This window comes from Psittacula echo (assembly GCF_963264785.1).
Source record: "Psittacula echo genome assembly, chromosome: 5".
NCBI lineage: Eukaryota > Metazoa > Chordata > Aves > Psittaciformes > Psittacidae > Psittacula > Psittacula echo.
The window spans coordinates 30,717,180-30,789,068 of record NC_137739.1 but is presented as its reverse complement, the minus strand read 5'-3'; the positions used below and the strand labels follow the sequence as shown (position 1 = coordinate 30,789,068).

Genomic DNA, 71,889 nt, shown 5'->3' with positions numbered 1-71,889 from the left:
TTACTAGTGCATCTAAATGGTTTAAGTAAATGTCAGAATTGCTTTTATGTGACATGAGTGTCACTAAACTCAGTAACATAGCATTATGCTCAGTATTTTACAATAGACGTTTGTTCCACAGCTCAGAAATCTGCAATGTTGACTCATATACACTCTTGAAAAGCATTGCAGAATTGGATAAACTAAAGAAAAATGCTGTATCCTACAAAATTCAACAGTTCACCATTTTAGCCAATAAAATTTTAGCTAATATAAGCAAGCAGATTGGAAAAAAAGGAACTGGAATCAATTCAAGCAATGACAAGGCTAGAACTGTGTTTATACTAAAAAAAGAAAAAAATCCTTATTAAAGCTTACTGATTTGGAGAAGCCTCCAGTTCCTATAAATCTGTTCACAAATTCAGTACAGCACATCTTGAAAAAGTTTTTAAACATGAGAGCAATGTTCACTTTCATAAATTATTCCTGTCACTATCTCAGCTCTCAAAGGTGCAGGAAAAAAACAAACAAAAAAACCCCAACAACAACAACAAAAATCACACTATTTAGTAGGAAATACTATAGACACTATACTTTCAAAACCCCAACCCAACAATAAGACATAGTTTCAACAGAAGCTACGTAGGTATAACCATACTGGTCAATCTTGCCTTGCAGAAGTAACAGACAAGATACTCATTGAAATTTTCATTATTATTTTTTAAAACATGCTTGCCTGTTATTATTAAAGTTGACGGAACACATAAGAACAATTGTTAAAAAATACTATTTCAAGACCTTGAAAAAAAAACCTACACTTTTTTTTCCCCCCCCTCCCCTAGAATTATCCAGACAAATTAACTACACTTCAGCACTGGGAGACAGCACCAGTCTCACAACTGGATATAAAAGTGGTTTGGAGAGAAAACTAATCTGATTGCAGGTTACTATACAATATTCAACAATGTAGACACATTACCATGACCATATTGATTTTATTTAACTTCGAATTTGGCTCTCTGAGACAGGATTGACTCAATGACCTTCACAGACCCCTTTCATCATAAATTATTTTGTGATTCTATGAAGAGAAACTGAAAACACATGGCAACACTTGTTTTTTATGTCAATTTTGTCATTATTTTATTTATACCTCAATACTGCCCCCTGCTGATCGTTTTACTGCTTAATTATTTGCTTAGAAAAATTGTGAGGGTTTTTTTTAATGTGAGTGTTTTAACACTTTTCCTGCAAATGAAAGAAGGAAACAATTGAAGAATGGTCTTGTTCTCTTGTATTCAAATCAGTTCAGCAGGCTGAGGTGATCAATACCTTTGCCACGTCAGCTTAAGGTCAAGGTAGGTCTCTTCTCCCTCATGGCAAAAAGGTTTAGAATGCTTCGGAGTAGCCTTCAGAGCTACAGAACAACCCTATCCAGAGCATGTAAAAAGCTCCAAAGAGAACTATGAGCCTTCCTTGCTACAATAATAGCAAGTCGATGCAGGATGAACTTAATTCTCAACCTGGAGGATGAGGTTTAAAAGGACATGATGGAGAAACCTCCCAAACCTGGAAGATCAGAGTAACCAGATGAATTAGCAGCCATTCATTTCAAGCTGCCTGAGCTATAATTTTACACATACAAAACAATGCAAGTGATAGAGAACTTAGTAAACTACTTATAATCTTTAGTACAGAAAGGATTTTAGTCTAATTTATTATGATTAACTCTTTACAGGTCACTTAAGAGTGCAACATCGAAAATGCTTTTAAGACACAGTTAAGGTGGACATATGTAAAAAGCAAAACAACGCAACACACAACAGAATATCAGCTTCTCCAAACACTCAGCAGGATCATGAACAGCTATTTTAGAGATTTATCAGTTGTATGAGAATTAAATTTTATTAAATCTGCTATAAAGCTTTGCAAAAGGATATAAAAGTTTTCCCTTCAAAATTTCTTCTACTTAATTTCTATTAAAATTTTCATAAAATTCTTTTCTCTAATGCTTAATGTCCAATCTTTGAAGCTTTCTGCAGAAGTGTTTTTCTTATTTTAGACATATCATTGCTAAATTTGTGCCTAAGTTTGTTTTTTCTTGTGTATTCCTACAATCTCAATGTCCAATAAGAGATCTTATTAAACTGACTGTATTTCCTAGTTAATAATAGCCTTTTAGAAATCACCATGATTGAACTTTTCTGTGGGGAAGTAATAGAGTCACACAGAGTTAAAATATTAGAAGAAATATTTGCTGAAGTGACATGACTAATCACATGTATATGAATTCAAAGCATTCATGGTTTTCACATCTCCTGTGATGGTATATACAAGGCTTTCATAAATAACATCTGTTTACAAAGAACCAACCAGACTTCTCCATTTATGTAGCCATGGTAAAACACAGATTATCCTAAAAAAAAGTAGAGCGACACCTTTTTCTATGTACTGCTGAATGGGACATAACAGCATTAAACATCAGCAAGGGAAATGTAAGCTAAGCTTTCTGAAGAACTGGAGAAGCAAAGTTAAATAATGAAACAGATCATGACAAGGCTTGAAGAGTTTCCAGCACTAGTTTCAGACAGATTAAAATATCAGTATTGTGTAGAACTTCAGCATGAAATGGCACAGCTAAATTAAGAAAGAAGCATATATTTTTAGGATCACATTAGAAAGCATAACCACCCTCGGCACTATAAAAAATGACATATTAGAAGTAAATCTGACTAAAAAAAAAAAACCAACCAAACAGGACAATCAGAGGCATACATACCTGTTCTTCCAGACTTGAGTCACATAGCTCAAGTGTACTTTGTTTACCAGTTCTGCCTACATGAGCTGCTGAGTTTGTTGCTTGAGTTGTGTAACATTTGACAAACAGGATTTATTCCTGAACAATAATTAGTTATTAGGTAAAAATATTTCTCTTAGAAGTTTTGTGTTTCCAGTACATTAATAGTTACCATACATACAACTTGAAATTGCAAAATAATCCCCTGAGGTGCAAATGGGAGCCCCTCTTTACGCAGCAAGATAATAACCAGAAGGAGTAATCTGTGAAAGTTGCATCTTCCTTCATTTAAATGATCTGATCTGGATGCATGCATAATCAGTTGGCTGTTATAAATAAACTTTTACTCATACTTGCAACATAGTTCTGGGAGTCTTTACTGGCTTCTGAATCAACAGAATTCTTGACTAAGTTCCAACAGCAGCTCTATTAGTCGTAATGTTCCAGCCTGAAAGAACATAACTTGACTTTACATCCCAAGCTGAGCTTGCAGATAGGAACAGTTTTATTTATAAACATACTGCATCATGGATTCCAGCAGCAGAGGACTAGAAAACACTAACAAGTACCACTGCTGCATTTTGGCAAATTAAATCACCTCTGAACCTCGGGCAGACATCCATATGCAGCTTAGCAAGAGGCCAATTTTGTTCCTCCCACTATTCAGTCTTACTTTGAGGATGATAAATATTATTCTATTAATATGCAAACCCAAGAATTTCCAGGCAGTTTGTAATACAGTATTTCTAGCCTAGTATTTGCTGCTGCTGTTAACTCCAGCTTAGACTCCATTAACAACATGGAATGAGAATATTAAGTCCAGTATCTCATATCAGGGAATACTGGGTTTACGATATGCCTTCAGAAGGAGGAAGGAATGTCTGAAAACTTAAAACTAACTACATTACTTTTCTTTCTAGGTGTTGTTACCTGCTTCTGGGAACTTACAGTTAACAGGTACTTGCATTGTAAAATTACTTTTAAACATATTCATTGCTGCTCACACATCAGCATTATCTACTTGCCAAATGCCTTTAGAAGTTGAACATGAAGTATACTCAGAGCAATACATGGAAATAGGTTCCAAATTATCTAGTGGACCAGAGTCTGGAATACTTCCTTGCATCTTGAAATAATATTTGTTTCTGGCTGATAACAATTACTGGTTCTCTTCCAATCTGAGGCCTCAACTCAAGAAGATAACCAGACATATGCCTAGTCAAGTTAAGAATCAATGGCTCCACTTGCATGATCAACTTAACTGTAAACGTAAGTTACATATTGATAGGAGGTATGAAAACAGTCTTTAAGTATGCCATCCATCCACATTATTTCTCAAGTAACGAAGAAAAAACCCCATCCCTGGCCTTCTAAGAATAATGTAGAAATAAGCACATCAAGTGATAGGAGGAAACACAGAACAGACATTTCCTCAGTAAGTTAACAGCTAGATACACATTGTGCCATTGCACTATATTTCGAAGGTAATCTGATCTATGTTTTTCATCCACAAGATAAGATGATAAAAAATAAAGTGGTTTCCATTATTAGGAGAATGCATGTTAAGACACTACAGATAATCACTAGCATATAGGTAAAGTTTTAAAAGTCCACTTTTTCCTCTTGGGATGAAATAAATTACAGGAAATATACCTACTTAACAACTAGTAATTAGATCCAGTAGAACAATTGCTTCCAACGTAAGAAGGGGGGGGGAGAAGAAAAAAAAGAGAGGGGGAGAGAGAGGTATTGGATTTTTTCCCCTCCCAGACATTCCCTCCTTCCCCAGGACCTAAAATTATTAGTATGTCTAACAAAAATGAAGGCACTTGTATTTAAAAAGTAAGAGTTGTTACTGAAGCGGGGGAATAAGAATCAACTTTGCCCCATAGGAACTAATGGGGCAAAGTTACATAAAAATGCCCTGGTGAGAACATAAAGTAAACTTCAATAAAGTCCCAACATCTAATGCTATGGTTAGGAGTAAATATTGTTCAATCTGTAGCTATGTATTCTAGCAGTGTTTCTATTAAGGTCAAAGGAAACATTCATACATATGTAAATAGAAGACATAGCTTACTTATAGGTTATTGTTTTAGATGTATACATAAATGTATTACATAGAATATTATAAAGCATATTATACATTAAATATTATGCACACATGTGTAAGGAAGGGAACTATATCTCCATGTACATACAATTATACATACAAATGTTATAGACATGAAAATTAATTGCTTTTTCTATTCAATTTCTATGTATAGAAGTCAGCATATAGTTTATATTATGAATCACATTAACAAAAAGGATGTTGAAAACAACTAGCCAACCCCAGGAAATGGAGAAAGATTTGTTGACATTTTCCCAAAAGCTTTCTTCATTTTCAGGCCGATTCTCAGGCTTCATCCTTCCTGAGAATTTCAGTTCAAGTGTTCATTGTTATTTTTGGAACCAACTTCTACACTCAAGTACTGGCTTGTATAATGCATTTTCCTTTCCTTAAACTTTCTGTTAAAAGCCAGGGTTTTACAGACCATGCACAGATTTCAGAATGAAAAAAAATGTTAAAACAATGATACAAAGCAAGGAGAAGATATTTTAACTGATGTAGCCCATCCACTACTTCCATAACATTTTCAAAGTGACCATTTTAGTAGCAGAAGATACTGATTTCTGTATGTGTTCTATAGCTTTTTCTTACCTTCAATTTTCAGCACACAAATAGCATTCCATTGAATATGGATAGCATATTTTACCCATTTTATGGGCTATAACTGTCATTATTAAATGTCATTATTTTATTTTAGGGTACCTGTTAAAAAATGATTTTATGAAAAATAAGTATATCAAAGAGACTAGAGGATGATGGAGGTGCTAGATCCCAACATTCTTGGGTTAGTTACTAATATTTCCGTTAAAACACTATATAGTTTTGATTTATGCGTTGAGCTATTTCATTTCAAAGAACATGGCATCAGAACTTAGGAATTGTCCTGGAAGAAAGCTCTGGCAAAGAATAATCATTGTAGTCTCCATCTCAAACTAACAAACTAACTAAAACTAAGTATGTTTAAAAGAGATAGAATACAGAATGACAAGATTCCTGAAGTTCATTATAAATCAAGAAAAAAATAATCTCTAGGTTTAAATCTGATTAAAGACTGTTTTTTCCTAGCAAACCATCTATACTTTCATTCTTTACATTTCAGCACTGCAATTTTATCCGATACCTCTACAATCTTATGCATAACTCTCACTTGTCCTATTAATTGCTGACATCTATTTTAAATCCGTAATGCTGTTACATAATCCCTGGAAAAGCCTTCACCAGGAAGACAAAGGGTAAAAAAAAAATCTGCCTTTGCTAAGTAGCTCTTTATACATGAGGGTTTTATCATTCAAATAAAATCTATCATTGAACAATTAACTTTTTATCAATCACAGCTTGCTGGAACAAGTAAGCACATTTTTGACACGGCTGAAAAAAAAGACGACTCCAATAGGTAAATGCAATATTGTAACTAGGAAAAATACTGTACTCCACAGTATGCTCCACAGTATAAGCCCAAACCCTCTGTAAATAGAATGCTGGATTGTGACTCTGATAATGAATCATTCTTTTTGTTGCCTGAAGATGCAATAATGATACTGTACTTACAAAACATTACATCAACAGTTTTATGTTTAGAAATGTAAAGTTTTTAACTAATAAAATTTAACTTTATAGAATTGCACTTTTACTGCTAACTTTTTAAAACACTGTTCATTTCCCATTGGTACCACAAAGAACAGAATGAAAATCTGCATCCTACAGGTGCCTCTTAAAAGGTAAGCTCTATAAAGCAAAGCAAGACAGTACATTTTCTGTGATTGTTTAAAAGCCACATTTTATACATAATAATCACAGCTAAACGCAATGCACAGAACCTAGAAGGCTATCAGTGCAAAAACTACCCCCTCAAAAAAAAAAAAAAAAAAATCATACTTTGAAAACCAACCATGAACTGTACTGGTATCAGATCAGGTTCTGCATCCACAGAAAAACAAACAGAAAGGTTTCCTTATACCCCACATAAAAAAGAATACCAAAGAGAGCTGCAGCTTTAATCTCAGCTCTACAATATCCCTGAGTAGAAAGAGCTTACATTTTATGCAACCCAGTAAACTACAACCAGTAGTATAATAAATAGAAGTAGACCTATATGAAGATTAAACGCTTGGCTTGCTAGTTCTCACGAGGATCTACAAGATAACAGTTTTAAGTGTTACAAAATATACTACAGTATTGAGGCCAAGGCCAATGTTACACCCTTTTTTGTGAGGATACTTAACACCTTTTCAGTCTGCAGGGCACAAAAGGAACTTTTCATGCCATTCAAAATACTTTGTTGTTAGCGTTTCTGATGCTAGGAATTCAAATAAGCATACAGTTAATAGAAATTAGAGTTCAAATAAAAGATAGCAACCAGTTAATTGACAAACAGGGATTAGAAAGAAGTCAGCATTGCAGTTGAGCATGAAGTGTTAAGGTCTCATGGTTTTGTACCTTAAATACATAAGCATTCTCTCTCCATCTTCAAACACACAACATACTTACAAAACACGTACTCCATAAAATTTTTGCTTGCAAAACTATTCTTTAGATTTATAACTCTCTTAGTAGGACATAATTACCTTTATCAGACAAATAAGGCAAATATAGTCACATGAAGAAGTGTGAACCATAACCAAAAAGTTACTAATCCCAGAAACATAAAATAATATGGTTTTTGACAGCTATACAAAAAGTTGTTTGGCCTGTAAAAATAAAAATTAATATGAAGCAACAAAGATGATCTTTATCTTGTTACATTTCACATTGTTCTTTAAAAAGAGCTAGCTTTGTCGGAAGAAAATACCCATAATGCCACTAAAAGTATATTTAATATTCTGCTTCCTTAGCAGCAGGACAGAGATTCTTAATGCCTTACCTTAGTAAGTTTGAGATACATGGATAATTCAGCAGCCTCTACAACTATAAAAATAGTAAACTATCTAATAAAACAACTTACACTATTAAACCCATTTTTAGCACTTCCTAAAACAGTCAACCCAGCATTGTACTAAACTTGCTATCTTTTCAAGATACATATACCATGTCAGGGCCTTAAGAGCATTAATAAGGTTTAATGGCCCTGACCACTCCAACATGATGTATCCTGCCATACCCCTGCCTAAGAGCCCAGGAGCTCCACTGTAAGCTCAAGCCAGGACACAGTTCTGCTCTAAGTCACATTGAAAGCATGTTGGTCTTTAGCTCAGCCACAGTTAAGGTTCTAGATACTCTCTTTACTTGGACTTGTACCCAAGGGGTGATTTCTACCTTAGTCTTGCCTTGCCATTAAAGACCTGTCTGGCAATTACTGGGCTGTGTTAGACTCTGCATCAATACCTGGCACTTCCAGCTTGACCTCAGACCTGCCTCATCACTGTGAACTTGCCTGATGCCTGCCCTACTCAAGAACTCTAGGGTGGATCTCAGCTTGCAAAGCCCCTGCCTTGCTATCTGTATGTGCACAGCTCCTGGGTTTCCTCCTGGAGGGAATAGCAGCCCTCACTGCTCCCTGATGCACAATGCTGAGCCCTTCAAACCACCAGTGTTAGCCCTCTTTCTTTTTTTTCACAGCTCAGAATAAGAATCATAGAATAGTTAGGGTTGGAAAGGACCTGAAGATCATCTAGTTCCAACCCCCCTGACATGAGCAGGGACACCACACACTAAACCATGACACTCAAGGCTCTGTCCAACCTGGCCTTGAACACTGCCGGGGATGGAGCATTCACAACCTCCCTGGGCAACCCATTCCGGTGCCTCACCACCCTAACAGTAAAGAATTTCTTCCTTATATCCAATCTAAACTTCCCCTGTTTAAGTTTGAACCTGGTACCCCTTGTCCTATCACTACAGTATCACAGTATCACAGTATCACAGTATGTTAGAGATTGGAAGGGACCTCAAGAGATCATCTAGTCCAATCCCCCTGCCAGAGCAGGAACACCTAGATAAGGTTACACAGGAATGTGTCCAGGCGGGTTTTGAATGTCTCCAAAGAAGGAGACTCCACAACCTCCCTGGGCAGCCCATTCCAGTGTTCTGTCACCCTCACTGAGAAGAAGTTTCTTCTCAAGTTTAAGTGGAACCTCTTGTGTTCCAGTTTATACCCATTACCCCTTGTCTTATCATAGTTTGCCATTGAGAAGAGCCTGGCTCCATCCTCATGACACTCCTCCTTTATATATTTATATACACTAATAAGGTCCCCCCGCAGTCTCCTCTTCTCCAAACTATAGAGACCCAGCTCCCTCAGCCTTTCCTCATAAGGGAGATGCTCCACTCCCTTAATCATCTTAGTCGCCCTGCGCTGGACTCTCTCCAGCAGGTCCCTGTCCTTCTTGAACTGAGGGACCCAGAACTGGACACAATATTCCAGATGCGGTCTCACCAGGGCCGAGTAGAGGGGAAGGAGGACCTCTCTCGACCTACTGACCACCCCCCTTCTAATACACCCCAGGATGCCATTGGCCTTCCTGGCCACAAGGGCACAGTGTTGGCTCATGGTCATCCTGCTGTCCACTAGGACCCCCAGGTCCCTCTCCCCTACACTACTCTCTAACAGGTCGTTCCCCAACCTATACTGGAACCTGGGGTTGTTCCTGCCCAGATGCAGGACTCTACACTTTCCCTTGTTATATTTCATCAAGTTTCTCCCTGCCCAACTCTCCAGCCTGTCCAGGTCTCGCTGGATGGCAGCACAGCCTTCTGGCGTGTCAGCCACTCCTCCCAGCTTAGTGTCATCAGCAAACTTGCTGACAGTACACTCAATTCCCTCATCTAAATCATTGATGAATATATTAAATAATACTGGTCCCAATACTGACCCTTGAGGCACTCCACTAGATACAGGCCTCCAACTGGACTCCGCCCCATAGACTACAACTCTCTGGCTTCTGTCCTTCAGCCAGTTCGCAGTCCATCTCACTACCTGATCATCCAGGCCACACTTCCTCAATTTAGCTATGAGGATGCTGTGGGAGACTGTGTCAAATGCTTTGCTGAAGTCAAGGTAGACCACATCCACCGCTCTGCCATCATCCATCCACAATGTTATTTCCTCATAAAAGGCTAGGAGGTTGGTCAAGCATGACTTCCCCTTGGTAAAGCCATGTTGACTGCCCTTCATAACCCTCTTATCCTTGACATGCCTTAAGATGGCATCAAGGATAAGGTGTTCCATCACTTTCCCAGGGATGGAGGTGAGGCTGATCGGTCTATAGTTACCCGGGTCCTCCTTCTTGCCTTTTTTGAAGACTGGAGTGACATTTGCTTTCCTCCAGTCCTCAGGCACCTCTCCCGTTTCCCAAGACTTGGTAAAGATGATGGAGAGTGGTCTAGCAATGACTTCCGCCAGTTCCCTCAACACCCGCGGGTGCATCCCATCTGGACCCATGGATTTATGGATGTCCAGATTGCTCAACTGGTCCCTAACCCATTCCTCATGGACTAAGGCAAACCGCTCCAGTGACCTGACTTCATCTGAGGTCTCAGGAGTACAGGGTTCTTCAGGACTGCCTCCAACAGAGTAGACTGACACAAAGAAGGCATTCAATAACTCTGCCATCTCAGTATCTTCTGTCACCAGGGCACCCATCCCGTTCACCAGTGGGCCAACCTTGCCTCTGGTATTAGTTTTATCAGCTATGTATTTGAAAAAGCTCTTTCTGTTGTCCTTGACCCCTCTGGCCAGATTTAATTCTAAGGAGGCCTTAGCCATCCTAGCTGCCTTCCTACATCTTCTAGCAGCAGCCTTATATTCCTCCCGAGTGGCCAGCCCCTCCTTCCATGACCTGTAAACTCTCCTCTTCCACTTGAGCATACCCAGCAGTTCCTTATTCAGCCACGCAGGTCTCCTGGCCCTCTTCCTTGACTTCCTACGTGTCGGGATGCTCAGCTCTTGAGCTTGGAATAAGCAATTCTTGAATGCCAACCAACTATCTTGGGCCCCTTTACCTTCAAGCAGCCTTGCCCATGGGACTTCCCCTAGCAATTGCCTGAAAAGGCCAAAGTTTGCCCTGCTGAAGTCCAGGGTTGCAATTCTACTTGCTATTGTACTGGTCCTACCACACAAGATCCTGAATTCCACCATCTCGTGGTCGCTGCAACCAAGGCAGCCCTCAACCCTTACTGCTTCGACCAGCCCCTCCTTGTTAGTGAGGATGAGATCCAGCAGCGCTCCTCTCCTGGTTGGCTGATCCACCATTTGCATGAGGAAGTTATCATCCATACACTGGAGGAACCTCCTGGACTGTGGCTGGGTTGCTGAGTAGTCCTTCCAGCAAACATCAGGGAAGTTAAAATCCCCCACGACGACCACGGCCTGTGACTGTGAGGCCGCTCTCAGCTGCTTGTAGAAGGCCTCATCAACTTCCTCACCCTGATCTGGTGGCCTGTAACAGACACCCACAACAGTATCGCCCCTGCCAGCCTGCCCCTTAATTCTCACCCACAGACTCTCAACTCGCTCATCCCCTGTTCCTGGACAGAGCTCAGTACATTGTAGCTGCTCTCGCACATAAAGAGCAACCCCACCACCCCGCCTGGCTGGCCTGTCTTTCCTGAAAAGGACATAGCCCTCCATGAGTATATCCCAGTCATGTGAGCTGTCCCACCACGTCTCTGTAATTGCCACCAGATCATAATCTCCTGACTTAACACAGGTCTCCAACTCCTCCTGCTTATTTCCCATGCTGCACGCATTGGTGTATAGGCATTTCAAGGAGGGAGCTGAGCTCACCAATTTCACCCTAGCATTATAGGAGGCCTCCCGGTCTTCATCAATCCTAGACTGCTGCCCCACTGGGGCAAGCCCAGTTACAACCCCATCCCCCTTCGAATCTAGTTTAAAGCTCTCCAAATGAGCCCTGCTAATTCATGCCCCAGCATCCTTTTGCCTCTGTGAGTTAAACCTTTCCCACATGCCATCATCCAGACTGGAGCCTTATAATACCAGCTGTTATCAAAGAACCCAAAGCCCTGCCTAAAGCACCAGTCTCGTAGCCAATTGTTTACGGACTGAATTTTCCCATACAATCCCACATCATCACCGGAAGATGGAAGAACTGAGGAGAAGTCCCTAATGAAGAGTCCCTCCCCAGCATCCTTGTAGGCCCCCTACAGATTCTGGAAGGCTGCCATGAGGTCTCCACGCAGCCTTCTCTTCTCTAAGCTGAACAGCCCCAACGTTCTCAGCTTGTCTTCATATGGGAGGTGCTCCAGTCCCCTGATCGCCCTTGTGGCCCTCCTCTGGACTTGTTCCAACAGTTCCATGTCCTTTTTATGTTGAGGACACCAGAACTGCACACAATACTCCAAGCGAGGTCTCACAAGAGCAGAGTAGAGGGGCAGGATCACTTCCTTCAACCTGCTGGTCACGCTCCTTTTGATGCAGCCCAGGATACGGTTGGCTTTTTGGGCTGCGAGTGCACACTGAAGCCGGCTCATGTTCATTTTCTCATCGATCAACACTCCCAAGTCCTTCTCTGCAGGGCTGCTCTGAATCTCTTCTCTGCCCAACCTGTAGCTGTGCCTGGGATTGCTCTGACCCAGGTGTAGGACCTTGCACTTGTCATGGTTAAACTTCATAAGGTTGGCATCAGCCCACCTCACAAGCGTGTCGAGGTCCCTCTGGATGGCATTCCTTCCCTCCAGCGTATCAAGCGAACCACACAGCTTGGTGTCATTGGCAAACTTGCTGAGGGCGCGCTCAATCCCACTGTCCATGTCACCGACAAAGATGTTGAACAAGATCGATCCCAACACCAATCCCTGAGGGACACCACTCGTTACCGGTCTCCAGCTGGACATTGAGCCATTGACTACAACTCTTTGTGCGCGGCCATCCAGCCAGTTCTTTATCCACCGAGTGGTCCATCTATTAAATTGATGTCTCTCTAGTTTAGAGACAAGGATATCATGCAGGACAGTGTCTAATGCTTTGCACAAGTCCAGGTAGATGACATCAGCTGCTCTACCCCTGTCCATCAGTTCCGTAGCCTCATCGTAGAAGGCCACCAAATTGGTCAGGCAGGATTTCCCCTTACTGAAGCCATGCTGGCTGTCACCAAGCACCTTGTTGCTTTTCATGTGCTTCTTAGCAGAAGGTCAACAAGTGACTACTGCGCTGTTGTGACTGCTGTTGACTACTGTCAACAAGTGATGATTTTCACTGTTAGAATTAATTTGCAGTCTGAAGATTTCTAAAAGTGTGTCTATCTTTATTCTTAAGAAATCTCTGGAAAAAAATGTGGTTTTGGTTTTTTTTCTAACAATCAAAAGTAAAGAAATTTTCCTACTAAAATACACGGCTCTGACCATCAAACCAGAAGATGTGGGCTTATTTATGTAAACATAGACACCTCAAACTTAAGTGGCAATTTGTTTGCAAAGAGTAGTAGGTCAGGTAGGTACAGGCCTTTTTTATATGTTATTAAAGTAGTTTAGTTAAGCTCAATTTTCATTCCTGAAAAAGGCTTCTAATTATATGTGGTAATGAAGTTTTAAAATATTATTTTCACTATATATATTACAAGTGGAAGCTCAATTTGCTATATATTTATATATAGCTTGCTATTTATATAAGTATTTCTGATACTGACAACCTGCCAAGTTTAACAGCAGTAATTTAAATTTTCATAATAATAGATTTCAGTGAAATAAAAACAAAAGGCAGTAAGATAAATCAACTTTCTCTTCTGGAAATGTTCCTAAGCACTCAGAAAGAAAGAAGAAACACCCAACAAACCCAACCTCTTTTCGCTAGAACAATATTTTACTAAATTTTAAAAAGTTTAATTTAAAAAAGTTCTACAAACCCTATAGTGTTTTATTGTTATAAGTGTATACGGAAAAAATGAATCTTCCTTCAAACAACATAAAAGGCAATAGTTTGCATAGTAGAACAATAAAACTTTAAACAACTTAAAATGCTTCTATTAGGTTTATACCAGGAAGTAAGAATTGCTTTCCTTCTTTAATGTTGGTTTAATATTCTTAAGGCCTGACCTTATATAATCTTTCATTTAAACTAGGGGGTTTTGGTGGGTTTTGGGGTTTGGGTTTGTTTGGCTTTAGTTTTGTTTTTCTTTTTTTCCCTATGAGGAAAGCCAGTTTACTACAGACACTAACTGATGAACAAACCTAAGGAACAGACTGCCTTTTCCATTCAAATTGCTTCAACAATAATTAAAATATCAAAAAAAGTAGTTTGTTTGTAAAAAATCTGTCTATAAATAAGAAAAGCAGGCTTAGGAACTCTATTAATTAGCCTCTTGTTCTGCATAATGTTGTTTTTGGCATGTTTTTAATGAAAGAAATGTACTCTTTGACTCCTATTAATTTTAATGTCATCCTGCCTTCCTCTCAGTGGCAAAAGTTTCCCTACAAAAGGTATTTACAGCACATACCTACTCCAAGACTTATATGAGTAAAGGAAGTACTAGTTACACTTCATTGGACCAGATAACTTAGTTCAGAGTAATTAGTGCATGAAGAAAAATAATAAATTGAGATTCAAAAAGTTAAATAATTAAAAAATACTACTTGCTTTGACTTCAGAGAACAGGTGACATTGCAAGTACGCTAGTCATTACTATTATAATATATAGTAACATAGCAATCCATAATTAATTTTTAAAATAAAATTTAGTAATTTAATGCTTTATAGTTATGGCTACCAGTTCAGTCCAAATTCAGTATTCTGTGGATGATTAGCTGTAGGACAAAATGAAGTTTGTTTTACAGTTTAATAGGCTTTTTAACTAATACATCACAGATGTGGGGTTTTTCTAAATCTTCTTAGTAGAAATGTGCCAGAGGATCTTTTAGTCTTACTCTTTTTTTTTTTTTTCCTTTAGTACAGCTGCAAAGATAACTAAGATTGGTTGTATGTTACTGCGTGCACTGTGTTTTATTCAAATACATCAGTGCATCTGCCATAATCATTGGAAGAAATAATTTAGGAATCTCATTTTATAATTCCTTCTTTACTCATGCAGCTACACATGGCTGAAGGCCTCGCAGAAAACAAGTTCCAGGATCAGGGCCCATGTTCACGATTCAGAATTTTATCAGATTCGGTATTTTTAATTAAAAAAATAAATTAGATAATTTGAAAAGAGGTGGCAGCCAAACTGTGGCTAAAAAACTTGCAAATATATAATAACAATTTCACACCACTTAAGTTAGTCAGATAAGTATTTAGATTTACACACTGTTTGGTTTTCTATGAAGACAGGGAAAATTCACACATTTTAATGCACTTAGTTGGAAATCTTTAACGATTTTAAAATGACATGAGATGAGGCATAGCCTGAGGGAGTCATGTTTATGAAGACCAGAGAGCAACCAGGTGTAAATCTATTCAATTTATGAGCGTGTAAACGCACAGCATTATTTCTGGGTATTATATATATTTCTGTAGGTAAGTGATCTATATGTAGAAATTAGCGGGACTAATACCTGCCTGCAAGTCCCCGGGAAGCCCTCGCTCCATCCTGAGGAGCCTATTCCCGCTTTAAGCAGGGGCCTCACTCCTCCAAACACAACGCTCTCGCCAGCAGCCCGGTTCGTTGCTGAGGGGCGGCCACGAGGCGGCCGTTGCCGTAGCAACAGAACCCCCCGCGCGCAGGGGACCAAAGCGACCTTCGAGGCTCGCTGCGATTGGCTTTTTGCGCCTCGGGGGGCGGAGCCTTCCCCCCCAACCCCCACCGCCTTGGCCCGAACACGTCCGGGTCAATCGGTGCTTGTGAGGGGAAGTGCGCGCGTGGTTGCTGCGGCTGGCAGGCGGCTCGGAGGGTAGTGGAGTCGCCATCATGTCGCGGGGATCTATTGAGATCCCTCTCCGGGACACCGATGAGGCGAGTCGGGGACTGGCGGGTGGCGGTAGCGCGGCCTGGACCCGAGGAGGGGAAGGAAAGGGCGCGCTGTGTGCTGCGTGACGGGGCGCAGGCTGTAGTCGCTTTCTTTTCTAGTTGGGTCTCGGGCTCGAGGGAGACGGTCGCTCCCTTCCCTGAGCGGAAGAAGTTGCTTCAAACAGGTGTATTGCTTTGCGGAGAGAAATCGAAACCGCGGTTCATCTGGTGTCTACTATCTGCTAGCAGTCATCTCTCTGTTCTTGCCTGGTGCCTTGCAGGTGGCGGAGAGCCGCGGGGGGCAGGCAGTCTATCCGGAATCTTTTGGTACCACACGTCGGTGAGGAAGGGACAGCCTCTTCTCCGATGATATGTACTTAAAGCATATGCAACCCTCAGGAATGATGGCCTTGCTGGAAACAGTGTCTAATCTTAAGTTTGGGCTTGTGTATGGTGGCCTTATCCAGATAAATTCTCTCCCTAGTTCTTTAAATGCTGATTTTCCTGACTGCGCTAAGTTGTAAATAGTGTGCGTGTTCCTAAATCAGCATATAGGCACAGGTAGGACAGTTGATCTACTCTATAAAGTTACTTCAGTGTGGGTTTAGAAATTTATTTTTCTTTAGTTAAGGTAGATTGTCACAAGCCAAGTTTAAAAACACTTAAGAGAAATATTTGGAAATTCATAGGGTATTACAAAGTTTGAAGTTAAATCATTCCATAGCAGGTACTAAATTAATACTATAGCTGAATAAGGTCATGAAACATACTGCCTCTAAGTTGAAGAATATATTTTTGTGAACATAAGTGTCCATACTCTGACAAATTTCCATATAACTTCCATTGAGTTAAGTCTCAGAAAGGTACTTTGCTCTCTGGAGGCTACATGTTGGAGGGCTTTTTCTTCTGTGACAGAAATTTCTGTGTTGTGTCAACATGAATGGTTGATCTTGGTGCTGCTGTTCAAGTTATGGCTGGGGATACTTGGATGCTGAAGTTCTGAATTAATGGCTACAGATTGCTATAATTTTTTTTTTTTTACATCCCTTTTTAACTTCTGTATTTATTTGCTGTCTTGGTGATATGTATGTCTCATTAATAATTATTTTAGATTGTGAATGAGAGTTGCCCAAATTTAAAAACATCATCTGTGAAACAGGAGATCCAATAGTAGCAGAAATATTTGTGCTGGTGCTCTGAAGTTTTACATAGTCAAAACTATAAGCCCTTATGAACTGGATTGCTCTAATCCAGTCTGTGTAGAAAGAGTCCCTGCACTGGTAATTGGGGTACAAGCCTGGGTACAATTGCACCTCTTCAATGCTGTAAAATTAAATTGTAATGTAGATGACTAATATGAAAGCATTTCTGCTTATTCTCTCCAACTAGTATTCTAAACATGGAGCCGTCTTTTCTCTGACATTTGTGAAAAGCCATCACTTTTGTTTGTACAGAATACAATACATTATCACTTCCTTCTTTGTCCATAACCTTGTTTAAACACAAATAATTATTTGGTTTGTGCTGTGAAATGTCCAGCTTACTTTGAGCTCTATGATTGCAAATGCTTTGTAAGAAGAAAATCTGTATTGTTTGGTTCTAGGTTATTGAGCTTGACTTCGATCAGTTACCTGAGGGTGATGAAGTTATAAGTATACTGAAACAGGAACACACTCAACTGCACATATGGATTGCCTTAGCGGTTAGTATATATACAAATTATATATTTAAATATTATATTCAAATAATCAAATAATAATTTCCACTTGCTTACTGTTATGACCAGGGATAACTGAACTCTACAGGAACTGAATGGAGTTATCAGCCACTTGTTCTAGGCCAGATATTTTGGATTTGGCATATGAATATAAAGGTTTTAATTTCACCATTTTTTTCTTGAAATAATGCTGCTCGAGACCTGATTTTTAAGTTTGATTTTTTTTATGTGTTTTTTTTTTTTTTTTTCCCCTCAACCCATAGTTTTCTGGTTTGTGCCTTTGATTTTGCACTTCATAAAAGAGGAGGGTGCAGTATCTATACCATATATATGGTGAAATATGCAAAAAGTCAAAGAAGTTCAGAGGAAAACCAGTTCATTCTTCACTTATAAATAGCTGTAAGACTTGTGTTTTAATGTAAAAATACGAAGTTGGGATGATGACAGGAAAATATTTTGTGGTATCAGAATGCCTTTGTATAATTATCCATATGTTTATGTCTGATTTATCCCTACATTTATGTCTGATTTATTTCTACATTTTGGAAAAAGAATCTGTGTAGCACCTAAAGCATCAACTTGATATATTACTTACTCTCTGGGGTAGTATTGTCTGATAAAACTATTTGTTTTATAGCTGGAATACTACAAACAAGGAAAAACAGAAGACTTTGTGAAGCTGTTGGAAGCTGCACGCATAGATGGTAACTTGGACTACAGAGACCATGAAAAAGATCAAATGACATGTCTGGATACTCTGGCAGCGTACTATGTACAGCAGGCTCGGAAGGAGAAGAACAAAGATAATAAGAAGGAGCTCATCACACAAGCTACCTTGTTGTATACTATGGCTGACAAAATTATCATGTATGATCAGGTAAAAACCAAAGTCAGTTTAAAAATACATATTTTTAAATTACCTAGTGATTGTAAAGAAAACAAGTATTGATTCACTAAAGGGAAAATAGAAACTGCTTAGGCTTTAAAGTCTGTTAGTGTAGCATATATAAGCAAAACTTTTAAGTATCTGAAATGTGTGCAGTGCCACCAGGAATAATTATCTCTAGCTTGGGACACCTGATAAACTATGTCAGTCAACTTTGGTTGGTTGGGGAGGAAGGATTGGTTGCTACTATCTTGATAACAACGTGAACTTTAGAAGTGGATGATAAAGACCCTTTTTGTTTTATTTTTCTTCCTGGTGTAAAAAAAATAAATTAATCATAGAAAACATTATGGCATAGCCAGTGAATATTTCAGGTAGTCCAATTCTTCATATTTTACAAAGATAAATGTGTCAGAATTTTTTTTCTTATCTAGAATCACTTGTTGGGAAGAGCCTGCTTTTGTCTGCTTGAAGGAGATAAGATGGACCAAGCTGATGCACAGTTCCACTTCGTGCTCAACCAGTCTCCAAATAATATTCCCGCCCTTCTCGGTATGAGTTTGTGGGCATTTGTGTAAAGGCTTGGTCTCTCCAGTTTTGGAATGAAACATGTGCTTAAGAAGAGTACGTATGTGAGATGAGAATGTGATCAAGAAGTGTGCACTTTTGACCAGAAACACATGACAGAGATTTAAACTTGGGGAGTATATGTAGGTGGAAGAGCTAGGAAAAAATATACTGTTAGCTAGCATCTTCTGAGACCCATGGATATATATCCAGTCCAACTACTTGTATTTCCCTGATGGTGCAAGCGAAGCTGTAGATTCTGTTGAAGGTGATGATAACAGTAGTGATGGGCTGTAACGCATGGATTTTAATTTCTTCATTAATTAATCTAGTTTTAGTATGTGTCTTTCCTCTGGACCAGGAAAGAATTAAGTTTCTGCAGAAACCCATGAAAAAGTAAATTTAGTAAATCAGTATGTTCCCATGTTTGATTTTTTTAAATTTTTTTTTCCATATGCTTGACATCGTCATAAATAATAAGTTGTAGTTGTCTGAATTTTCTGGTTTTAACTGTAACTTTTGAAAATCAGCACAGTACAACTTTAATACTTATGAGCTTCTGATTTATAACTGCTTTGTTTATAGTTCTGATTTATTTGTAACTGGTATGTTATTTACAGGTAAAGCATGCATTTCTTTCAACAAGAAGGATTATAGAGGAGCCCTCGCCTACTACAAGAAAGCATTGCGTACCAATCCAGGTTGCCCAGGTAACACAGAAAGTATTTGTGAGTGGAAGTATTTGCTGTGCTTGCAAACTAACTCAAGTCCTCCTAATTCAAATACCTAGGCTGTCAAAAAAAGACCCAACCCCCAATACTTTTCATTTTTTCTAATTATTACCTTTTGAAAATAATTATTTGAAAATGAGAAGATGTATGTAAGAGAAGTAAAAATTTGGAGGGAACTGACCTGTTCAAGACTTTTGCAGAATCTGTCTCTGAGCTCTTGGAATAAGGGTTAAGAAAATGGCATGTTAGCATTAATAGTGAAACAAGAGAGGAAAATTAAAATTCTGCTTATAGTACATGATGTGACCTTCCTGGTGTTGTATGATTTTTCTTAATGCAAAAATCTGGGAAAGCTATTAGTAATGGCTGTAAAAGTGTTGCATGTGATTTGAAGATACTAGTTCAGGATATTTGTATTAGAATAATAAATATCCTAAAGTCTCTTGAGAGATATGGTATACTTAGCCATAACCCATCTGAAAAAAAATTTATTCAAAGTTGATGTGTACTCTATAGCCTGGTTTAGTGCAAGAATCATTGCTACAACAGTGCATTTAGAAATGCAAGCCTTACTTTAGGTTAGATATAAGGAAGAAGCTCTTTACTGTGAGGGTGGTGAGGCACTGGAACAGGTTGCCCAAGGAAATTGTGAATGCTCCATCCCTGGCAGTGTTGAAGGCCAAGTTGAACGGAGTCTTGGGTGACATGGTTCAGTGTGTGGTGTCCCTGCCCATGGCAGGGGGTTGGAAATGGATGATCTTAAGGTCCTTTCCAACCCTAACTAATCTATGATTCTCTGATTTACTCCCCTTTTTCACACAGACACACATTGCTGTTCATAAATGCCTGCATTCTTAGTTCACAGGCAATCTGAAAGGGCAGTATGATGTAAATTCTCTGTATTAGTCAATTTGATCATGGAAGTTAGAGGATGATAAACAGCATTTTGTTAGCAGTGAATCAGTTGATCATATGAGCTAACTTACTTGTCTGTGATTTCTGAAGGCTGTCTAGTCTTGGGTGAACTTACCCTGCCTAAGAAATTTCCAGTTCTTTGATCTGGCATTTTTTTAATGTCTTTATTTAACTTTTAAATAAATTTCCATAATAGCAGTTTTTTATTTACTTAGTGTCTTTTGGAGATACTAGGCCAGTGTTCTGGGGTGGATGAAGAAATAAAGTCTTACTAATCTGTTAAAGTAAGTTTTGCTGCCAAGTGTGGGAGGCTGCCTTTAAAACCAGCAAGTAGTTAGATGGATTTATCAGTTTTAAAGAAATACTACAAATTCTGCTTTTACTTTAATTGATGACCGGAATGTAAAAGAAAGTCTTAAAGGTGAAATTTTGGAATTCTTAATGGTGTAATTTTGTTCTCTAGCTGAGGTTCGATTAGGTATGGGCCACTGCTTCGTGAAACTGAACAAGTTGGAAAAAGCTCGCTTAGCATTCAGCAGGGCTCTGGAACTGAATTCAAAATGCGTTGGGGCTTTGGTTGGACTGGCTGTTCTGGAACTCAATAATAAAGAGGTGTGTCTGGTTTAACAAGAATCCATACTCGGTTTACTTCTTATCTGAAAAAGCAAACTTTTTATCCTTTTGAAATTTAGTCCATGTTTTAAATGGGGCAATAACTTTTGTGGTTAAATCATTTTAAGTCTGTGTCACTACTGAATGATGATACAGGTATATACTTGTTATGTGAACACCACATTCTGAATAGCTTTCTTCTATTGTTAAAATCTTAAACTCTGTTTCTTGTAGAGGTGTTAAGAAAAGCAGTGCTAGGTTAACAATATTAATTAAAATAATGAAAGTCCCTGGTGAGATATCTGTGTGAATTCATGTCACTGGAAAAAAAAAAATCCAGAAGTGCTGATTTCAAAATATCACTCCTGAGATATAGTCCCAGGGGGTTAGTCCTGGGCTTTAAGGAACATAAGCTTTCAAACAAGTGTTAAAGATGTTTGCAAGCTACATTGGCATGTATGCCACATGGTAAAACAGGGAGTAGGCAAGAAAAAACTATAACTAGGCTGATGAAACCACAACAAAGTGGTGATCCTACCTCTCCAGATGTTGTGTCACTACTAAAATACATATGCTCATTTATCTTAGTTGGGATCATAAGATCTGAGATGGTTAATCTGCGCAAAGGAAGTTACCAGTGGAGGATGGGACTTTTAAGTAATAAAAGAAATACATATAAATAATTGTGTGTCACTAAACTTTAGCGTTAAGCTATCTGTAGAACACATACATCCCTAGGGAGGTCTTCTATTAGCACAGACTGTCTGAAAATACTTAGTTCATTGCTTCACAGGGGGGTGGGAAAAAAACCAACTGTGAAGACTTACATCAAGAATTCCAAAATATATGGGTATGAGAGTTTTCTTTCGTAAAACTACAAAGACAACCAAAAATATTCTTAGGTCAGATTTTAGTAAGTAATTTTATGGGTGAGAAACTAATGAAACCTGGTATCTTCCTTCCTTTTTTTTTTCCTGAAGTTCTTTTGACTGAAGTCAAGGAATGAGCACACTCACCTTAAGCTTTCAAAAGCTGTGATTAAAAGCTGAGCCACCCAAATATGTTTTGTGTTCTTTGTAAGAAATGTATCATCTGTGCCTTTCTGCTTGTATTTTCACAACTTGTACTGTGTTTTTTCGCTGCCTGTTCTACTTCATCTGATGTCTCAACCTCATAAAACCTGATCTGTTCAATAAGATAGCTTTCTGCTGATAATAATTGCAAAGTAAAGCACAGGTGTTACATGATTATTAGATACTATTTGTGGTGGTTCTGTTAAGAAATAAATACAGATTTAAGTTGACATGCTCGTGATACAGATTTTATGGGTGTTCCAAATAAATGGCAATTATTTTATCAGTCATGGGTTTGAACTTGTTGGTAGGTCAAATTTGTATCCATGGAAAATTTTTTTTTAGATTTCTTCAGAAAAGGCTAAGTTGATGTAATGATATCCCTGTGTAAATACCACAAACTTCTGCCATTTTCAATTAGAACTTAAGTTCTAATAGCTCTTAATTCAGCGTCTGAAATTCTTGTTTAGAATTCAAGTATGTGAGTATTTTCATTTCACTGTTGAATGAATTGTGTATAAGGTTGAAACTGACACCAAACAGGAGCTAGGAACATTGGACAGTAGAAAGAAGGATTTCGGGGTGTGAGTGTGAAATGTCAAAGGACACCAAGATTAAAGGTTGCATTTTATTTTTCCCTGTTCTGCTTTTTTGCATCCCTGTGTAGTGGCTTAATTTTCCATTTTCCATCCGTAAGCTGCAGGGAGAAAAGCTAATAGCTGAATTTACTTTTTCTGTGAGCCCAGCAAGGTTTTGTCAGATTTGCAGCAGTGCAGATTGAAGAATAATTTTGAAGATCTTAATAAGATACAGCTATTGAGATGCTAATACCTGTCAATGTTTTATTTAGGCTGATTCCATCAAGAATGGTGTTCAACTCCTCTCTAGGGCTTACACAATTGATCCCAGTAATCCAATGGTGTTGAATCACTTGGCTAATCACTTCTTCTTCAAGAAGGTAAAAAGTCTGTGGAATTTTATAGTTAGATACTTGATAACTCTGAACAGCAAGGATTCTGTTGTTAGATTCAGTCTCATTTCATCAGGCAAAGTGGTGTCTAATATGGAACTGTTAATCCAGGTGGACAAGTGTAAGTTGTGTGTAAATGTTTTTCAAGAAAGCCAGAAAAAGGTACACTTATTTCTTTATTCAAGGTGGCCTTTGTGTCCTGAATGCATTTGGGGTTTTAGATGTGGGGTTTTTTGGTTGGTCTTTTTTTGGTTTGGGTGTCATCCCACCCAATCCCCCATAGCCATCCATGCTTTAAAATATGAGATAGAGGTAAAACAAAACAATAACCACTAAAACTAAATGTCATAATTTAGTCAGTGCTATGGCTAAAGCTTTGATGTCTTTCAAGCTATCATTATTTAAATAATAAATCACTTTGCCATAAATAATGTAGGTTTTTAAATTTCATTTAACTTCCTTTTTTTCAGGACTATGGTAAAGTACAACACTTGGCTCTTCATGCTTTCCATAATACAGAAGTTGAAGCAATGCAGGCAGAGAGTTGTTATCAGCTGGCTAGGTCTTTTCATGTACAGGTAGGGTAGTTCTTAAAAGCCTCCTTTGAGATTACAGTTAAAAATGTATCTTATAAAAGTTTATACAAAGCTTACCTGTGAATATACTACCTGTCATTTATTCACTTCTTTTTAACAGGAAGATTATGATCAAGCTTTCCAGTATTATTACCAGGCCACTCAGTTTGCTTCATCTTCTTTTGTACTTCCATTTTTTGGGTTGGGTCAAATGTACATTTATCGAGGGGACAAAGAGAATGCATCACAATGCTTTGAAAAAGTTTTGAAAGCCTATCCTAACAATTATGAGACTATGAAAATCCTTGGATCTCTTTATGCGGCTTCAGAAGATCAGGAGAAACGGGACATTGCGAAGGTGAGGTTTGCTTCTGCCAGCATCGTACTTTTACATACAAGAGTAGAGCTTGAAAATCAGACTGTATCTTGTGTTGCATGAAACTCAGGATTACTTGGCTGTAGATGTAGAATATTTAATATTGGCTGTCATGAGAGAGATCCTCTGAACTCTGGAGAGTCACCACTTCTGGACAGAACTGAGGCTCCTACTGGGCTCTAGCTAAAGCAAGTCCAGGAACTTAGGGGAGCCCCAGCCTTGTGCTTGTATTTAGTAGTATGAAAAGGGCAGAATTCTTCCTATATATGTTAAAATTCTCTGAAGATGGTAAATTAGCCAGTGATTTCCTGAAGACAGCAAATTAGCTAGTGATTTCCAGAAAATATTTATCTTAGCTTATATGGAATGACAGTGTTGTTATTTTTTTTTTTTTTTTTGAATGAAAGGGTTTTTAAAATCTCATGTTAGGTAAATAAATGCAAAGAATCACAGACATCACTGTTAAACTAGTTTCCCATGTTGATGTAGTAGTTTCTGTTTCTCTAAGACTTTAAGCTTAAGAAAATATGTACACATAAGGTGTTATGTTCTACAGGAAAATACAGTAACGAAGGTAACTAATACAATTTTTTGTGACCAAATTGTGCAGATGTTTGGGATAGTTTCTTTTCCAGTCCATTATATCTTTTTAGTATTAAGGTTAATACCTTTACTGTTTTGATTTTGGTTTTTTTTTTTCCCTCCCTTTAAACAGTCTGTGTGTCCACAAAGAGGCATAATTGTTTTCTGCTGGTTTTCAGGGGCATCTAAAAAAAGTCACAGAACAGTATCCTGATGATGTAGAGGCATGGATTGAGCTAGCCCAAATTCTAGAACAGACAGATATACAGGTATTTCTTAATATACACTGGGTAAATTGCGTGCTTTTCATAAGAGCATACAGAGCTCATTCTCTTAATGCTTTTATCCATTTTCTCTCTCCTTGCAAAGGGTGCACTGTCAGCGTATGGTACAGCTACACGCATTCTGCAAGAGAAAGTACAGGCTGATGTCCCACCAGAGATATTGAATAACGTGGGTGCTTTGCACTTCAGGCTGGGAAACCTGGGAGAAGCAAAGGTATATAGTTACTCTGAGTTTGAGTTGAGTTCAGCCAGAAGGTTTCCTTTTAAGAATATTCTGGAGGTTTACTTTAAGAATATTCTGGAATGCTTCATTCTTTTTTCTTTTTATACTTTAGAAATATTTTTTGGCATCACTGGATCGTGCAAAAGCAGAAGCTGAACATGATGAGCATTACTACAATGCTATCTCTGTAACAACGTCCTATAACCTCGCCAGACTATATGAGGCTATGTGTGAATTTCACGAAGCGGAAAAGCTGTATAAAAATATTTTAAGAGAACATCCTAATTACGTTGATTGTAAGAAACATTTGGTATTTTATTTGCACAGTCCTCCTTACGATACCCAAAAACCTTCCCATTTTCTGTGTCTTCTGGTCTTCTTATATCTGTCTTCACTTTATTTCATAGCAGTTTTGCTTTTGTTTTTTTTTGTTTTGTTTTTTTAAGGCCAGCATCATCCTTACAGTCTAATCTTCAGCTTTAAGCCTTCTAATTATTAGGTAGATCATACTATACTCCAGAAATCTGGCAATATTAGCTTCTCTAGATTTGCATGTCTTTGCTTACTTGCTCTGCACCCCCACCAAAGCGTTAGCACCTCAGCAGTCAGGTGCAGTTAAGGCCATCGAATTGATACGCCCAGGCTCTATAGCTCTACCTACGTGGGTGGAAATGGAGACCCTGTGGGAGAATCACTTTATATCTTGGACCTTGACCTTCCTTCAGGGACGAAGTGCTGTTGAGGGTCTCCGCGCAACTTCTATGGCGCACTTGTTTTTAGTCCTCACTCAGCTCTTTGTCTTACCCCAGATAGTTGCCATGTGATATTTTCTGCAAAGCTGAGGTGGTAGCCCTTGCTCAGCAAGCTGCAGCACACAGCATGCCCCGGCCTAATCTATAGCCCTTTCCCTACTTGTTGTCTGTTGTCACCTTGCTAGCTGGTACTCGTCTCAAAGCTTGTGAAGACTGGAGAGCTGTTTAAATTGAAGGGCAGAAAATGACGTAACTGATATATCCTTCCTTTGAGGTTTCTCAATTGTCTTTAACTTATGAAACCTATTAAAAACATTTATATTACTTTAACTGTTAGAAATCTGCAACTTCTGTATCATTATTGTGGATGAATGTTCCTCTTCACATGGTGCGTCTCAGTATGAATAGAATATGGAGGGTGTCTTAATGTTTGCTGTCCTTAGCTGATCAAGGAAAAGATTGCTTTTGAAATTCTTTGTTTGAGATGACTTTAACCTGTTTCCTGATTTTTATATTATTTTCTATTTTTATTTTAGGCTACTTACGCTTGGGAGCTATGGCTAGGGATAAAGGAAACTTTTATGAGGCTTCTGATTGGTTTAAAGAAGCACTTCAGATAAATCAGGTTTGTCACCCTTTAAGTGTTTAAAGTTTTAAAACACTTGAAAGGTTAACAGCTTAAAATTTTATTTTCCTTTTGTTGCATTTTCATGTTGTTTTTCATATGAATTAGGAGGGAACTACCATAATCTACTATGTGCTTTGGTTTTTAAGGGTTTATTTTTTGTTTGGTTGGTTTTTAGTATGGAATTCTATTTAAGAAAAACAGCATTTTATACTTGGAAAAGTAAGCTTGCAAGCGAAGACGGTGCTTTTGCAACTTAAGAGTGATTTTTATTTTTTTATTTAGGACCACCCGGATGCCTGGTCTCTGATTGGCAATCTTCACTTGGCTAAACAAGAGTGGGGTCCAGGACAGAAGAAATTTGAAAGAATATTGAAACAGCCCTCCACACAAAATGATACTTACTCCATGCTGGCTCTTGGCAATGTCTGGTTACAGACTCTTCATCAACCCACAAGAGACAGAGAAAAGGTAATAGGCGTCTTTCTGCTCTGTGTATGGTTTTATTTAATTTTTATATGCTGTTAGCTACTCAAACCTTTTCTTGATGCCTGTTTGGCATCTTATAGTACACAAAACCTCCGTGTAGATCTTGCAATACCCTATTATAGAAATGAGTAATAATTGGGGTATTTTTTTTTCTGCAGGAGAAGCGTCATCAAGACCGTGCATTAGCAATCTACAAACAAGTACTCAGAAATGATCCAAAAAATTTGTATGCTGCTAATGGCATAGGTGAATATTAGACTGTTTTCCTTCAGAGGTGTTGATATTCTTATATTTCATGCTTTAATGTAGAGTTGATTTTGCAGGCCCTGAATGCTGCATACTGGAGCACAGGAAAGAACAGCTTTTGCATGGCAGCTATCACACTTAGTTTTTGATGGGTAACTTTATTCAGGCAATGTTTCATTTTCTTTGGTAGAAGGACATAGTCCATGAACCTGGAAGCTTATGATGTACATATTACTTTCCCCTTAGGAGCTGTCTTGGCACACAAAGGATATTTCCGTGAAGCTCGTGATGTTTTTGCCCAAGTGAGAGAGGCAACAGCAGATATCAGTGATGTGTGGCTGAATTTGGCACATATCTACGTAGAACAGAAACAGTACATCAGTGCTGTGCAGATGGTAACATCTCTAAATTGGACTACGTAATATGTTGGGTTAGATGATTTCTGGATGTTTCTCTGCTGTCCTATCAGCTGGAAAAGTTCCTGAATAACATTTTAACAACCTAAAGTTTTGTTTCTAGCTTGCCATTGGCTGTCAAGTCTAGATTTAAAAACAAACTGCCAAATGTGGGTAAGGGGTAACAAAGCACCTACCAACTTGCAGACTTTTTTTGTTTTTTTGGTAGCAGAGTCAAACCATAATTGGCTTAGCATTATGGTCTTTGAATTAAGTTTTAGTTGGAGAGGTTTCAGTCAGTATAGTTACTGTATGTGATTTAAATTCAGATGTTAGTGAAGTAAGCAAATACAGTTTTCTGCTGGGATTTTTTTAATAGCTACACTTCCTATTTTTGTTCTTGATATGATTGTATAAATAACAGTCAGAGAGGTCCGAAGAGCTGAATGTGCCATGATTTCCTTCACCACAGTTAACATCACAAGGTAATTGATGTTGGAAGAAATCTGTTGAAGTCATCTAGTTCAACCTGCTTAAGCAAGCCAGCTTCCAAGTATCAACCTCTTGTAACTCAATTGACTCAATTAGTTGATCAAAAGCATACAAGTAAGCTTACAAAACAGAAAGGAAAAAAAAAAAAAAGGAAAAATACCTAACAAATGGTGGGACATGACAGAAGCTTGGAACAAATGTGTTTCAGTAAGACTGACTTCACATTGAGGTTCAAAAATACTCAATTCAGAGGCATCTTAAAGCTTTTTGTGATGGTTATAAGGAAGAGATATTGGAGCCTTTCTTACCTGATCAAGACCTGGGTAGTTGCTATCCTCCACTGAACAAGTTCTGGTAACAAAATCAGATTCATTCTGTTGTGTTTGAATGGGGTCTGTTTGTTTTCTTAACACCTTCTCAGTTTTATTGACAAAGAGCCTAATGAAAAGTCTAATTTTAGCAATGTTTAACCAGTCAGTTACAGTGGGAAATTGGGTATTATTACTTTCACCTTTTTATTTGTTCGAAGAATGCTGTATTCACTTACTAATGTATTTAAGTTAAACTGTTAGTAGAAATGCGTTTATTCACTGAGGTGATTTGTTCCCTGGGTTCTGCTATGCAGTCAGTACAAGCCACAGTGTTGGACTCAAAGGGAAATGAATTGGATTTAATACCCTAGCTTAACTGCAGCCACAACAAATGCTCTAGTGAGTTCTCTATCAGAAAGCATACAAATCAGGGGAAGACTTAAGCTAAATACAGAATCTTTTACAATAAAGCTGAGTGAAAATTGTCCGCTCACAGTGTGATCCAAGAGTAGTGACTTCAGGCTTTATGGTTCAGGGCAGTTTCTGTATTTGAGCTGGAAATAAAAATTACTTTGTATTTCTTACTATTTTAGAAGTTTAGAAAGGTTGGATGATTCCTTGAGAAAAGAGTATGTCAGACATCAGATGCTTGTTAATGAAAAGGAAATGTTTCATCAGTGCTTGAAGCTTTAATTCTAGCCCCACAACATCTATAGTGACAAGTCATTTTACATTTTAGAGCAACCAGATACCCCTTGGCATGCCAAGTTACTCAGCTGGGTGGAGAGGACAAATCTGATGTTGATTTATCAGAAAAGTGGGTTTTTTTTTTTTTAACTAATTGCATCAGATATATGGAATTACTATATTAAATATATTTCAATTTGTAATGTATCTTGTATGAATAAAGAAAATAGACTTCTTCCACATACTGCAGAGAATAATTGAGTGCTCTTAAAATGAGTCAGGTTTGTTGGATTTTATTATAATAGATGATACTTGCAAAGTATTCTACTGTATTTTAAAACCTGCAGAGCCTCCTGGACTGCTGCCAGTTTCCAGAAAAATCAGGGTTTTGCTATGGAATAGCAGAAACCATTTTCTGACCAGTGAAAAGGAAGCATCCATTTAGCAGAACATGCTTCTTTAAAAAAAAAAAAAAAAAAAAAAGGCAATAATTTAGTGCATTGTACATTAGCAGTAATGGTTTTTAGGAATAGAAACAGTTGCTGGAGTTAGCTCACTTAAAATAACCATTGTCACCTCTTAATTTGAATTTTTCTTTTTGGTCTCATTTCAGTATGAAAACTGCCTCAGAAAGTTCTATAAGCATCAAAATACGGAAGTATTGTTATATTTGGCCAGAGCTCTCTTCAAGTGTGGCAAATTACAGGAGTGCAAACAAACTTTGTTAAAGGTATAAATATAAACTAACGTGTGTCTTTAAATTCAGTAGTGTGGGATTGAAATGATGATGCTTATTCTCTGTAGCATATTTTAAAAGCATGGTTTTCATTGACAGGCCAGGCATGTAGCACCAAGTGACACAGTCCTTATGTTTAATGTGGCTTTAGTGCTACAAAGACTAGCTACCTCTGTCCTGAAAGATGAAAAAAGCAATCTAAAGGAGGTCCTTAATGCTGTGAAGGAACTGGAGCTAGCCCACAGGTAAAGATGACTTACTTCTAATTATTAAAATCTATTTTGTTGTTCCTTTACCGTGAATTTGCATTATACATCTTAAGTCTGGTTAGAAGAGCAATCATCTCCTGTGAAGCACTATGCAGTTCTGGAGTTTCTGGCAGGAAAACAAGGATTGGGCCTGACAAAACTGTTGCATTCAGGCTTTGTGCCAGAGCCAGTTGTGTTTGGCCAGGTGGCCAAAATGTATTTCTCAAAGTGTTTTGTATTACTGTGACCAAGATGTACTTCTTCCTGGAAGAGCATAGTTGAAAAAAACTTCAATCAATACTCTTTACTACTTTGATTTCTTTCAAAACAAACTGTAATGCTCAAAACAATATCTGTTTAGGTAAGTCATTTAGTTAATGACTGGTAATCCATGATAAGTAATTTCACCCTCCTTTTGCCAAGTAAAGCCAAAGTGTTTTCATGGCTTAAGAACAGAAGCAGTTCCTTAAGTGTGTTTCAGATCTTTTAGTTCTCTGAAAATCTTCTCAGAAAACTGTGATTAATCCAATGCAATCATTGCTGTCATTGAACAGAAAGTTTCAATCATTTATTCTGCTCCTAGGTGTAGCCAGTGTAGCTGATGCTTGCTTTATGCATTCTTAGCTGTTTTTATGTGGAGGGTAGATACTGCTTTTCAGTAATTTTGTCAAGTAAGGCAAGCCTTTCATAATTCTAGTGCTTTACATAATGCAGACTAAACATTTGAACACAAATTCTGACTTGAATTCAAGTTAGAAGCTTGTTATTTATTATCTTGAGAAAGTTGCATGAAAGCCTTTATTTTTACCTATTAACTAAAAATTCAGGTATCTATCACATCTTGGAAAATATGTTCCATAATCTAAAACTTGAGCAGGGAATTACTTTCTTCATATGCACAAGAATTTGAGTTCAGAGTAGCACAAAATCAGGTCATTTAAAATGTCTTTGGAATGTGGGAGGAAACTGTCAACCTTGAAAATTAGAAAGCTGTTTAACTGCGTTGGAGAGACTGCTTTCAGAACTCTGGTCATCATAGCTTACCCATCTACTTGAAGGCTTGTTACATTCACAAGAGCCTGTCAGGTACGTTCAAGGAGCCTGTTCAGGAAGGATTTTGTAAAAAAAAATTTTTCTTTCCTTATGCTGGTTTCAGGCACTTAAGCTATGACAGATAAGGAATAAATCTGCTGGGGTCACCAATGTACTCATTGCTTGCAAGCAGTAAATGAAATCTTAATTCTTAAGATTTAATTCTTAATAAGACAGAATGTTTCTGTCTTTTTCTTCTGCTCTGGAGTGGTTTTAAATATTTCATGTTTGGAGAACTTTGAATGTACTTTTACACTGTTGTATTAAAATGGGCTGCACACAGGGAAAATTGGTGAGGTTTCTTCATCTGCTGAGTTTCAGAGGATTGTCATTCAGGAGTAAATGCTTTGTTTTAAGGCAAAATTGCAATAAACACGTAAGTAAAGCCATATTTGCTTAGTTTTGTTTGTTGTTTTTTCCTCCAGATACTTCAGTTACTTGAGTAAAGTAGGTGATAAGATGAGATTTGATTTGGCGCTTGCTGCTACGGAAGCCAGGTAAAAAAGCCCCAAACAACTAAACCACAAACAAATCCTTCATTCAGATACCAAGTGGAATATTTTTGTCTTGGTTGGGTTTTTTTTTCATGCTAAAACTGGATTCCTAAATTTCAAATGAGAATTTCTTAGAACAGTAGAAATACAAGTGCAGGATTCCTCCCCATTCTTGTCTTTGCTTTCTAACGTTTTTGTGTAGCCTGTGGGTCTCAACTTGTGGTGTCTGCTATTAGCTGGAGCCTGCAAAATATGACACTGCTTTAATGGCAAAATTTCCATCAATCAGAGTGCAGAGACGTTTACTTAAACATCTCTAGTCTTCACTGTTTTGACTTTAAACTTGGTAATCGAACAATGAGATTGATTTCATGGAGGTTTTTTGAGGTAGTTCATGGGTGGTAGCATGAGACGGTTATTGAAACATGAAAAGGTTTTGTTTTGCGGAGACTAGCCTGCTTTAACTTTTTCTCAGGGTAATGAGCTTGTACACAAGCCTATTCAAACCATTTTCACTGTAAGCTTATTTCTTAGGGTTTCGCTCGGTATGTCTTAAGTTTCATTTATTTCACATTCTTCTAAGAGTTTGTTTTGGTTTTTTTTTTCTTTGCCATATGCAAGTAACATCTGTTGGCCATCATGCACTGGGCATCTTAAATGAGCATCGTTAATGCACTTTGTAGAGAGAAGAAAATTGTAATAGTAAAAGAACTGTCATCGTAACATTAGCTAAAAGGGTATTGAAAGTGCCTTCCTTTAATGTTTCATGAGACTTGAGCACTTTATGCAACCTAAACTTTTTACACAGTTGGGTATTTTTAAGATAGAATCTCTACCTACTTCCTTGCTTATATTTGCTAGTATGTTGTGGTTACATACAAGTTGATATTAACTATACTTCCAAATCTGTCCGAATTAGTTGGGATGATTCTTTTGATGTTTGTGTGGGTTTTTTTTCTGTATATGAACTGGCTAAATTTTAAGTGCAGAGCAATATGTTCTAATATTGTACATTGCAAGAAAAATTAGCTTACTAGAAAGTGCTTAATTTACTTAAAATCTGTGCTACTCTTATTTTATGCTATTTTAAGTAGCTTTTTTTGTTTGTTGGTGATATGAACATAGTGTTGTGATGCATGCCTTTTATAAGACTGTTTATTCTTGTAGTATGTGTCTGTCACCTTCCTTTACTTGAAAAAATTGCATGTTACAGGCAATGCTCTGATTTACTGAGTCAAGCTCAGTACCATGTAGCTCGGGCACGCAAGCAGGATGAAGAAGAGCGGGAGCTGCGTGCAAAGCAAGAGCAAGAAAAGGAGCTGCTTCGCCAAAAGCTACTTAAAGAACAGGTTTTATTCTGTTATATTCATAGACTGAATTTTTTTTAAGTATGCTTTACTTTTAAAAGTATACGTATTACAATTACATATGCTGTTGTAGCTCTGTGGTGGTACCTGGCATTACAGATAAAACATCTAGTAACCATTTTTCCTACTTACAGTAAGAGCTAGCAGAGAATGTTATAGCTGACAGGTGATAACTGTTTCTTCCCCATAGTCTCAGAACTAGATTTTTATTTTTATAATGAAATAAAATTAGTTCCCCAGAAGCTCTGCCACCAGATTTCTGTACTGACAGGCTGGATGAGGAAGCACTTAGTGCAACAGCTCTTGCAGACTTTTGCCTACTCTAGCATGGGCTTGTAGGAAACAACTTTTTTTTTATTTTCCATGTGGACCTTCTGCTGTGACATAGTCTGTCAAAAGTCAGCTTCCCAATTTCTTGTCAGCAAATCACTTGTATGCCTGTGATTATAATCACCACAATGCTGCATATACAGTAGTAATGTTTTGTTTTCTCTTTGTTTCAGGAAGAGAAGCGTCTAAGAGAAAAAGAAGAACAGAAGAAACTTCTGGAACAAAGAGCTCAATATGTGGAGAAAACCAAGAATATTCTGATGTTCACTGGTGAAGTAGAAGGATCAAAGGAGAAAAAACGTGGTGGCGGTGGAGGCAGGGTAGAACACAATGCTTTTTTTCACTTATTTTTTCTTTTTTTTAGATTTCTTTCATTTTCACCTCTTTATATATGGTCTCTTGCAATAGCATAGGCTTTTAATTTCAAGATCCTAGGTGCTACTGAATGAAATTGCACGGGTTTAATACTCAGATGTAATAACTGGAAGCTAATACTTAGAAGTTCCAGCATGGAGGCATCGCAAAATCTGTCCTATTCAAATGTTAAAATAACAGAAGAGGATTATTTTATTATGTGTGAATTTGACATCAGTTCCTAAATTGTATCAGTTTAGAGACTATGGGAAAGTTGGCATAAGAATGTCTGTATTTTCATATCTTTGAAAATGTGTTCAGATAAAGTTCCTATTTTGAATTTTTTTTTTTTTTGACAGCTTTTTAACTGGAAGGTGAATAATGGGCTGTAAATGGGGCTTTTATTTATTATAGCGTTCCAAAAAAGGAGCAGGGGAATTTGATGAGTTCGTCAACGATGACAGTGATGAAGATTTGCCCATATCTAGAAAGAAAAAGAAGAGGAAGGGCAGTGGAAGTGAACAAGATGGGGAAGAGGAGGAGAGTGAGAGGAAGAAGAAGAAGAGGAGGAGGTAACTGATGCTTCAGACTTCTCTGAGGAAAATCTGAGTAACACGTGATAAACTGGACATTTCTTGAGACTATATTTCTGCATGTGTTAAGTTTTTCTGTGATGTTACACCTTAAATCCTATAAAATATGTTTCTGTTTAAGACCCCAGAAGGCAGATGAGGGAAGTGATGATGAAGAACATGAAAATGGTCCAAGACCTAAAAAACGACGTCCACCCAAAGCAGAGAAAAAGAAGGCTGTAAGTTAAACCCTGAGTAACTGCATCACTTTCTAAGTATGTGTTTGAAATTCAGCATTACTCTTGTCAAGAGATTTATTTAATATTGAAAATCACGAAACTTCTTGTTGTAACTGCCTTTGAGCTTATTTTTATCCTCCTTCACTGCTGCTATTGCTGCTTCAGGGATGAAAAGGATATTTCTGAAGCCATCTAGAATTAAGTGATTGTAAATGGAAAATTCTTACAAGCATGTTTGGTTTTCTGAGTCTGTTTCTATATTTGGGCTGTACTTTAACCAGCCACATTAATAAGCAACCCTTTTTCCCCCCCACCCCCACCCTCTACAGCCCAAACCAGAACGTCTGCCTCCTTCAATGAAAGGGAAGATCAAATCAAAAGCCATCATTTCATCAAGTGATGATTCTTCTGATGAGGATAAACTCAAAATTGCTGATGAGGGGTGAGAACCTTAATTAACTTTGTACTGAAGTTTCAATGCATGCTTTCAGTAGGAGCTGCAATATTAATTGGGCAATGTAAAGGTTATGAGAAGCTTTTCATTGTAGTCAGAGCATCCTTTCCGTTGCAGATTAATTCCACTCGTTCTTCCCATTCAGATAATGCTAGCGTTACTCAAATCCAGGTGTCTCATTTTGTTTTTAAGCTAAAGATAACATCTTTTAATGCTTTTGTCTTTTTTTTTTTTATTATTTTTTTTTCCCCTACAGACGTGCTAGGAATAGCAACAGTGATTCAGATGATGGGGAACAGCAGCACAGTAAGCGCATTGTTTCTGATAGTGATTCTGATAACAGAAACAAATCTGGTAGTGAGGCAGGTAGTCCGAGAAGGTCCAGTGTCCACCCATCTGAGGAAGACTCTGACAGTGACAGATCGGCCAGAAAAAGGAGGCAGTCAGATTCGGAGCAGTCTGACAATGAGTCTGTGCAGTCGGGGAGAAGTCGTTCTGGTGGTTCAGAAAATGAGTCTCGCCCAGCTTCTCGCAGTGCTGATTCAGACAGAGATTCTGAGAGAGGATCTGACAACGAGGGTTCTGGCAGAGGATCTGGTAACGAATCTGAACCAGAAGGATCCAACGATGAGGGGTCTGAAGGTGGTTCAGATGACAGCGATTAGATCTGAATTAGAGACCATCTTTTAAAAATGTTCCTGTAAATATAGTTCAGCTGTAGGGGAAAATCTGATTTTTATATTTGAAAACTGTGATTTAAAAAATCTTTAATGTTTTAGTAGACTGTTGTGAGACCTTCCTGTGGTTCTTTCTGTTAGCAACTGATGGATGTTTTGAAGTTGGCTTATGGTATATTCTTAAATTAAAACTGCTGTAAGTGAACAGAATCCCTGTACTATAATCAGCACACCAAGGATGGGATGCATGTAAAAACTGTGGAACATAACATCTTTGCTTAGGTGGTTCCAGTTTGATTAAAACTATGTGTTCTGTGCTTACACATGCATAGATGGATCTTTAAATTTTACCAAATGGAACAAAGAGCTGTGATACTTCTCTTTTTCCTCATTCTGATTAATGGTCAGTAGGGAGGTTTTTCTCACTTTCTATTAAAGAATACAGTTGCCATGATGCAACCCCTTGTGTTTCCAAGAATTTCTTTTCCTTCTGTTTTTGTGTTAAATCAGTTGAAAAGATGTAGATACTAAAGAAATTTTGTAAAGTAATGATGTTGATGAAGTATTTAAATTGGCAAGTAAAAAAAAAAAGAAACAGATTTAGAGAACTGCGTATTACTTGAGAAAGGGTAAAGCTGCTGGTATCACAATAAACTGTTCCTACTTATTTACTTTGATTGATTTTTATTTTAAAATGTTAAATTTGACAAAGGAATCTGTTTTGAGGAAGTAGTTTTAGCTTTATTTTAGCTTAATTATGTGGCTTTTGGAACTAAGTATTTTCATGTAATGCGTACAGGAACAGTAGTGGCAAATGATTGTATTGTAGACTGAAGTGAATCTGATTTTTCCCTGCAGTTCTGAAGAAGTCAGCATTTTGTGCCAGTTCTAAAAATTTTTTTTCTAATTCTTTTCATTGGTCAAGTCCTGTGTTAAGCATTTGTTAAAACAATATTACGTAGGTCTGAGTAGTGGTTTCTGCTGTTTTTAATGGACTGTACAGCTGCAACTCTGTTGCTCTGTTTTTAGAAGGTCTAGATTGTCTCTGCTGATAGTTGACTTGAAGCACTAACTGAAAGCTAAGTTTCCCATGGCTCTATTTCTAGTTTGCTGTGAGCATTAGCTGTTCTCATTGTGTAAAGGAGTTTTTCATGTGTTTATGGGCTGCTGGTAACCATAGCAGACAAAGCAGAATGTAGAACATTTGAGATGTCTCTCTTTATGGTTCACTTTGGTATCAAGTTTCTGTATGTGGTGTTACCTTAAACTTAGATGCTTGGTAACATCAGAGTAGAAGAACAGCTATTGTGCTTGTCATGAATGTTAACTCAGTCTTCTTGCTGATATAGTCATTTAGGCGGAAGACTTGTGACAATCTAAGACTGGAAGCTAGATAACTTTGAAAACATGCACCTGAGGAAAATCTGTGGCCCTTGTAGGAAGTGATTCTGCTGTCAAGAGAATTATGACACAAGTGCTCACCTTTTTCAGAATCACAAAGAAGCAGTCGATAAATGAGGTATGTAAGCTTGATGTGCCACTACTTATGAAGCTATGAAGAAGTGTGAGGAAATCAGTACAACTAAGGAGAATTAATACATGCAAGGTGAAACAAGTGGAGCAGTGGCAAGTATGAGAGTAACCAGTTGTTAACAACAGGAAGGAAAAAAATGTATAGTACTTACTGTGGGATCTTAGAAACTTTTCTGTCCCAAATATGTCTCCACTATCTTAGCCTTTTCTATCATGTTATTAATTGTATCTTTCTCTTGAAAGGCCTAAAGGTCTTGGTTTGGTGCTGTACGTAGCAGAACATATTTTCTGTAGGTAAAAGTTCGCTCTAGATAAAATGCTGAGTGGGTCTTCAGGTCTAATATCCAGTTGGAGAGAAATATTTTCAGTAACTGTGAAATAGTAAGATGCACAAGAGACCAATTAGGGAAAGAAAAGGGACAGGATGCTTTTGCTTCTCTTCCTCTGCTTTTCCTGATTAAAAGGAGGAGAGGGGAACAAACAAACAGAAAATCACAAAAAAAACCCAGGAGTCCACTTTCCAGTTTATTTATTTTTTTTTTATTCCCTTTGATTAGGAGGGTTAATGGGAGGATTAAGGTTATATAAAAAGTCACATGTTGCTGTAATTGGAGAGAAAGCAGTGTTTTAGCTTAATTTATAGTTTCTAATGCTTGTTTTTTGAGAGTGCAGTAGTAGAATAATGTCGCTGTCATTCCCTTGGCAGCATTCTTTGCCTTCTGAAGTAGGTGGTTGACTTGCAGGTATTGCGTTCCTTTATTTATAGCAGTAATCTAGTTCAGAATAAAATACAGGGATTTAAAAGTGGAATACTGTGTTGCTATAGAAGTTTGTTATTCTTAGTTTCTGTTATGCATTGAGTAACAAGTTGCATGACTGTATGAAAAGTGTTTCCTATTGAGCTCTGTTGCAGCTTGGCATTTTTTTGTCCTCACATCTGAGCTTGTCTGCTCTAGAGTACACGAAAGGATCCTGCAGAGTTTGCTGTTAGCAAGCAGTTGCATTAAAAAAATATCTCATTCCTGAAATAGAAATGAATAGAGTGAGCCTTTCACAGAACAAGACTTCAAATATAACTTAAAAAAAAATAAATAAATTTGCTGAGGAGTTGTGTGGGTTTTAGGGGTTTTTGTTTTGTTTTAATTGACTACTCAAGTTTTTCCCTTTCAGAAACTTTTCAAGGTCAATATTTGGTGGATGGAGTAGCTGTCCATGCTGAATAGCAAGGCATTTGTATGTAAACTAATACATTGTGTTTCAAAATGTTCACTTCTTGCTAATTTAACTCAACAACAGTAGTCTGTCCACATAGAAGAAGCAAGGTGCAGGAATGTGTTGAGGAGTGTGCTGCCAAGGAAAGCTTTGGACAAAGAAAGACCTACAATGGGAACACTGCAGCTAAAATGCTATCAATTCTTTGTACAAGGAAGAGCCTCTTTCTGGGAATAGGTTGCTTTTCATGTTAAGTATCTCACTGTTTAGAGCAATGTTTATTGTAGCAAGGCCTTTTCCTCCTGCACGGATTTAAACTGTCACATTAGGGGCTGATTAGTTATACTGTTGACATATTAAAACTTGCAGGCTTTTTGAAACAAGTTTCCTCCCTTCTTTGTTGTGTGCAGTTTCTGAGGATGTAGTGCTCTGATGATCTACTTGTTTGGTAGTAGCTAACTTACAGTAGATGAACCTTGAATTCAGAAGTTACCTGGAAAAATTCCTACAGCTGGAGCTGCCATCAGCAAGGGCAAATTCAGTATTAATATGGGTAACAAAAGAAGTTGACAAAATGAATGTGAAAAAGGGTACGTAAGCAAATACTTACTCTTCTCATAGATAGTAGTAATTACCACTCTCCTAGTAATAGTCTTTTATTATTTAGCTGAAGACTGTAGTTGCCCTACAGAAGAGGATTTGGAGACAGAATCTAAGGAAATACCAAATATGGGATTACTTAAGAGAGAAACTAAAAGTAAGTATACTGGCAATCTGTAGTATTTCTACCTGTGAATTTCAGTCCACATCCACCCAAACTTTGTGCTGTTTTATACTAGAAATGGGTTTTTATTTTTTTTAGTCTTGGCAGAACCTATAGAAAGTACAGTTGATTAGTCGTGTAGCTCATGTATTTTTCTTCCTGTGGTCTGTAAGTGCGAGAGAAATTAAGAATGCTTATCATAGTTATGTTCTTTGAATTAAGTTTATTTCATTGTCAGGGATAGACCTGTCTCCCTGGGTTGTTCTGTTTTCCTTTTATAATTTTCCTTCACTCTTAGCCAAAACCCCTACTTTCTCTGCAGCCTCCAAAGCTTGGGACTGGCAAAGTATTTGGCCTGCAAACTGGGTCAAATTGTCAGACTTGATTGAGTTTACATTTTTCTGATGGCTCCATTTGAAACAATACGTGCTGAAGAGTCTGTGTTGCTGCTTCTAACTATGTATCATCCGTATCTTATACATGTCCTGTATCTGACTGTTTGGCTTGGAAGGGACCTTCAAAGGTCACATAGTCCAACCCCCCAGCAATGAGCAGGGACATCTTTAACTAGAACGGCTTGCCCAAAACCACATCCAGCCTGGCCTTAAATGTCTTATGGTGTTGCTTGAACTTCATATGTGCTGTGTTTGGCTCAATAGAGTGCAAGTCTTGTACCTTTCCACCCATTCTTTGTCAATTAAAATACAAATACTCTGCTTTAACCAGAGAGTTTCTGTTAGCACCTAGTCACATGGCAGTGACTTCAGTCCTGGTTTCTGTAACCTTAAAAGGGTCCAGGCAATGTTCTGGGTCTTTGAACATTTTTTAACCCTTCAGAGTTCTTAGTAAATGAATCTGCTTTCTGGCCTCTCTTGAAGACTGTTTAGATATCCTAAAGCTAATTGCAACAGCCAGCACATTCTTGGACACGTTGGGGAGTATCATGGGTCAACTCCAGCATTTGGGGCTCAGATCACTGGTCTCCTGTCAAAAGTGCAGTTCACTGGTTGCATAATTCCTTCAGTGATAGATACAGCCTGGAACTTTCTGGCTTAGACTGATTTTTCTAATGCATAAGTGACTTTCTAACTCAGGCTACAGAGCTAGTAAGAGAGAACTTAATTTTGGTAGCTGCTCATTCTATAACAGTAGGACAGAGGAGGTCGTAGCAGTGCTACATTTCCTCTGGCTGTTTTCTGCGAATCTGTTCAGAGAATTGTTTTTAGATTCACCTTTGCACCTGAAGGCTCTGACTATATCTGCTAAATCAACAGGCTGTTTTAAGCAGGACTCTTTGAAGCAGAGGCAAGATACTAATAAATACCAGTCTTCACTTTCCCTGCAGTGGTGACAGCTTACTACCAATTTTGAAGATGCATCAGATAATATGAAACATCTCTTCATCCATCTCCATTCCTTCAAGACAGATAATTGTTGGTTGTTCCAATTCTATACAGTTCAAACTGCTCTAAACTGGCTCTTCTGTCTTTATCTGCCCTGCTGTACTAAGTGATGTCTAGTACATGTCCCATTCTCCTGGGAGTCTGACTAAGCAAAAGGTAGCATTCTTTTTCTCTTGTGGGAAGCTGTCCTGGACCAGCTGGAGAGGAAGAATTACTGTCAGCAGCTGTTTTCTAGCACTAAAAAGGAAGGTGGAATTATGTCTCATTTGGGTTTGCAGGAACTAAGCATATTTCATGCACAAATTCAAGTTGGTGATTTTAGTCAAAATGATCTTGACTTTCCAGGCACATATATTTTTAACCACCTGCACACCTATTTCTAGGTTTCAGCAAGGACCTACTTGTTAAGGATTCTTACACTTTATGTATAGGTAGAGAGTGCTTCTGGGGCATACTCGTCTGTTTATGATGATGTCTTAAAAGAGGCACTCAAGTTGTTCACTCTCCTCATGAGCTACAAGAAGTTGGAATTTGTCTCTCAATATCAGAGCTGTTACTTCTGGTCAGATCTTATCTCTTTCAGATTATTATCACTTAACTTGAGTTTCTATTAAATGCTGTTTATAGAGGGTGACTTTTCTGGTTAGACAATAGAAAGCATTTCCCCAGAAGTATACCTGGATGCACTGGGTTTTCTGCCTAGTGTTCATACAGACTAGTCCTTCTCATCCTCATGCATCTGTTCTGATTTATAGTCACAGCATCAGGGGAATTAATGTGTATGTGCAGGAGTTTTAACCCATAACCCTTTCTCAAAGTGTTCCTTATTTCTTCCTTCAGTCTGTAGCCCTTTTTTGATTTGTCCAAGGGAGAAGAGCCCTACAGGTATTGGTTGAGTTAGGGATATAAGGTAATTAGGTGTTGCTATATAAACAAAATGGTATTACTGAACAGGGAAGGAAGGAAACAATGTCTCAGATCAGTGCTTGAAATAGATATTATTTATGATCTTGTTACTTAATTACTTGGGTCTCCATGTTTCAAAATTGGGCCTTCTATTCTCTTTTGCTCAGCACTCACTTATTCATAACTAATGCCCAAAGAGACAAATATTTTCCTCAAGACCATTTCCAGACATTTTCATTGTCTTTAAACAAGGCAAAGGAAAGGATTTTTACTTTTTTTTTTTTTTTTTTTTCCAGCTCAGATGCAAGAGCCATTGGTCTATCAGACTGTAAGACACTATCAGACAGTGGAACTTGTAACGGTAAAACCAAGCAAAATACAGATAAAAAAATAGAAATATATCACAAAATACACGATCTAGAGACAGACAGTCATTAACATGTAAGAACAGCAGTCCATGCAGTTGCAGAGGTACTTGTGTAAGCGGCAGAATTATCGGTGGTGTCACATGCACTTGTAAAGGAAATTTAAGTTTGAATGAACCATGTGGATTAAAACATGCCTTGGCCACCTCTTTCAACTGCCATGGTCTATCAACATGGTGGATCTAAGCAGATTTTTCCAGTTCAATCAAATTGTGCTGACATCCAAGAAGAACTCAAGGCTCACATCAGCTGGCTGCAGTGCAAGCTTGTACATAAGAGAAAGGTTGCTAATATCTGTAGGATTTACATAGAAATGTTTCTTGGTAAAAAGGAATTACAGATTTTAATTTGCTCACTGTCTTGGTCTAAATTGTCTACAAACATCAGCAGATACCTTCAACTGTACTGTTTCAGAATGTCTCATTTCGTTATCCCAGCTGAAGTGATGTAGTATTTCTTACTGCTTCCATACATTTGTCTTTGATTCTTTTAAGAAATGTGTAAGGAAGCATAGTGGGCAAGGAGGTGGGCTCCACGCTGTACGTCAGGAGACCTGAATTGCAGGTAATGTGTTCTGGCTGATACCCCTGTGTGCAGGAACAGTCAGTCTTTTTGCCCCTTTCACAGTTTGTGTGACTTTAGTAGAATTTAGGCTGCTTTGGGCCAGGCTGATTTCTTACTGAGTTCTAGAGTACCTAATTGTTATTTTAAACTAGTATTTATTTCCCAAAATCTTATGGTTATTGCTTTTAATAATAATGCAGTAACATCTTTTCTTAAACTATTGTACTGTTTATAACCATTTTTTTTCCTTGTCCTTAATTAGACTATTGAAAGCATGTATAAGCATTACCATGGGCGGAGGGAAAAAAAAAAATCACTGTAAAAAAATAGAATACATGTTGGGTCAGTGTTTTCCCTCAGATTCTAAGATGACAATCTTTTTTAGCCATTAATTCCTAACAGGAGAATGCAGTGTCCCGTAGTTCATCAGACGCTTTTTAACTGATCTACAATATCCTTGGAGCATAAACTGTATCTTACTTGATTTATAAAATCTCAAGCATTGTTTGATTAATAATAGATTACTATCTCCAGCACATACTACAACTTCTGCATAGTGGAAAGGCCATTGAAAATGAGCTGGGTTTGGTTTTGCATGGTTTAATTTAAAAAGAGAAAAATATAATATAAACACATAATTTTACTATTAGAAAGGTTGATGTCCTGGCCAAGACTCTGACTTGCAAACCAATTAGGGCCAGAATTGTCTTGCAAATTAAACCTTTATTTCTAAAAGCTAATCTTCATTGCTGATCTCCACATTGAAGAGCTAGGTTTTGGGCCAGCAGTGCCTTGATTCAATTCCTGTCTGAAGTAACTGCTACAATATATTTGCTTTGTTCAGAATACTTTTTGTAGGCAATTAACATTTTCTGGAAAGCTTCAGCATAGGCTGTGGTTATAGTTACATAATCATTGAGTTTGCCAAATCATCACGTGTCTATTTTGTTTGTGGAAATTTCCCATGATGATTTGGTGAAAAAAATGAATAAATAAAGAAAACCCCCAGACAAACAAAACCCACCACCACCCCCAAAAACAATCATGGAGGGGGAGGTGAGATGCAGAACCAAGAACCCACAAAAAAACCTCCCAACAGGCAGATGAGTATGACAGAGTGGCTTGTAAATCACTGGAAAACTTGGCTAACTTACTGCATCAGAAGTATCCTGCTGTAGTTAGCTTTCTAGTGTAGAGGTGAAAGACATGTTTTCCTGGTGCCAGAAGCACACTAAGCCTTCTCTGAGGTAACCAAGACTTTTAAGGTTCCAGTTCCTCTGGCACTGGCACCCGCAGTGCTCTGCATCACTTCAGAGATAGATGATAAGAAGGGTTCCAGTCCTGCCCAACAGCAGGGGACGTGGCAGATGTGTTTGAGCTTAAATGTTTGTTTTGGCATTTATTGAAGAAGCTACCCAACTGAATAATTACCTAGGAAATTTCTTCTCGGTATTTGTGTCATGCTTGAGGCTGGGTTATAGAAACTTTCATCTTCTCTTTTGGACCTCATGCGGCTGAGGCCAGAGCTGTATGCTTCCCAGCAGAAAGCAGATTGGTGCTTCACACTTAACAGAGGTGTCTCTGTCTCTAGCTGAGGCAGAGAAGTTCCAGGCAGAAGCTTACAACCAGAAGCAGAGATTTCATAAGAAAAACAACTGTGCTTGAGACAGTTTAAAAGAAGAAAACATCTGAACAGAGAGGAGTAGCCTTCACATCAAGAATACTTTCAAACAACTGTACAGATCTTGCCTGATATAAATTCTGTTATGTGGATTAGCTGCAAAAGCTTCACTAGACAAACCTACAAGATCGCAGATGACAGCAGAATCAGTTAACTAGAACTGCATTAGATGCAGCCTAGTGAATGTATCTCCCTAGACCTATGGGCTTATCCTTGTATCCTTCCTCCTGACTTCCAGTTTGATTTAGTTTAACACCCACTTGTAATCTTGTTATGAACTCACTAGTCAAGTGTCTGAGGATGTTGTAAATTGCTACAAATGCAGGCATCACTTCCATGTGACGTCTGCATTTGTGTTGAGAATGCATTTTTATGATCTCTCTTTAAGAATTAGTTAATCTGGTATGACTAAAATGAGCTTGTGTTCTAACTTTAGGGGTGTAGGAGAAGGGATAGAGTAAGGCTGGTTGCTCCGTAGCCAATAGATTTCTTTCTCTAAAAGCAGAAATCCTTCAGATTTGCATATATCTGATGGGGATGACAGTTTTGATTGACATGTGGAAGATACTTTCTTGTATATGCCTTAAGTAGCTCATGGGATATTGTATTTAACAAAAAAATAAACCCAACCTACCAAACAACGCTGCGAGCAGGGTATGACTGTACCAGCTTCTTTCCTTTTGCGTGACCTGGCATGCACACTGCCACAGAGGCAAAGAGCACAGTAGCCATGTAGTTGTTTTGGATAAACTCCTGAGGCCTTCAGAAGGAAAATCAAGGAGATAAAACAAGAAGGCAAAGCAAGTCTCTATATAATGATTACTAATTCGATAAAATGAGCATTGGAGGGAAGATACTTCAAAATAGTAATTTCAGAGACCTTGAGAGACATTAGTCAAGATTGGTTTAGCAGGTATTGCTATTTATTCTTTCTCTCATGTAGATATATGCATTTCCTGTATCACATTACATCTCGTTTTTCTTACAGGTCATTTATCTGAATTTCAAATGCTAATTAAATGGGTTACTGTAAGTGCTGTGTAGAGAAAATTCCCATGTTGATTTCTAAGCTTCTTATCTAAAGCCGAGTTGTCAATCTAACACTGTGATCAGAAAAAAAAAAGAAATTTAAGGTTGAATCAGTTGGATTCTTAAGTTTTCCTTTACCACCAAAATATGAGTTTTTAAGAATGAAAGTAATTAAAAACTGGTGGAGAACGCCCAAGTCGGAAAATGTCAAGAGTTCCCAGCCAGAGAAGGTCTTAGGTTTTCCAGAGCACAAAGTTTAACAGAAATGACAACTTCTGTGAATTAACTATTTGAATTTATAGCAATTCTAGAAATCTAGACATTTTTATTTCTAGAACACTGCTAGAAGCAGAAGGCTTAGCTCCACCTTAGCTCACACCTTAGTTCCACCAACACAGTTTGCAACTGGGTTTCAATGTATATTCTTCCCTGTTACGTTCCCACATTTAATTTCATCTTATCAAACCACAGTAAATGTATTTTTAACAACATAGTCCTGATAACCAGCAGGCACCTGCTCATGTGCCTTCAGCAGGTGTCAAAATACGGATATGCCGCCTCATGGCAGAGTTCAAGGACAGCACACACTTTGCGTACAGTACAGTTACGTGTTAATATGGAATTACGGTAAATTCTGTTTCACTGTTCTATGGCCAGGTGATTTAGATAAACAGAATTTATCTTCAGACATCTAAAAATGAGGAGTCTAGAAACCTGGTACAGGCACGAGGACTGGCATCCCTGCAGGACTAATCATCCTATCCTAAGATAATTATCTAAGGGAGGTGGAATGACTCACCTTCTGAGGAACCTGTTTCTGTCTGCTGCCTAAGGAGTGTCTAGATGTCTAGACACTCAACGTTTGGATAGTTAAATTTAAGAGGAATCCCACCCAGAAAAACAGTAGCTCAGACATCTCTGTTACTTATTTTCAACTTGCCCCTCTCCTTCCCCCCTCTGCCCCAAGAACAATTGGGTAGGATCAAGTTTACATGAGCCTTGATCACACTCTAAAACTTAAGGGGAGCTTTCCAAGAACAAGCTTACATCCAGTTGGTATCCATCTGCCACATCCCTTCATATTTTGTTTTTTTAAGATTGCTTTTTCTTGTTACATTGGAGGTTTTCCCCCAATTATATGTCAGGTCTTCTATTTCAGTCAACAGCAAGCTTTTTTCTCATAGCATCTGCTAAATTGAAGAATTGCCTCTTGAGCATCTCTTACAGTATCTAGCAAACTAGTGTCTGAGGAAGCAAGCTGGAACTCTCAGATGTTTTGTGGCAAGTACACAGACTGTACAGCATGTAACTTGCCCAGACTGCTAGTGTTGCAGTGCGTGGGGGAGCAGCTCCTCTGTGAGGAGGGTACTGGTGTCACAGAGGTCTCAGGCTGATGTCTCTGAGGTTCTAGCATGTGCTTCCAGGGCACAGTGTGTGATTTCCCAGCTGCTGGTTATGTCTTTTACTGCACAGGTAATAGATGGATTACCAGGATTCAACTAAAATCTTTTTTATTTGTATTTAAAAGATGAAATCCAAAGTTTGTATGATGTCAGAAATAACAGTGTTACCTGAATTTATATTGTTTGACCAAGGAGAAGCCCATTTTGCAAAAGAAAGAGGGAAAGGAAGAGTTTGAATCAATGAAACTTCCTCTTACAAACCAGATTGTGTGCAGTGTTTTGTAGAAGAACATGTAAAATATTACATTATTTGCATGTTGGCCCACTTCCTGAATTCTGTTTCAGCCCTTCATGATGATTACTATGGAATTGAAATGGCAAGAATTCAGCAAGGATGGCTGGTAAAATAATGTATTCTTCCACATGACTTATAATACTGATGTATTATACTGAGATATTCCTGAAAAATGCCATGCGCTGACCCTAGCTCAGGCTCTAGTTTAAAGCAGTTTTCTTCATAAGAAATTGAGATGGTCCTATACTTCTCAGGCTGGCTGACCACACTACGTGTTTTGAGAATATTTAAGGTTAAAATGGCAGGAACACAGAGTTCCTGATGGTTTGTTGTGTCAAGACTGGAAAAGGGGATTAGTATGAGTGCTTCTACTGTTAATCAAAATGTGTACTATTAACCAGCAAGCAATGTAAACTGAAAATAACTGAGTAACTGAACGATATTTATCTGAAAGAAAAAAAAACCCCACAAATAAGTGGGGATATGTATATAACAAATACACTAAATATACATTTATGTGAGTTTATTCCTTTGCTGTGGAGAGCAACTGTTTTCCAAAGAAGCAGCTGTGAAGTGATTCTCCATACACGTATCTGTATGATGTCACCTTGCTAGCAGCCTTCCAGTATCTGAAGGGGGCCTACAAGGATGCTGGGGAGGGACTCTTCATCAGGGACTGTAGTGACAGGACAAGGGGTAACAGGTTCAAACTTAAACAGGGGAAGTTTAGACTGGATATAAGGAAGAAATTCTTTACTGTAAGGGTGGTGAGGCACTGGAATGGGTTGTCCAGGGAGGTTGTGAATGCTCCATCCTTGGCGGTGTTCAAGACCAGGTTGGACAGAGCCTTGGGTGACATGGTTTAGGGTGAGGTGTCCCTGCCCATGGCAGGGGGGTTGGAAATGGATGATCTTAAGGTCCTTTCCAACCCTAACTATTCTATGATTCTATTACTGAATCAGACCAGCAGTGCAGGGTCACAGGAAGCTGCAAAGTTAATTTCCTCAGAGTGTAAATTCCCAATACAAAGATGTATTAGAATTTAGGTTTATAATTTGACTAATACGTACAAAAAATTATAAGAGACCAGTTCCAATTAAATGCATTTTCAAGTATCTGATCACACCATAGGGGCCCTGAGCCAATGCAGATGATGGTACTAGCCCTGGCCAACAGCACAAGTAAAGCAAGCTAAATTTGGTGTAATTTAGTTCAAATCTGTAAGATTCCTCTCTCAGAAAGGATAGCTGCCCAGTATTCTAACGCTGGAGAAAATATTCAACTGGCTATGAAGCCTGAAAGAATATGCAATTACTCCTTAAAGGGTTAAACAAAATCACCATAGGAACATAAATCAAGCCTTCACTTGTATTTATATTTTAGCCCTTCATTTCTCAAATTTCACCTTGTCCTACCAAAAAAACCATCCTATTTTACATCAGAACAAATTCTATAACCTCTTCATCCTTCCCTCACTTATCAAACCAATTAAGTTTGTGAAAGAAAAAGGGATCATAGTGTTCTGCAGAGCTGCTTAGATAATAAAATTCTGGGAATACCTCACACATCAGATCCTTCAGGCATTTCCACTCCTAACATAAGCAAAACGTAAGATTTACTTTGTTCTAAACTTCAAAATATTTGAAGATAAATATCCCACTGAGACTGTTGCTTTCCTCGCTCCAGGCTTGTATTTATGCCCAGTGTAACTGTTGCCATGGCTGCTTAGTCAACTCATTAAAAACATTTCACTAGTCTCCAACTACCAGCCATATGGAATCTGTTAAGAGGAAATGGATGTGCACTCTATAAAATGAATCCAGATAAGCCTTTATTGCTTCAACATCACCCTATCAAAAGCCACACCACTCAAGGAGCTCCTTCCACCTAAAGGATCTCAGTGCCTGAACTTCAAAGGTAAATGCCCAATTTTGTTCCCAAGAATTCTTGGCCATTTAGAAGTGAAGCTTATTCTAGTATTCCTGGAGATGAGTGGATCCAGGGAGGTCCTGTAACCAGTGTGTATCGTACTAGGTAGCCAAGTTTTTCCATGCAGCTATTTTTTAAGCAACAGTAAGCTCTTTTTGGATGGCCTGTCTTGGTTTTTCTGGAAGCAGATGCAGAAGAACTCAGCAGAAATCTCAAGAGCCATGCTGATACAGTCTCCTTTAAATGACTATCACTCATTCTACTAGACTCCAGTATCTACAACTACTACTCTGCCATACAATTCCTTTTTTTCTTTTCCTGTTACAGTAAGCAGCTTAAATCTCAACTGCATATAGTTATTTCTAGTTTACATTTGGAGATATGAGTAACCACGCTTATTCAGTGTGCCTATAAGCAGGTATTTCTCCCCTAAACCTGAGACCACATTTGCCTGCAGAAGCAAGACAACTCCTGAATACTTCTGGTCTCTGGCCAACATTACTCAAGATAAAAAGCAGCGACAGATTTAGAAGAGGATAGAGCAATTTGTGAGGGGAGGAGAAAAGCAGCTTCGCACACATGCATCTGAGAACTAAGCACTCCCTCCGTCATGTGACATCTTGACACATTCTGTCACTAAGTCTCATATTCCAGTTTCCATTTTTCTGTATTTGTTCAAATTCTAATTGTATGAAGTCACCGATTTCAAAACTGGTCTGTACTGCAATTAAGCAACTGTTCAAAATTAACATATGGGTCTCACATGGTAAGACCAGTCAAAGAATACTCAAGTATAGCCTGTTTTAATCAGGGTGTACTTACACCTCAGCAAGTCTGCATTACTTCAACATAATGTGACATCCACCACTGCTCTCCTTTTCTGGCCCTCTCCTTCAGGAGGGTGCAGTTATTGCTGCTTTGCTCTCTCTCCCCTATCACCCTAGCTTCCCTCAGGTTGGTGCTGCAGCCCACCTTGGCTGTACACACAGCAGTACCAGTACTACCTCCTGCAACAGCCCCACAGCACTTCCCATGCTGCAGAGGGTGAGGTAGAGCAAATTGAAACATAGGGGAGTGTACAAGTCGGACCATTGCTATTCATCAGCTTTCTAACTGTCAACCTCTTCCTCCTAACTAATCGTAAGTTAGGGGAGTACTCATGACAGCAATGGTGCCATTGCTGCACAACCACCCTTGCACACAGGACCAAGGATACTCCACACCTGTGTTTGCAATAGCCAAAGCTTTATGTGAGCAGCACCTGAAGTGAACATTGTAGCAAGCAACAGCTAATACACTAAGGTTTCTCCAGGCTAAGTTAAGCTCTTCCCCTTCACTGCACCACCTCTCCAGCATCTTGGAGAACTTTTTATGCTTAGAGAACTAGGCATGAATTCTTTTATTAGTCTCTACAGCTGCTAACCTGGACTTCAATGTAAGCTTTGCTAATTGTTTCAGATGCATTTTAAAATTTACAGCAGCATTTCTTCAAGACTGTCCTGAAATTATGTGAAAAACACATCCAGATCACATTCATGTCAAAACTTTCCATCTGCTAAAAGACAGGTCAGCTCACCCCAATTTTGCTTTGTCCCCAACCTCCTCTCCCTGCAATTTTCCCCCAAATAAACAATGTCTACATGGAATTATGATGCTTTTTTAGCAGCTTTCATCAGAACACTTTCCTGAAATACCCAATATAACAAAGCACCAGGTACAATTACAGCTTGGAAAAGTGAGATAAAATCTTCTATTGGTATGACAATTGCCAGGATCCCACTATTACACTGATTATTTCTTGGAAAAGGTGACAATTTCCAGTAAGCAGCCTGTATCTTCTCTTGCAGGAACCTTTAAATCTGATGGACATGCTCTGCAAGCACATGGCTGCCAAGTACATCAGGCAACCAGGACATACGGAATGGAGCTTCCTGAATGGTGACTGCAATTTAGTTAGCATTTCAGAAGGCAAAATTTTGTGACTGTAACTGGTATGAAACATGCTTAGTATGTGTGCAATTTCTTCCAATGCTCCTGTGAGTGTAGCTGTTATACCCAACAGTTAACAAAACACTAATAAAAGCCATTATCATTGATCAGTTATATTGGTTTAATTTTGATTGTGACTTTACTATTTGAGGACACTCAAAAGTACAATGCAACTCATAGTTAAAAGCCACACTTAAGTCAGACCAACTGGATACCCCTCCCCTTTTCCAGACTGACATATTCACAAGCACTGCAGTCAACCACTGAAAACATAATAGTTAACAATCAAGTTAAACTGCTCCCTTTCTCTATGAAATACCATTGTGATGTATCACTGCAGTTACAAAAACTTATGAAACCAGATGTGTTTATACTATTTGCATGTAGATTTTGCAGAAGTGTCTCATGGAGAGTAGGTCTACAGTTTAGTGGCTTTTCTACTGCCTATGCTCTAGTCCATTTTTGTTCATGGTTCTATCCTATAGGAGTTCTCAGAGTTCTTAACTTTGTGATTAGTTACAAACAAGCTAAGCAGCAAAGCCTCTGTACACAAGTGCCTAAGATAGTAGTAATTACATTTTAGACTGGGCAAGAATACAAGGCTTTGGCAAAAAATTAGTTGCAGGATGTGGCTCTAATCCCGTATGTTTTGACTAGGAATTGTTTTACTTGCACATCCTTATTTTACTATTACCTCTTCTCTCACCTCTACATTAAATTTAGTTGGAAACTATGGTTAGGACTGTCTGTGACTTGTGGTACCTTCCCATCTTCAGCTTTGCAGCACCTGGGAATGAAGTGCATTGTTTATCTAACAACCTGTAGCTGAAGCACACAAAACGTAGTATCCTAGTGGCACACAGCAAAGATTAAACCCCAATGAAACTAGCAGACTTAGAGAAACATGACCCTGTTACTGAAACAATGCTGCATGTCGCTATGTTCAAAACTGCAATTCTGAAACAGCAGCATTTAGAATTCAGAGTAAATGAAACCCTGAAACTATACTTATGTTCTTCCAACCCAATAAAGTGCATTTAATTGCAAAACCTTAGTAAGTATCAAGGACATCCACTTGAGAAGCATCTTTATCTCCCCAAGAATGGACAAGAAATTAGCAGTAAACCCTCCAGCCCCATAGATATACCATCAACTCTATTGTTCTACAGATAGGAAATACTTTCATAAAATGAAGATTACTCTGCAATATGACCATCAGGAACTTTTCTGGAGACCCCACGATGTTGCTGCTTGTCAATTACACACGTTACAGCTCTATCAAAGGCAGCCGGCTCCTGACCCCAGGCTAACTGTAGTTAGTGCTTTCCTTTCTCTCCATTGAGCTAGAGTCCACGAGGACTGCTAGATAAACACTATTTGAGAAGTGTGGTGTAAGTGTCACAATTTTTGTCAACAATTCAAGAAGTTCAATATCCTAGACAGATGTCATTGGGATTACAGAGGCACACTACCTTGATTTACTGGGCTACATATTGTAAAGCAAATTATTGAGGCATCTGAAGAAACTCCTTAAAGGAACTGAACATCCAAGAGGCCACTACTTCGTAATTAAAGTTAGGAAGACAGCCTTTCATACTCAACTGCCAGCAAAACTGGAGAACCAGACCTACTCCCCTGTCATAGCACTTTAAGGTACATAAATGCACATAATTCCTCCCTTCAAAGCAAGCCCCTTTATGATCTCTGTTTTCTCATACTTCCTCCATCTCCCATGATGCAGAGGACAGTATTCTAGCCTGAAGCATTTCCACCACTGGCAAAACCAAGTTTCAGTCAAGGAGACCCTACTGTTCTGCCATTACATCATTTTTCAATAGTTAGCCTGAGTACCAATCAGGAAAAAATTCACTAGGGACAAGGTTCTAGGAAGTAAGGTACTTCGGAGTATTTAATAGATGACACTTTAAGCCTGTACAATGCAACAACATTGAACTCTTCTGCATTTTTTTTTTTTTTTGCCCATTTGAGAAACAGCTAATAGTAAATGCCACTTGATTAAAAACCATGCATCTGCCCTGGGGAAAGTTCAAAGCATTAGGAAGTTAAAAAGCACATACTCACTGATAAAGCATACACTGGACCACAAGGCAAAGTCCTACCAGTTCTTCTGCAGAAGTTCTTAGATTTTCCTCCCTTCACAAGAAATCTGTAGTGTCTAAACTTGTCTGTGACCTTACTTAAATTCATTTGCATATTCAGACAACTGTTACAGAAACAATCGTAAGACAGTCCCAGTCTAAGTTGACTCCCACTGTTGTGTCCCTCTGTAAGTAATCTGGTTGCCAGTCAAGGGTTTTCTACTGGGAGACATTCAGAAACAGGTCAAGTATCACAATGTTTATTGATAGATACAAGAATATAAAATCAGGGCATGAACATGTCTTGATAAATTAAGTAGATTTAATTTCAGTACTATAGAGGGGCCAATTCAAATTTCTCACCATGTCATGTTTCACACCCACGAAAACCTCTTCCGAAGGGCATTAAACCATCTTTTCAGCTGATCAGTTCTGTGCAAGTAAAAGGTTTCTTTTTAGACTTGTGCACTTGCCCAGGCTCAAAGATATTACAACCTAGCACATAAAGCCCATTACTAGAGGTAGAAATACAGGCAATATACTATTACGGCAACAACCATCGATTACAGTTAAGGATTCTCTGTAACAACCAAATGGATAATCAAATATTGCAACAACTCAAGTATTACACTGAGCAAAGTGCATTTCTACAGTATTCAGTGTTGCTATTCAGTTTTCTAACTTAAAAACAGCCTATGATAACTGGCAGCAAAGAAGACCCCTGCAACAGACTGCTTCTGCTCGAGAACTTATGATGTAATTATTGCATGCTGCTAATACACTGTTACCTAAACATTAAAGATACTCTAAAATATTTTTATTGTAGACTATTAAGACACACTACAAAAACCTTTTGCAGAGGATATCCTATTGACATACTTCTGCTTTAAATATTGTGAAACATTACAGCGGAATGAATTTTCGCAGTGGTTAGGTCAAATGCAGTTACATCATAGCAACAGTATGTTTGCACAATTTAAGGCTTTGGCTGGTTCTTTAGTCAGCTTCTTCTTCAGATTCTTCTTCTTCAGCAGTTTCCAACCAGGTTAACCATTGGTTTACCTACAAAGAATTGGTTTAAGGGAACAGGAATTAATTCCCCACTATGTACATTGGTAAAACACTGCTTCCTCCCCTCAACTGATTTTAAAAATCTTTCAGCCAATTTGCGCTAAATGCAGGCCTCTGGTAAAATAAAGAAAAAACATGGAAGTTCATCTTTTGTCACTCCTTCCTAGTAGAACACTCCATGAAGTTTCTACGTATTAACAAGTCTTAAATACTTTGACAGTGTACAGAAGACAAATCTCTACTTCAACATTAGCAAATTTACCTGGAATAAAGCTTTGCCTTTCCCTGGAAACTCTTGAGTAATATCTTCTTTCCACGCCAAGAAGGCTTCTTCTTCAATGATCTCCATGTCATAGAAATGAACAAAGAAGCGCAATAACATGCCTATGGAAGTAAATTTAAACTCTGTTAGCTTTATAACCTTCTGAACAGCTGAACCAACTCCAAGAAATGCAGCAACAAGCCAGAAAGCCATACAGATACAAGCAAGCAGACACACATTGTATCTTGGCAAAATCTGATGCACGTACCTTTTGGAAAGTTATTGTTGTAGCAGTGCACCTGGAGCGCATACAAAGCGCTCACTTGCAGATCAACATGGTCATGGAGGAATTTCTGCATTACCGGTTTGAACGAAAGAAGCAGTTGTTTTTCCTGCTCTAGCTGCTCTTTAGATGGCGCAGATGAAGAATCCGATTCGTCACTTGGTGGGTTTACTTCACTAGAAATATACTGCAAGAAACTGGACAAAAAGAAGTCCTGTAAACTGACATGTAACATCTAAACAATGTTCTAAACCAGCAAGTACTCTCAAATTTAGTCTGCTATTACTAAAAATACCCTCTTGCTTGTAGCAGCACTTAGGTGCGTACACAGTGGATTAGCACTGTGGTTTGACTGCACCATGAAAATCCTAGCTTTGCTTTCCTTATGGCTCTAGCATTTTGGAAAAATATGCAAATCTAGACTTTTCCTTCTGAAGGAAAGGCCACAACACTTCACAGTCACACAAGCCCAGAGACTTGTTTTACGTATCAAATACAATAGCTGTTCAATACAGAGGAGGTTCACTCAGACCCATTTACCTTCCTGTGTACTAAATATTTTTCTGCAGAGCTGCATGTCAGCCTTCAGAGACCTAAGTGACTTACTGAACTATATCAAGATGCCTTCTCACCTGGTCATCAATATATTCACAAATCCCTTATCTACATGAAGTTTGGGTGAAATGTTATCTTTAATCCACTTATAGATGGCTTGAGGGGATGGATCCGATTTTATTTGCTTTAGCAGTTCCTTCTCCAGTTTCAGAAGCGGGAACAAGAAACTAAGCCCCTTCCCTTCTAAGATCTCCAGCATGCGGTCCTTGTTCTGGTCAATTTCTGACAAGTAAACAAGACAGACACACTTAGTTCAAGTGCTAATCAAAAGATAACACTCAATGGGTCATGGGTTTAACAACCTATTAAGAAACATCACTCCTAATAATTATGACACTCAGTATCATTATACTGAGTTATACTCATATGAGTATATACACTGAATATATACATCATACTGAGTTATCAAAGTTATTTAACTTTGTATATTTGTATATTATTTCACTCTGGTGTAAAAAGCTGGTGAAAAACCATCCAGCATACTCATCACTATGAGGTGTCAGAAGAGCCATGTGGTAACTCTTACCTGGTAACATTTTCTGCATATTCACTTTGCTTTGTTGGAACAATTCTGTTAGCCATTCACGATCTTGTAACTTAGCTAACTGCTGAAGGCAAAGCAGGAAGAGAGGGAAATGGGTGCCACTTTCCAGTGGTTGAGCCAGTTCGGAAATGCTCACCAGTTCTGAAATAATGGCACGGGCTGCAAACTGTGCTAAGTAGGATTTCACCAATGGGATGTCCACCTCCAGTTTGGGGCACTGGTCCAATACATTCAGGAATGCCTAAGAAACAGTACACACATGCTGAAATTCTGAAGTAATTCTGTCCTTGTGCACAGTAATACTCTTTCTACACAGGAGTTTCATGCTTCTCTTCTGCATTGAGTGACCTGCCAAGTAGTCTCCCTTCCCAGTTCCTAAAATCCTGTACCTACATTTCTTCATCATTTCTCATGCTCCTCATAGGTTTATACGTTATGTCACCTCTCAGAACTTTAAAGAATTTGCATACTGCTTTTATGCAAGCTAAGCACTACAAACAGCCAAGCAAAAGGACTGTGAGCCTATAAAACCACATTACCTGCATAAAGTTGTCACTTGTGGCTATTCCCTCCTGCTTGAGCAAGCTGATCAGTGTACTTGCTTTCTCTTTGTCTTCATCTGATCTATCTAGCGACTGAATGATTACTTTGCTCAACATCTCAGGAATGAAGTGTTTTGGAGCCCTCATTTCTCTCACAGTATTGACAGCATCATTAGCATTTCCATTGTTCAAATACTCAGTCACAACAGCTTCCTAGAAAAAGAGTATAGTTAAAGCTTCATTTTTAAAGGCATACATATAGAAGGCTTCAAGAAGCACCACTACCTACTTAACTTACAGTTTGTTTAAGTAGCTCTTCTTTAGAAGGAGGTGGTTTCTTGGTGGTCTTTGCAGGCTTCTCTTGTATAAGTGGGGGATTTGTTTTAAGACCAAGTTGAGGAGGCTGAAAAAGATACCAAAACTTGTTTCTTTGCAGTACATCTACCTATATTTATATAAAGTTTAAGAACACTAACTTGTTTTAAGTTTTAAATGTGTGAAGCGATTAAATATAGCCACCAATATTAACTAATTTTTACATTTACCTGTCCCAAAGGTGGTGTCTGAGTGCGTGGTGGTTGAGCACTGGGAGGAATCATAGTTATCTGAGGCTGAAGCTTTGGCACTTGGCTTTTATTCATTAGAAAAGACTGAGCAGGTCTCAGGCTAATCTGTAAACATATAAGTCAGAGAAAACCTCAAGCTGTTTCAATTATTCTGACTAAGAATACACAGCCATGGACAAAATACCAACTGATCACACTGAAGCATGACTTTTCCATTTCTACAAAGTTAATACTTGGATATATATTAAGCCACATGTACTCGCTTCCCCCAAAAGCATTTATGTGCTTGGTGGAAGTTACTAGTAGTTAGTTCCACTGGTGTACCTGGAATTGCTCTTTTTAGATACAGTATGTTAGAGACCTGAAAAACATACTTAATACATTTGCTGATGTACTTTACAGCAAAGATAAAAACTACCAATTGCTCAGAAATCAGGATACGTCTGGTTAACACTCAAAATAACAATGCAGTTTACTATGCATTTGGCACTTTGCCTACTAACCAATCCTAAAAAACAAAACAAGAAAAAAAAAAAAAAAAAAAATTTAGCCTGGTCCAGCATTTCAGGATTTATGAAGTTCAGGATTTTCTGAAGTTTTAATGATATGTGTCATTCTCAGTATGATGCATGGGAACTGATGTCAGAGTAGTGTTCTTGGGGAGGTGTGGGGGAAGGGACACCCCAAGAAATTGCCCTCATATCTCAGTCTTGCTCATAGGACGCTGGATACCCCAAGGAATGTGAGGGGTAAGGTGAAAGAGAAAGGGACAAAGGAGGAGGAAGAGGAGGAGAAAGAGTTCCAGCATTAGTCCTCATAATAACGCGTCTTGCTATAATCATTGGGCAATATTGAAAATAACCTTTAAGTAATGTAGTCATGTCATGTACCTCATCTGCATTAAGCTGTCCTTTCTTAGAAAACCGAGGTGGCATATCCTTCGACTGTCCTTGTTGCTGGGATAAGAGTCCCTGATTCTGGTTATGGTAGAGCTGGCTTTGCCCCTATTTCAGAAAGGGAGATATAGAGAAAGAAGTGCAGATGATGGAGTGGCGTACATCATATGGTAAGTAGTACCAGAGGGACCAGAGGCACAAAGATTCTACTTGCCAGGAAGGGAGAAAGAAGGAGCAGGGGTGGTGGGAGAGTAGCATCTATCCCTAAAAACAGGGCTATCTTATTTAAAACACACCTTTCTGACCCACCAAAGCCACATGCACCTTTTCTTGTTGTAAAAAAAAAAAAAAGAAAGAAAAAGTGTATTCCTTGAACTCTTGCACAATTTTAAAAAGTAGTTTAGAATTTTTGCATCAGCTGAGCATCAGTTCTAATCAGAATAAATTCTGAGCAAGTCTCTCAACATAAGCAGACCATAATCCATGGCACACGCATCTGTAGAACAGCTTCTGAACAAGCTCAAGTCATCCTGTGAGCAGCATCTTCCTTACCTGATTTTTCAGAAAAGATTTGCCTAGATCTCCAAACTGTGATTGAACAGAAGGCATGAGGTGACCCCCATGGCCATTGAAAAGTTGGTTCGAACGATGGCGTCCCATGGTGGGTGAAAATCTATCCTGAATAACCCCTGGACCAGTACCAATTCCGCTACCTGTATTACGGAGACAAAAAAACAACTTTAGTTCTTGTTAAGTACAACACACCCAGAGTCATCCCAAGCAGCCCTGCAGTTCGAGTGTACCTGGCATTTGTCCAAACATATCAGCAAGCCCTCCGAGTGGGTCCCTGTCAAGTTTCATCCTGGGTGGCATAAAGGGTCCCTCCAGAAAGAAGTCGCCTCTCATCCCTTGAGACATAGGAGCAGGAATAAAAACTCCCAGATCCTTTAAAACAGAAATTACCATTTTGGTCACTTTGGAGTAACAGTCTGTCAAGAAGTCAAACTTTAACTCTGAACTACGCAAGCCCATTAGATTTTACCTTACTGTTACACTCTGCTGTGAGAGCCACTCTAAGCGCACAGCCTAAGTTTTGTGACATGGAGTAAGCAGCATAAGGATTCACCTTTAACTTAAGCAAAAGCTGAGCACAAGACTTTACATGCCACACTTACTTTTACTGCATCTTGACGGATTTGATTGATAGTCTTTGGTCCATTGTCAAGAAAAGCTTTGCGAGGAACCCAGTTGTGTTCTCTCAACTCCACAGTATCCTTGGAACATAATGAGTTATTAGAAAAATAATGGGGACAATGTTGCAAAAAGAATAAAAAAAAAAAAAGGATTTAAAAAATAAAAAAAGGAAATAGTAAACTGTACTATCATCCTACCTGCAGCAGGAAACGAATCCTTGCTGGCAATTCCTTACTTGACATCAAGGAGCGCATACGGGCAAAGTACTGATCCATTAAGGACTAGAGGAACAGAAATGAGGCTACAAGTGAGGACTAATTCTATCAATGTCTTGAGTACTTTCAGGAAAGGTGACCACATTCAAGGTACAGACTGCACTCAGGAACTCAGTGTAAGAGTTCCTCAGCACATCTTTTCAGGCAGTATTTAGAGGACAACATTCACACTTTCATCACTTTCCAATGAACCTAACTGCATTTTGGAAAGACATTTAAAACCATTTCAAAGATCAGCTCCTCTTGCAATCACTTGGCCCTCCTGTTTTCTGGAATTCAGACCTCAGTTTATACTTGTAACATTGAATATAGGAAGTTCAAGCAATTACAAGTCTTTGCTATAGAATTTAACTGGTTAAATAACTGACTGCAGTGGATATACACATACCTTGGCTTTTGCATGGTCTAATCTAGGTCCCACTGTCCTCATTATCTGACAGAGGCACTCCAAATCCTCCCCCATATCTTTGAGTTGGACTCTCTTCTTCTTTTCCAAAAGCTGAAACATTGAAGGGGAATTAGGTATTTCACCATATTATAAATGAGAATTTATAATGATTGACAAATTTCTATACAAGCACCTGCAAGAAAATGTCATCTTGGTCTGACGTTAAATGGACTTGAAAACTCATTTTCAAGAACTGATACTGAAGTACTTTTAAGTGCTTATGCTTTGAAGTGCCTGTGGTGCTTCTGTACAGAGCAAGCTACATCTTTACTTGGAGACAATTCCCATGACAGAACAAAGACTACTTTCTATTCACACTAGACTATTTCAAACAGCAGGGGGTAGACAACTGATAGAAAATATTTTTGTGGTATTTTATGCTTAAAAATTCCCAAAGCAACATACACATTACTTTTTATTTTTTGCTTGTTTAGAAGTTCTATTTCACACTTGATTTGAATACTCACTGTTTTGATGCACTTATGAAGGATAGATTCATGAATAAGATCAAGCTTGCCAAGTTCTCCAATGAATTTGATGTTCCCCAGCATCTTAATCTTGGCAATGGCTCTCTGTTCCTCCTCCTCAGGGAGGAGGGGACCATCATGCTTATCATAGACTGGAAAACAAAGAAGCCTGTTTAACACAGCTGTGGAAAGACAAGATCAATTAATTCTATATTAGAATGGTTTTAAAACTTACTATCAACATTTCTGGTTCGGTTTTCAAATTCATCTTGAAGTTTAGATATTAGGAGGCGTCTGAATGTCTAAAAAGAGAGAACAAAGAAAACGACTAAAGTTAATCACTGCAACTACACATACTAGCAAGATTTATCATTCCAGGTTGAAAGGTGAACTCACTGTGCTTTGCTTCTGTCCTGGATGACTCTCTGCTGATGGGCCATCAAAGTTGGGTGCATCTTCTGCCAGTCGCAGACATAGTTGAGCATACAGTGAACTATACTTGGGCTCTTCAAGGGCTTTGTCTACGATCTAAAATTTAAGTAAGGTAGCATGTAGGCAGATGTAGCAGGATGCAAACTAACAAACTAAGTGAGCTGCAAGACACACAATGGAATATTACCACTCTGTATGATCTAGAACATCTGGTTTTTGCTATTTCAAACACACAGAAATAATGGATTCTGTTTTAACACTACTCTTAATGCCGAAGCAAAAGATAAAAGGTACTCTGTGTTACCAGGAGCTTCTATAATGGTTAGCCAACAAATGGCACAAATTTAAAGCTTATCATCAGGAACTAAGTTTTTCCCAATCTGATCTTAAATTAAACAAAGTGACATGACAGTTAAAACAGAGTACCAACTGTGGTAGCTATTCAAAGACCATTGAGCTTCTTCATTAGGTAAAAAGGAAGAGGAATGGAGGAGGGGGAGGGCAGGGCATTAAAACTGATAGCTAGCATCTCAGATGACCAAAAGAATTAAAAACAAACAAACAAAAAAAAAAAAAAAAAAAAAAAACCCAAAAAAACCAAAACAAAAACCCCACACCAATCCCACCCCCCCAAACCAACAAAACAAATGAACAACAACAACAAAAACCCTAAAGAAAACCCCACCCAATCATGTTTGGTGACTCTTGAGACTGCTGTAACAGTAAGTTAGAGCATTAAGTCCACTTCCTCCCAAGCATATCCTTTTTACACAAAAAGCAGGTGTGATTCTTCTGTATGCTTAGATTACTAACATTAGCAACACTACTTCTGTATCTCAAGACCAGCCAATCTCCATCTTTAACATGCAAGGAAAGTGTAGTTAAAAGAAATGCAACCAGCTTACCAGCAGTATGACCCCTTTTAGGATGAGCTTAGATTCTACACCCACATTGAGGAGCTCAAGGCATAGCTTGTCAAACTTTTCAGGAGTAAGCTTATTTAGTATGCTAAAGAGGAGCAAACAACATTAAAAATTTACATTACAGATATTACAAGCATGCTACAAATAATGCTAGACTGAAGTTTATTTTTATTTTTTCAGTCTATGTAACACAAATTGTAGTGCAGTTTTCCTTTTTTTTTTTTTTTTTTGAGATATCTTTACGAAGTATTACTGAAAAGACTAAGCCTCTCAAGATTTACTTCACAAGTGTTTGCTGCTGGCTGGCCTATTAAATTCTGCCTTCTTCCTTCCAAAGAACACCACATACTCGTCCCCCACCCACCCCAGAACTCAAGACTCAAATGTCTTCCTTTAATCCAGCCAATTTATTAGATACATACTGCTAAGAAAAATAAGTTAGAAAAATGTTAGGAAACTTACCCTCTTACTTTCCTGAAGATTGCATCATGTCGTTCTTTGTCATTTGCGGAGTCGTCATCTCGTCTAGTGCTTCGTGAAGGAATCCATTTCTGAGCGTTTTGCCCTGGGGTTTTCCCCAGGAACTCGCTGTAAAATTTTTAATATGACTGTCAAACAAAAACAATTTCAAGAACTTCAAGCCTTTCGGTATTGCTTTACTTTAATTCCATTGCTATCTTTGTTAAGAGCATGTACTTACAAATACTGCAACATCCATTGCATAGTATTGCCTCAACAACAATACTAAACCACAGAAAACCCTCTAAAGCGAAACTCATGAAAAAGCCTAAGCACCTGGTATCACTCATGACACACACTTTCAACAGATCACATGCTATCCTGCCACAGACTACAAAACATTAACATGTCACGAACACCTTAGATATTCCTCATAGAACTCTGAAAAGACTTTATTTTCAACTCAGCATTCACCATCAAGCAGTCTCTGCTTTTAAAATCATGCCAAATCAAAAAGCAAGATGATATACCTGTTGCTGGCAGTCTTGGGATAGTGCTGAGGTGCACCCCTACCACCTCCTCCGCCTGAAGAAGCACTGTTAAAAACCACCATGAAATCTTGCATGAGTTCAAAATACCAAAGTTTTCAATTACATGTCACTTTCAGTATAAGCCTAAAATAAATTTAAATTCTCCCTAAGTAACAGTGCCCACTACTAAGTATCCTCAAACAAAACAGAAATGCACTAGTACCTGAAACGAGAAGCACCCCCTTCTGCAATCGCACTCTCCACTTTGGCGGCTTGACAACAAAGAATCTTCAAAAGAATAAAATTAAATTGACGGGGTGGGGAAAAACAAAACCTAGAAAGACAAATCAAGCGTTTATATTATAGCTGTTTTACCAGCATCCATAGTATCGACCTTACAATAAAAATACAAACGTTTGTCAGGAGAGCCCTCAAGCACTAAACTTTGTAAAACGTATAAAGCTCTTACTTATGCAGTACTTGGGATAGTCACAGAAAGGCAAGTTTCATCATTACAGCCATGTTCACCAACGAGGATGAGAGAGCAGAGCTAATGGAATCACATACTGAGAAAGTAAGTGCCTCGAATTCACCCTGTCAACCCCCCAAAAGCACTTGCAGAAAAGAACTAAAGTGGGTTTTTTTTTTCCCTTGCTAATACAGTACAATTAAATGACTCCTTTATTGCCATGCTTTACAAACAATGATTAACTGTGGCATCACCAAGTAGTCAATTTTCAAAGTGAGAAGTACCAGACCACAAAATACACGCTATTAATATAGCAAGTGATGCATTCTACATCTAAGCCCAAACGGCCAATTATATCACTAAATAATGAAAAAAAATATCACCCCTCCCCACCTCAGATTTCAGCTTGCAAGACAGCAGCAGGCATCAAACTTTCACTGCCCTGCTCACGCTGTGGAAAGCAAGTCACAGGGATAAAAACTCTCGAGAATCACATAAAAAGTCCCACAAGCATTTTCAGCCTCCATCGCAGATCTGCTCCGACACACTAAGCACCGAGCACAGAATCACCTCCTCGGAAAACCTGCCGGAGAAACCGCCCGCGCGGGCACGAGGGACGGCTCACAACATGGCGGCCATCGAACAAAAGGGCTGAGGAAGCGGAAAGACCGCCCCCCGCAGGAGACAAGCACCTCCCTGCCGCATGGAGCTGGCGGCTTCAGGCGCACCGAGCCCCCTCCCCTTCCCCCACCAGGCGCCGCCGGGAGCCCAGCCGGCTCTTTGTTCTCCGGGAAGGAGGTGAGCGGGCTCCGCTCCTCCGCCGCCGGCGGAAAACGGCGCCGCCAGTCGCGGCACCCGCCCCGGTCCGCCCGGAAAAAGGAGGGGAAGGCAGCAGCCGGTATCGCCTCCCCGCATCACCACCCCCGCTCAAGCAGCGCCTTCACGTTACTCGCCGCCTAAGTCTGAACAGGAAACATGGGCGAGGCTGCTGCCGGCAGACACGGCTTCTCCAGTAGTCTGCTTCCCCTCCAACGAGAAACACAAACACAAGTAGTAAATAAATGAGTTAAAAAAAAAAATATATGCTTTCACCACCTGCTCTTGCATACAAACTTGTCCCTCCGCAGCCTCCTCTTCCCCTCAACACCTACTCTAAAACATCTTAAAACGGCAGCCTGATACGCGGCCCCAAGCTACCCCCCCCTTCAAGGGCAAACCGCTCGGGCATCGGGATCGCCTAAAACCTCAGCCAGGGACTAGGATGTGGCAACTGATCCGATCCCCCGAAAAGCAGTACTACCAACTGGCACAGCACGACCCGACTCCATCGCTCTCGCTGCAAATATGCAGGCTCCAACCTCAAACGTTTCTACTCAGCTTCCCTGTATGTTTTCACTTTGTACCCGCGGTAACCCGACAGCGACAAGCGCAAGCAGCCATCAACCCAAGCCGCCATTTTGTGCGGAATAAAGCGAGAAGCTGACGAGAAAATGGCGGCCGCTTGGGGCAGCCGCCATTTTAGGCAGCAGCTGCAACAGTACCTGTCCCCTCCCAGCCCCAGATGATTTTTCCACTCGTGCATTTCTCACCTTCTCTAAGGCCTTGTCAGCTTCCCCGGGTCCCGGCGGCTACCAAGGGCAGGGGAAAAGGCAAGAGAGGGGGGGGAGGGGAAGGGAGCCGGGGACCGGGGCTGGGGAGGGGAAGGGGGGAGCGCGCGAGACAGGGCGAGCCTCCGAGTCACCACAGCAGGAGCAGCAACGGCAAAACGCTTCCCTCCGCCACCTCCATAGAGAGCCGACTCGCTGCCGCGTCTAAACCGCACCGACCCAGCCCCACTAACTTTATTACCGTTCACGCAACCTACCCCACCTTCCTCTACCACCCACCAATCGCCGCTAAGGGCTCCGCCCGTCTTGCCAATCACAACCCAGAAAGGGGGTGGCCTTAACGCCCAAGTGGGCAGAGGAGGGAGGAAGTTTGGTTGAACTGTACCGTCGCCGCAGTGCAGCATCCGTATTCGTGAAAGCCGTTACGCCACGTTGGTGGCGATAGGGCCCAGAAGGGAAGGGAAATTTGCGCAAGTGGCGTAGCCGCTTAATGGCGGCAGCTTGGATGCATCCTTCGTTCGCTGTTAGGTCCTGTGGTTCAGCCTTCAGAGAGCTCCACTTCTAGAGGCCTAGAGTGTGAGTTCCAGTTCTGTCACGTTCACAGAAGGCTAGTTTAATATATATATTCTGATAAGTTTTTTTGGCTTGGGGTTTGGTTTTGTGGTTTGTTTGTTGGGTTTGTTTTTTTTTTTTTTGTTTTGTTTTGTTTTGTTTTTATTGTAAATTTATTTAGGCTTAGGTTTTCTCTCTAGTCAGACCACATTTCAAATTTGGTTGAGGTAAGAATTTAGCGGATTCTCGACTATAGTCCTGAGCTTGCAATCAGATCCAAAGGAGGAGACTTTGCCATTTGAGATCCTAGAGCCTATCTATATGGGTCCAATTTCAGGTTTGCTTTCTGGGTTTGGAAACTATTTCTATCTCTGCATGTGCTTTTGGCTGGTAACTGGCCTGTCCATGGCAGGGCATCCTGCAGGCAACCCATGAACAACCAGGATTCTGTAGAGTCATTTTTATTTATTTATCATGCTAAGCATGCAGCTGATGGGATTTTTTTGGTCTTGCTCAGTGAAAACAAGGATGGACAGGCTTTATGCTGTAGGTGGAAGTTTGAGTCTTGGGAGATTTCCCGAGATTTATCAATGTGAGGTTTTATTCTTTAAGGTCTCAGTCCTAGATTGTCATTGGGGTAGCGGCTAGCTAGACTTGCCAAAGATTCAGGCTTATTTGCCCTATATGGGGGAGATCAGAAAACAAGAGTTAGGTAAACCTTGCAACAAACTCCACAAACATCCACATCTGCATTGTTCTCACACATGCCTTCCGCTTTCGGTTTGTATGACTCATAATTCAGATGACTGGGAGAAAGTGATCCAGGTAGTAACTCTTGAACCATATACACAGCAAGTCCAAACAAATGATATTGCAGAACTTGGACTTCCCAGAACCAGCCTCATTCCTAATGCTTTCAACACACTGTGCCACAATGTCCCAAGGGTTATATAAGACCTAAAGGGTTCTGTCATGCAGGAGTTCTTATGTCGCATCTTATCTGGGGTGAAGGTTGTTCAAGGTAGATTTCCCTATCTCATACCCATAAGCATTAAGGACAGTTTACTTATCAGATTATGTTACGGAAAATCTTGAATAAACTACCTGAAAGTAAGTTTTGAGCATGCATATATTGCATAAGGATGAACAAAACTCTGACAGGTACTTGTCATACCAGAATTTTTATGTAATGACACTTTCCTGCATTTAACCGTAGTCATATTACTGCAAGAGCTTGGGCCTTGGATGTGAATCTGCAAGAAGAAAACTGTCTGGATATCAGTTGAAATCAATGGAATCCAGTTTGAAAGACAGGGCCACTAGGCACAGAGAAAGCAGCGAAGTCAAGATATAAACCAATGTCAAACCCAGTTAATATTATTGAAGAAAACATTCTTAGTGTAATAAATTAATAAAAATACTTGTAAATCTTAAAAACAGAAGTGAGAGTAAGGATTTTGTTTTGCAAAATTGCAAAATAATCTCATAAAGTATTTCCAGCATAAGCATTCCAACACTGTTTGGGTTAGAGACCCCATGAGTGAAAATCAAGGAGAATTTTTTTTTTTTTTTGTGGGGATGGGTGGGAGGTGACATGAGGGAAGAGAATAGGAAACCTGCAAAACATGGTAGGTACATATTGACAGACCAGAGTATCATCTTCTTTGTTTGAAAGCATCCTATAAAATACTTATTACCATAACAACAGAAAAAAACACCAACATTTGGTCAGTGAGAGAATAGCAGCAAATGATCACTGTTTTCTTAAAACTCTGACTGTTTTTTTAGGACTCAATCCTGTATCAGCAGGATATATGCTATTCTGTATCTCCCACTGACTTTGGCATGTGGGAACCTAAGAAGCTTCAGTGCTTGGCTGCACATAGCTTTCCTGCACATCTGTGTCACGCTTTGTCAGCCTCAGACCAACTGCACTAGTACAATTGATGAAGGCAATGATCTGTAGTACAGAGGTCAAAAAAGATTGTGAAATAACTTCTATTTTATACATTTCACCTGCTTTTTATATTCCATGAACTAATGTGGAAGACACCGTTATTCATGTCTGAAAATGCGGCAGCCCAATTGTTCATATGATTATTCAGTAATAAATTTACCTAAAGAATCTTATTCAATGTCGCCTTGATTTACAAAATAATTAAAAAAATCAGCAAATGGCATTTAATAGCTGTCAGTTTCAGTATCACTTTGCATCCATCAGTCACCTTAGTGTCCACTCCCCTCTTTTTTCCTCTTTCTTTCTTCTGCTTGCCCTGAACACCAGTGATGCTTTAATTCAAATAAGCTGTTTTACAACTGACATAGTGGTAGTTCTGGATTTGTTTCTACAAGTCTGAACTTGCAGAATCTAAGCATAATTCCAACTTGATTGCATTGCCACTGGTTATTTGGAGGACAAAGGCTGTCTGTGAAGTGTCATGAGGAACCTGCTGTGTTGCAGACTGTGTGGCACAGATGCAGGAGTTGCTACCACAGGTACAGCATCTGTCTGAAAGGAAGAGGAATATCTCTTGCAGTGCATATGGCATTGCTCAGAACCAGAACTGGCTGCTGTCATCTACCAAAACAAGCCATAAAATTTGGGAAAAGAGCTTTGCAGAACTGGGAATTTTTCGTTACTATTGCCAAGCTGGAATCACCATAACTTTTCCTGTGTAGTATGTTGCATTGGAGTTATTACAAAGCTGAGCCCTGCTGGGTGGAGATTCCAGAGTGCTGATGACAGGGTAGCTGTAGCAGTGGCACCATACCATCTCCAGTAAATACTGCATCTCATCACTGTACTGGTTGTGGATCTTGCTAGGTTGGGTTTTATACAGAGCGCCCAGTAGATGTGCATATAATGTGAACCAATCTGGAGTAATTCACTGAAAATTCACACCCTAGTTTACTCCATGCTAATTTCTCCAACATAAACACTTTCTGCACCTTCTGACTTTCCAAATAGTTTTTCTACCTGCCTTTCTAAGCCTAATTTTTTTCCAAAGCCATGCATATATAGTTCCTGACCCACCTCAGGAATGAAACAGTCATGAACATTTAGCCAAATGTGTGCATACAGTTTTTCCGCTGTGATAGAAGTGTGTCTCAAGGAGAGCTGTTCTGTAGAAAAAAGGCCTGGGGACAGATGGGGGGTGGAGAGGATGATGACACAATACAAATCAAACCCAAACTAAAAAACACACCTATATTTGTCACTTAAACAGGTTTTTTGGCACTTCTACGAAAGCAGAATGCTGTTACTGAAAAACCCATTTATACTGTGAGGATGCACTATTATAAGAATTATTTGCATTATGTTTTGGAAAAATGCACTGATACACTGGTTATGTGTCTAATTTGCGCAGTATAGCATTGATGGTGTGAAAGTGTTGCAGAAAGCATTGATGTTCTACTCTACAGGATTTTAATTTGCAGAGTATATATTGGTATTGAACTTCTGAAAATCTGTAGAGTTTTAGTGTGGCCGATTTAACAATACTCACTGAGGCAAGAGCATGTCAACCCTTCAAAACAGGGGTGGACTTCTAACTGCCTGGGACGTCACTTCTCTTTTTCCCTTTCTTTGGAAAATCCTTTGTGGATTTCAGTGAGTCTTCTGTCTAATGAAACTCATGATTTTGCTTTCATCCGTTTGTCTTCTGAAATGCTCTTGCCTACAGCTCAACTCAGGACCTGGATTTCCTGCTGCTCAGAACCAGTCCTTTACCAGATACATTAAATAAATATTATTCTCTATTTAAGATCCTTGTCCTGGTTTCAGCTGGATTTCTTAAGTATAGCAATTAGTCTGCAGTTACAGTTGCACAGGACTCTTATGGTGGTTCTTTTTTCAGAAAGCTGGAAAGATATTTGGGGTGTGACTTTATAGTCAGCCAGTGAAAACTGCCTAGAATATTCAGGTGCCAGAGATACTGATACTTGATCAGTACATGTTTATACAGGCAACTAAAGTGAGGCAGTGCTCATAACAGTACAGCTTGCTTTGCTTTCAGAGTCTTACTTAGAACAGTTAATATTTTTAGCTAATACAATTATGTTAACGCATAATATCTTTCGAAGAGGAAGATTGCATATGTATTACCAGAGTAGTTTAGGGAATAAAAAAAACCCAACCCTAAACCAACAAAAAAATCCCACACGAAAAAAAAAAGCCTCCAAAACCAACAAAAACCCTCAAACCCAAGAGTGGCTGTCTTATCAGCAGGTCTAATTCAGTGGAACACGTAAACTGCAAAAGTTCTACATTCTCCAGTCTTCTAAAATGACAGATTTGTTCGTATTCTTTAGCATTAAGAGAGTGAGTGTGCTATACTGCACTGTTCTGTTTCTGACATTGGTTAGACCAGATTTACAGTAAAGTGAGAAAGCTTTAAAATTTATCATTTTCATTATTTGCCAAGAGAAGAGCTTTTCTGTCTCCTAACCACTGCCAGTTCATGTTTGAATTACCTTAAAGCATATTTTATAGTTAGTAGTATTTCATTTTTCTATGTTGATATCCAATTTTGGCACCATTTGGGCCTTTACCAGTGTCACGTCTTTGTGAGTTCTGTGGTTTAATTGTGCGGTGCTTAAGAAGTGATAATCCTATCAGTTTTAAAAAGTATTGGCTTGATTCCACTGTAACCTGCCTGCTTAAGTGATTTTGTGGCAGTCATCTTCTATATGAAATATTTATCATATTCATAAACATCTGCTGGAGCTGAACACAAATTACAGTTGATTGAGTTGGAAGAGCATCAGTGTCCTATAGCTGCATTGCATTACTTTATAAAAATAGATTGTTGATGAAATCAGAAACATGGATAGGAATATTACAGTTATTAAAATGCTGCACTTGGTATTATCAAAATAATTTCATATTACCTATTGTTTGTGTATGTGGAAAACACTAGGAATATACCACAGAACATGTGTATACTTTTAGTTGCTTGTAGAAAAGGGCTTTTGTTGAACATAGTGAGCTACTCCTTGCTGTTTACCCATGGGCAGAGATGTAGTGTGTCTTCTCACAATTTAAAGTATATTCACATGTAACAGTTACCAATGGTTGCTATTAATATGATTTCTGTTAATGACAAAGGATAGCATTAATACTCTTTTTAGGTTTCTGTAAGGGCCAGATTTTCTGTTATTTAGGGATCAAAAGTGCACTTGAGCTAGCAGGGTAAGGAAAAGCTACCTAGCATTTTCAGCCATCAAGAGGAAGCAAAAATACAGGGAAATCAGGCAAATAGTAAATCTAGGTTAACCTTTAGGAAGTCAGTGAAGTCTGTGTGTTTTCCCTTGTTAACTGCCTGAAAAGTTCGAAACCTTTCCTTAATAAGAAAAGATGATTGCTTGTACATATAAGTATGTTATTACAAGCTTGTATTTTTAAACAGACTGAAGAACATTAGATTGTAATAAACAGGTTTTCCATTGTTTGACCTATTTATTAAATCCAGTCTGCTCAGTGTGTTAAAATTGTTTTAAATTTCTGTAGATTGTTTTTATATTGTCATTCCTCGTATGTGAGTTTGGGACACCTCTCCTGTGAGCAAAGGCTGAGAGAGTTGGGGTGGTGAGGCACTGGAATGGGTTGCCCAGGGAGGTTGTGAATGCTCCATCCTTTGCGGTGTTGAAGGCAAGGTTGGATGAGGCCTTGGGTGGCATGGTTTAGTGTAGGGTGTCCCTGCTCATGGCAGGGGGGTTGGAACTAGATGATCTTCAGGTCCTTTCCAACCCTAACTATTCTATGGTTCTATGATTGTATGTTCAGCCTGGAGAAGAGAAGGCTCCAAGTCGACTTCACTGTAGCCTTTCAGTCCTTAAAGGCGGATTACAAGGAAGATGGAGACAGACTTTTTAATAGGGCCTGTAGCAATAGGACAGAAGGTAAGGGTTTTAAACTAAAAGAGGAGAGACTCAGCCTCTAAGGAAGATAATACTTTTTTTTTTTTTAATATGAGATGGGTGATAAGACACTGGCACAGGTTGCCCAGAGAAGCTGTGGCTGCCCCATCCCTGGAAACATTGAAGGCCAGGTTGGACGGAGCTTTGAGCAACCTCCTCTAGTTGAAGATGTCCCTGCTCATTGCAGGATGTTTGGGCTAGATGACCTTTAAATGTCTCTTCCAACCTAGCCCATTCTATGACAATGTTAAATCTGAAGTTATCCTCATTTTACTAACCTTTCAGGCTTATCATTTACATGCTGTGTGTCAAGTAGAAGTCCCACATACAGTGAATCGCAGGTCAACACATCTGCCCACACACGTTTGTTTTAGATGTAAATAGCTGAATCCCTAGATTGAGATGATGCTGGGTTGAATTACAGCATTTTCTAGAGATTAAGTTCCTGGATAATTTCTGGTTTCAGTATTGTTCAGATGCTGTGAGAGCTGGGCCTGCTGGAATTAAAGTACTTAAAAGACTGACGTAAAAACCACTCTTGAGCTAATCAAAAGCCTTTATTCCTTCTATAGACTCCTACTATTGTATTTCTGGCAAGTGGACCTCTGTTTAGGCCCTAAACAAACACAAAAGGCCATAGCCTTGTAACTACTGACTTTATGTTAATTTTCATAGGGATTAATTTGACTCAGCATTTTAGCCATATCGTATACTTTATTGACTCACTTATTGAATGCAGCAGCTTTCAGAGAATTAGCTGGGAGCAAAGCTATAGGGTGGTTGCTTCAAAGGTACAAGAAGTCTATTTT

General features: G+C 38.9%; 2 protein-coding genes across 18 annotated transcripts; one reads left to right on the top strand and one right to left on the bottom strand.

The window, feature by feature from the left end:
- The first annotated feature begins 15,610 nt into the window (after positions 1–15,610).
- On the top strand, positions 15,611–53,183 carry CTR9 (CTR9 homolog, Paf1/RNA polymerase II complex component). 17 transcript variants are annotated; one of them, XR_013956814.1, is made up of 27 exons: positions 15,611–15,730; positions 17,328–17,426; positions 18,079–18,318; positions 18,762–18,879; positions 19,515–19,604; positions 21,004–21,152; positions 23,076–23,183; positions 23,666–23,773; positions 23,892–24,128; positions 24,908–24,997; positions 25,098–25,226; positions 25,348–25,531; positions 26,524–26,612; positions 26,898–27,083; positions 27,260–27,347; positions 27,594–27,742; positions 29,846–29,962; positions 30,068–30,213; positions 31,734–31,805; positions 33,016–33,151; positions 33,673–33,819; positions 34,268–34,425; positions 34,568–34,664; positions 34,994–35,106; positions 35,375–37,314; positions 39,208–39,297; positions 50,786–53,183. XR_013956814.1 is itself a non-coding variant. In XM_080617651.1 (26 exons), the coding sequence occupies exons 1-26, from the start codon at positions 15,686–15,688 to the stop codon at positions 37,150–37,152; spliced, it is 3,153 nt and encodes a 1,050-aa protein (XP_080473777.1). In that variant the 5' UTR covers positions 15,611–15,685; the 3' UTR covers positions 37,153–53,183. The 17 variants fall into 17 exon arrangements, 2 of the variants coding, with proteins under 2 accessions (XP_080473777.1, XP_080473776.1); XR_013956817.1 differs by having other exon boundaries at positions 35,375–39,130; positions 41,909–53,183; XR_013956820.1 differs by adding an exon at positions 41,909–41,973 and having other exon boundaries at positions 35,375–39,297.
- Positions 53,184–53,330: 147 nt separating this feature from the next.
- On the bottom strand, positions 53,331–65,692 carry EIF4G2 (eukaryotic translation initiation factor 4 gamma 2). Its single transcript, XM_080617652.1, has 22 exons — positions 64,867–65,692; positions 62,757–62,821; positions 62,534–62,599; positions 62,007–62,132; positions 61,527–61,629; positions 60,586–60,717; positions 60,425–60,491; positions 60,190–60,341; positions 59,663–59,773; positions 59,197–59,280; positions 58,981–59,079; positions 58,609–58,750; positions 58,358–58,518; positions 57,800–57,913; positions 56,889–57,014; positions 56,642–56,746; positions 56,341–56,556; positions 55,784–56,042; positions 55,275–55,479; positions 54,628–54,839; positions 54,360–54,481; positions 53,331–54,088 (listed from the first exon to the last, which is right to left on the bottom strand). Exons 1-22 carry the CDS (start codon positions 65,011–65,013, stop codon positions 54,023–54,025), a joined length of 2,880 nt encoding a protein of 959 aa, XP_080473778.1. The 5' UTR covers positions 65,014–65,692; the 3' UTR covers positions 53,331–54,022.
- Positions 65,693–71,889: the final 6,197 nt, after the last annotated feature.

Excerpts from the sequence above, each read along its gene's own strand:
- CTR9 (XM_080617650.1), top strand. The coding sequence starts at position 15,686 with ATGTCGCGGGGATCTATTGAGATCCCTCTCCGGGACACCGATGAG. Across the intron at positions 18,319-18,761 it reads AAATTATCATGTATGATCAG|AATCACTTGTTGGGAAGAGC; the intron begins GTAAAAACCAAA and ends TTTCTTATCTAG. Across the intron at positions 33,820-34,267 it reads GTGGTGGCGGTGGAGGCAGG|CGTTCCAAAAAAGGAGCAGG; the intron begins GTAGAACACAAT and ends TATTTATTATAG.
- EIF4G2 (XM_080617652.1), bottom strand. The coding sequence starts at position 65,013 with ATGCTGCACTGCGGCGACGGTACAGTTCAACCAAACTTCCTCCCTCCT. Across the intron at positions 58,519-58,608 it reads TATGTTTGGACAAATGCCAG|GTAGCGGAATTGGTACTGGT; the intron begins GTACACTCGAAC and ends TCCGTAATACAG. Across the intron at positions 54,840-55,274 it reads GTGAATATATTGATGACCAG|TTTCTTGCAGTATATTTCTA; the intron begins GTGAGAAGGCAT and ends CTTTTTGTCCAG.